Source organism: Sphaerodactylus townsendi, linkage group LG01 (assembly GCF_021028975.2).
Source record: "Sphaerodactylus townsendi isolate TG3544 linkage group LG01, MPM_Stown_v2.3, whole genome shotgun sequence".
Taxonomy (NCBI): Eukaryota; Metazoa; Chordata; class Lepidosauria; order Squamata; family Sphaerodactylidae; genus Sphaerodactylus; species Sphaerodactylus townsendi.
The window spans coordinates 125,765,811-125,837,899 of NC_059425.1; positions in this window are offsets into that span (position 1 = coordinate 125,765,811).

Genomic DNA, 72,089 nt, shown 5'->3' on the forward strand with positions numbered 1-72,089 from the left:
TTGTGGTTCCTGGATGAAGATTCACTTCGTACTAGAAAAGCAAGACACATACACACACATATACTATAACATCATTTCCACTCGCAATCGCACATTAGAAAAATGGAAGTGAACAAAATGCTCTAATGGTTAGTGAACTGACCTTATTATTGAACAAACTTTTCCTGCCTAGGCCTCTGGGCACAATCTAATATAACTTATTATAAAACAAATCCAGATTGCTTTAGTTTTCCACTTCAGTAAGTAATCCTTTACTGTGACTAACAAAGGCAGAGAGCTTGGAAGGAAAAGTATATACTAATAGGTTTTTGTGAAAATTAAAACACATCACATTTCTCACAGGGAGCATAAAGAAGGGATAATAAAGCTTGTAGTTTCTCATATTTCCAGAAATAAATAACACATAAACGAATGATATATAGAGAAATCAGAAACATGTCAGCCAGAACTAAGCAAATATTGAAGTGATAGGATAATCTGTGATTAATTCCTGCTACCTATTACTCTGCTGTGGAGTTATAGTTTTATGTCAAGATATATCATTCCGTTATCATGCAGATGGATTGTCATGTGTCTGTATCAAGTTTTTGTTAGTGGAAATTTTTGGGGAAAAATATTCTCAAAAGAGAAAATATGCTTTTAAAAAATATAAAGAACAAAGTAAACATTCAAAATATAGCAACTGAACAGAAAAAATAGATATGGATAAAATAGAGACAAAATATAACAACAGATGGTCACATATCATTACTTATCTTGGAATATTGATTCCTAAATATATTATAAATATATGATTCTGCTAAATTTTAACAAGCTAATTGCTGTTATATCTTTGAGTTTGGACATATGAGCAACTTTTAACTTTTCTTTAGGAGACAAAGTAAATACACTCAAAATGAATATTACACATAGGACTATTTATATTTTATGTGCAATTCCTTCCTATGTACCTTGTAGATATATTCATAAAATTAATACTTTGTTTCAAAAATTTATGTGGGGTTCCTTACAGCCTGTTTATTGGACATCCATTAAGAGAGTAACAAGATTTAGAATGACAAGGATAATGGCAAATACGGAGCACTGAAGAAGGCATCGAAAAGCTTTAGTTACGCGACTAGCTTCTGCTTGCTGAACTTTTTGCTTGCTGAATTTTTCTCCGCATTGCAACAAGGCTCCTTTAAATGGACTCCAGCTTAGGGGGGGGAGATCCGCGTAAGATTTCAGCCATTATCCAGAATAACAACATACTCTTGAAGAATAAGAACTTTGTAAATGTCAGGATAATATCCTATGACTATGGTTTTGGATACAAATATATGAAGAGCAGGACTAATACGTTGGACTGTTTTGAGTGTGCACTAAACTGAGAGTGAACTGTTTCAGCACGCGTGAGAAAATCCCTGCGCTCCTTCCAAGGAAGTCTACTTGGAATAGAATTACAAATAAGCATTGTTGCACTTGTATTTTATGTATGATTAGAAATATAAGAGGGTAATACATTGAATGCCACTTTAGCAGCATACGTGTGTCTTGTATAATTTTTCCGGTCCGTTTTTTGACACGCTCTTTGAGACGCACGTTTCCATTCATAAAGTTCCTTACAGCCTCACAATTGTTTAAGGATGATGCAAATTGTATTCAGTGAAGGAGGATTTGTTTTCCCTGATCTTCGTTTATGTCATCTGGCATATTTTTTGACTTGTACTAATTATATATTTTGTTCCTTGCATTTGGAGTATCCATTTTGAACTCTTTTGGAGGCAATGGCATAGCTATAATGGGGACATCTGGTGACAAACGCCCTGGGTGTCCCCTGGTGAGTCACATGGGTTGCAGAAAATTATCCCACACACTGATCTACCCACCACACTTCTGGCTGGGCAGGCCTTGCTCTCTCTCTCTCTCAGTGAGGAGGAAGGGTAGCTTGGTGTCTTCTATTCCCCTGGGAGACACAGCTGCTATCAACCATTAGAAGTGTGTACTTGGACTTAAAACCTCTCCCAAACATTGCCAAAATGAGTGTTCAGTTTTAAGTTCCCAGCAAATAGAAAGCTCGGTCTCTGCATGCCCACAACGCAGTTTCACATATATTCAGAGGGTTCGGTGCCTCCTAACGTCCTCTGTTCCTACTGTCCTGGAAGAGAGAAAGAGACTTTCGTTTGGAAGGAAAAGGAAGGGAGGGGAGAAGACCCTCTTCTTGCCCATTCCTAGTGAGTCATCCTTTTCAGGCAAATAGAGTTTACAGGTGCAACCAAGCTGGGCATTGCTACTCAGAAGAGGAAGCAGGAGGCTTGGGTCAGGAGGCAGCCTGTGGAGCTGGAGACCTGCTTCCCTCAACCCTGGCTTTCTTCTGTTGGCAACTGAATGATTAGCCCATCCCCTCCTCCTCCCTTGAAGGTGAAAAGTTGTTCTTGGTAGTGCCTTTATGCAGGCACTACTTACTCTTGGCGGCCTGTGTCCTGGGGAACGTGGGCCAGGTTTTGCAAAATGTCATTTTCCAGGTGCACTTCCTGGACTTTTAGGGGATTGTTTCTCCACCCCCAACATTCCCTCTCTTGGAGGATGTCAGCAGGGCTCAGCCTGCAAAGAGTCTGAGGGGCTTGGTGGTGGGCTGCCCAGCCCGCAAGCCCCACCCCCAAGCACAGTGGGAGGGTGGCCCCAGGGGCCACTTTTCTCCCCCCTCCCACTGTTTGGAGGTTACTTTTCTGATGCCCCGCTCTAAGTGAAAAACATTGGGATCTTCTTATCCTAAAAATGGATCCCATTCCTTCTGCAAGTTCTACAGCTAGAGAACAACAGTTCATAATGTTATAGTGATACCAATTTGATTCATATTCACATCCTAAATTAACATTATGGGCTAATCTTGTTCTAAACATTGTATTATTGTATTATTGGAACTTTTTATATTGGATCAATGTTTAGGTTATGATTATTATTTTTTTCATTTTCTGAGTAGAGGTCACTTTATATAGAATGGCAATATGCACAGTGGTAACATTTGTTGATATCTTAATGACTCTCTATTTTACAGCTTAAACAATTCCAGTTCACCAAGGAGTCTTTATGTAGGCCAGAGTGAGTATTTTTCTCTGCAATGACAACTGGCAGATATAGACCATTTCCACATATAGAATATATCCATGCCAATTAAGGGTATCTGAAACCATTGAACACATATTATTATATTGTGCAAGATATATTGGTAGGTGTATCCAACAAATTTTCACACTTACAAAGAATGTATTAGTCAGATGAAAGGAAAATCCAGTCCATCCTATCAAATAAGAACCCTGAAATTACAAGGAAAGTGATTTGTTTTTAGCATATGTGGCTGTATGAAGGAGATTAATGTACACTGCAATCCTTTTGTTTGTTACCATTCTTAAATGTTCCTCTTTTATGCCATTAAAATCATTTGTTTTTGTTGTTGTTGGTATCTAAAAATGGCCCTATGACATTGTTTCTCAGAGTCCCCTTTGCTCCTGGAAGCTGCAATTGAATCAAGATAGACAACAAAATGTACAATATTTGTCTACAAATAATTGATGTTGATTAATAAGTATGATATGAAGTCTCAGGAATGAGAGGAATAAGGAGCTAGATCACCCTATTTTGCCAAAAAAAATGTGAAATGGCCATAAAGTTTAAACCTGCTTTTCTCCATGGACTTATTCAGCAAAAAATATTGCTTGAGATATATAATTCTTGAGCAAAGGATTGAGTAAAGTGTCTAAGTGTTGGCATTGTAACTCACAGGGCACATCCCTTGAGCATAGATTTTGGGTGTGTCCAATCTTTTTTGTTTGTTTTGGAGTGGAGAAGTTATTACTCATGTCAGTTCTGTATTAGAATGTTCATTGATTTTTGAGAATGCTTATGTACTTTTAAACTATCTACCCATCTATTAGAGTTGAAGCAATGGTCAACACTGGAAAGTTAATGTTGGTCAAGCATTGGGAAGATAAATGTCCACCTCTGGTAAATCCATAGATTGGGGACCTTAAAACTATCAGTATTTGAATTCATGGCATGTAGATGACAGTTGTATATGGACATATTTTCAGATATTTGAAAACATTTCATAGAAACTTATACATAGACCTGCTGTTCACATATTTAAATAGAAATATTTCTGTATAATTATATATGGTTCTCAGCCCTTTGGAAAGTTGAGAAGAGAAATATTGTAAATCTAATACTTAAATAATTTGAAAAAAACAAAAACACCACAGTACAATTCATCAGGAATATGAGAAATAGGCAGGAGTGAAGACCTGATTTTGTCTTTGCTAGGGTTTCTCCTGCTATTGTTATGTGCTCTCAAATTCTCACGCAGTGTGCCATTCATGGCATGTACACCTTAGGTTAGTCACCCTAAGACTGTAATCTCAAAAATACAGGCTGGCAAAGTCTATGAACAGTATCTACTGGTGACTGATCTGACCCTGAAATCTATACAATTTATTCCCATCATTGGTACATAGTGCTAACAAGGTAAGTGGATATTATCTAACACTTGGTATGATGGACAGCTTCCTTCCAAGGAGTTTCTTAGTCATAGAACCCCTTGATTATGAGGCTGTTCAGATAGAATTCTGAGAATGACAGTAAGAGAGTTGAGCACTAACAGTTGACAGAGCAGTTAATAGACAGAGCTTGGAGATAGCAATGTGAGATTCAGAATGTCTGATGGAGGAGTCTCCTCTGCAGTGAAAAGGAACACATTTGACTTTTGGATTAGAAAAGATCCCTAACTAGTTATCTAGGGAAGTAGCTCTAGAGTGGTGACCCTAGGAGTTTGACTAGCTTTGGTGAAAAAAGTGTTCCCTGGTCATTTTAAAGTACTTCAAAAAGCCTCAGATCATAAACAACGTCTTAATTTGTGCCTAATAAAGGTTATTGTATTGTATTGTATTTCTGATATTTTATAGAAAATAAGGGATCCATCATAACTAGTGGCAATGGTGTGTCTGGAGCCTCCCCAGCCACCTGCCTGGCCCAAGCCGCCTCCTGCTAGGGCGACTGTGGGGGGAGAGACAGGGGAACTGGTGGAGGGGACGGGGAGCAGCCGCTACCCCCAGCTGCAGAGTACACAGCACCAATTGAGGGGACAGCGAGCAGCCAACCCCTCCAGCCACAGAGCACATGGCCCACACTGCACAGGTGGCTGCCAGCTGCGATGTGCCTCAGAGTCTGACCCAGTGGCAGGAGCTCACTGGACCACCCACCGGGGAGAGAGCCAGCCTGGATGGGCCCTGGATGGCACTTGAGGAAGAGCCCCCATTGATGGTTGAGCAGCCAGAGGGCCACTGCAGGCCTGGCCCGGCACTCCCCAGGGGCAGAGTGCCAGAGCAAACAGCTGGTGCCTGGTGGGGATGGGCCCAGAGCAAGGCCAGGGAGGCAGAACAGGGATGGGGGAAGGACATATCAGGGAGGGGGAGGGAGATAAAGGGGGAAGGGAGGCAGAAGGTGGGGTGGTGTTTGTGAGAGAGGAGAGAGGAAAGAGGAGGGAGAAAGAGATAGGAAGGAGAAAGTGCAAAAGACAGATGAGGGGCGGGGTGGTGCAGAGGTGTGGGGCTAGGAAGGGCCAGCGCAGTGGGAAGCAGACTGTCAGAAGAGTCGAGGAGGGCCAGGCATAGGGACAGCCATTTTGGAGGCAGGGGCCTCGCCCTCCTTAGCTCGCGCCAGATACCCTGGACCCAGCCACTCCTCTCTGCTTGAGAGCCGAGGGGCGGTGTAGACCAATGCCTGTGCAGGGACTAGACGATTGGCTTTAGCTCCAGGGGGCGAGGATGGGGCTGTGGGACCTGACAGGTGTCATAACAAGTTATAAGTTTTTACAGAGATAGTGAGGGTTGGTGTGCGAGAGAAGCAAAACAAAAACAAAAACAAGATGAGTTCCATCATATTTGGTTATGGCCAGTGGTGGGATTCAGCAGGTTCGCACCACTTCAGTAGAACCAGTTGTTAAAATGGTGCTTGTAAACAACCAGTTGTTAAATTATTTGAATCCCACCACCGGAACCTGTTGTTAAATTATTTGAATCCCACCCCTGGTTATGGCCATTAGGTGTGAAATAGACTGGACTACATAATTAATGTCTGTGGCCCCTTCTGCACACGCAGAATAATGCGTTTTCAAACCACTTTCACAACTGTTTGCAAGTGGATTTTGCTATTTCGCACAGCTTCAAAGAGCATTGAAAGCAGTCTGAAAATGCATTATTCTGCATGTGCGAAAGGAGCCTGTCTATAGTCTAGAAGTGAACAAAACACAAACTAAGTTATTTCTTGAAGAACTGAATTTTCTTCTGAACTGGATTAGTCAATGATTTTGGTTAAAACAATGGATAACTATTTTTTTATAAATTTCGCCTTGGGACATATCTTTGATCTTTCTCTATGGAAAGTCAACAATCACAAGTCGGATAATCTACCTTGACTCTTCATGCTTTTCATGTTGTCTTACCACAGAGAGCAATATCTTGTGAGCCACAACATACATGGTTTTAAATTATGGAATGCAATTTTCATTTATTTTCCTTGGTAGTTCTTACACATGATTTATCTTGCACAATGAACAGCTTTTGTCTGTTCATGGCAGGGAAAGTTAGAAATATCTGTGTGTGAACCACTTTGCTATACCCTTTTGAGAGCTTTCTTGAAGCTTTAGGAAAGTCTTTGTACTTAGTTCAAGCTTTGATAAGAAACATGCCCTGTACCCCTTGTACTACTGTCTGGGAAAGTAAAATACCCTAATGACCTACAGATCATTTCAAATATCTGAGTGTGCTTAACAACAGAGAATATTTTGAAAGCTGTGCATGGTGAAATGTTCTTAGGTCTCTTCCTTCAGACCTGAAGCCTTTACTTCCTGTGGGAGTCCATCTCATTTAAAGCAACTAAAATTTTATGACATCGATATAGGGTGTCTTTAGATACACAATGCCCTTTGTTCAATTTTTATCATGGTTGCAATAGGATCCTCTGTTACAGAGCTGGATCTGCATATTTTTTAGAGGGAGGGGGCAAAAGTACAAAATGAAACTCTTCATATATTATGTACACTTTCCTTTACATATACATTTATAATTAACATATACAATCAGCAATCTTTTAAATGATAGACTAAATTATGTTGGCCTGTGCGAACTGCTAATGAATAATTACATTTTACATTATTTTATCTACCTATAATGTTTGAATATTCCCTCAACCATCTGCTTACATAAAAACCCATTCCAAGGAGAATGTTTTTCAGCCTAGCCTTTTCTCATATTTTTTAAAAATGCAACATACATAATTTTGACATGGGAAACGCCAAACACATCTCAAGCTCCTTCACAGCAGTAAAGGACAGCTGAAGAAAAGCTTTGCACTGTGTAAACAACAGCATACTGGTGATGCCTGGCTCCAAAAGGAGTCTGCCTAGAGCAGTTGTAACCCATGCCATTTTAGTCTTTTTGTTTTGTTTGGATCTTAGGGCCCAGGGGATAAAAGCTCACTGAGCATGTGCAGTTGGTAAGCTTGCTTACTTATTACCAACTGCAAGAGCCCCACCCTCCTCAATTGATCTGGCCTGCAAGAGTGGGAAGAAGAAAAAGGGGCCCTACGAAAATCCTTAATTGAGGGGCCATGAAGCTTATCTCATGTTTACAGGCCCAAATTGAGGGAAGACCTGCAGCAGCTACATCAGATGCAGAAGGCCAGATGGGAGAAATAACCCCTGCTTGATTAATAGTTTGGACTTTATTGCTATTCTTTCATTACTGGACACTTTTAGTGGTGGTAACTGTTCTGAGTGCTTTTTTTCTTAAAACAGTCCCTCAGGGGTGGGGCCTTGCCCCCCGCAACCCTGATGCTGTGCTTATAAAAACAAAGGAGACAAGGATGGAGTCTCAGTTGCTTCTGCTCTTCCCAGAAGGGAGGGCAGAAGGGACTGCTGGTTGCCTGCTGGGAGCTGGGAGCAAGGAGCTGGGGGGGACAATGCTCAGGAACGCAGTGTCCTTGGGTTTTCTTGGCCCTGCCAATGTTGATTATGACATGGGCAGGACCAAGGGTGCCTGAAGATGACAAGGCAGCAGGACTTCCTGCTGCCTTGCCATCTCCTTGGTCACATGGGGGCTCAGGGGGCTCAGGAGCTGGCCTGCAGGGAGGCAGGGGGAGGGTGGGACTCAGATATGGGCACAGCCACAGCACCCGCCTGGGTCACCTACCGCCACTGACTCCCGCCCCTGGGTTCTGTGCAGGGCTCCCCAGGCCCTCACCATGGCCTACCAGCCTGCACGGAGCCAGGGGGGCTCAGTGGCAGGCAGTCCTGCCCTCCAAACCCCATCCCTGAGCACAGGGGTGGTGGGGCATGGGAATCTCCTGGAGAAGGGGTTGTCTCTGGGTGCCATTTCCCCCCGCTACACATCTGGAGACCACACTGACCCAAAGAGCTCACATTTTGGGAAAAAATGGGAGAGCAAAGTCTACACATTCTGTGGCTGATCTCAGCTGCACAGTCAAGACCTGATAGGGTGAGCTGCGCTAGTACAGGTAAGATGGCCAATGCACAGTACAGGTAAGATGGCCAATCCAAAACTATCCTCCAATCCACTCAGTCCCTCCACCAGGGTTGGGAGCCAGAGCCGTATGGTGGGAAAATGATTCCCCCGAGACAGCTGTTCTTCGGGTGCCTCCCCTATGCTCAGGGGGTGGGGCTTGGGGGGTTGGCCCCCGAGCCCCACCCAAGTCCTGCCCCCTCCTGGTTCCCAGCTGGCAGTCCCTTCAGCTTTCCCCTCTGGGGAGAACAGAAGCAACTGAGGCTGCATCCTCATCTCCTAAGCATGGGGGCAGGGCTCCCCCCTTCAGGCATGGAGCTCTATCCCTGGGAACCCCTCTCTGAAACTCCCAGAGACACTCATAAAAATCTATATATGGGTGCTGCCACCTTCAGATGTGCCATGATGCTGTAGAAGGATGCAAAGGGGGGGGGCAGAAGGTGGGGACACAGTGCTGTCTGTCTCCCACGCAGCAGGATGTGGGGGAACCATAGTATCTGAGGGTAGTCTCACAATACATTCATCATCTTGGACCATACTAGGCATGGCCATTACAGCATGGTCTGAGCTTCGAACCTCTGGATGGAAGGTAAGGCCTGCATGAGTAGGGGGAGGGGAAGTCACTCACTATGGTTGTGAGTGTTCCAACCTCAAAATATATTGTTGGTCCTTCCCCTCTTCAAGTGAGACCTAATTCACAGGTCAAAGATGGAAAGCTGCTGATGGCATAGCTGCCACTTGATTAGACCTGTCTGTGGGCACGCACTATCCCATTACTGGGAGGCGGTGTTGACAGCCTGTGGTGGCATATCCCACCCTCCTGGCTGGTCTAAGCTGTCGAGTTAAAACAGATATTCTCCCATCCCCCTGAATACCTCTGCAGTCCACTCCTTTGGGTCCATTCCTCTACCTTGGGGTTTCCCTCTCCCCACCACTCTGCTGACCTTTTGGGGAGCAACCCCTCCTTACCACCTCCTTTACCATATCCTGCCCCCTCCCCATCCCTGTGTTGACTTTGGCACTTCTCTCTTCTCCCGTTCCTCCATCCCCCTACCAACTGTAGGTCAGCCTCTCACTCATGGCTCCTACCATGCCCACTCCCCGCTGGTGCTCATGCACCACCATGCTTTTTTCCTCAGCCAGTCTCTTTTCAGTGTTGTCTCAGGGTTGGCCATGGTTTACCAAACCACTTAGCAGCTGGATCAGTTGTGGTGATGCTGAACTGTACGTGGCCATGGCACAACTCCCTCCCTCCCCAGATAGCTCTGTCAGAGATTTAAGGCTAGATGATTCTTCTTTCTGCTAGAAAGCACAAACTTAATCTTTAAAAGGGTTTGGGCTGATTAAACTGAGAACAGAAATTGGCTCATAGAACTTCATTAAGTCAAATATACTGAGTCCAAGGTTAGTTAAACATTCAGCAGAACATTTTCACCCATTAGCTACTTCTCTGATTTGAGGACCTTTGTAGAAGCTTTGCATACCTAATGCTAGTAATTCAGGCAGTTCAAAGAAGCCAATTGTAACTGTATGTGTCATCATTCCACTTTATTCAAAGAGCAATGACCTTGATATTTTTCAATATCAAAAAGTATAGAATCAGGTGTGTTTTTCAATAGTTCTGTGCTGAATTGTCATAGAATTGATTTTTCATTGTGGACACTTTCATTTCTAAGGGTCTAGGAAGGTATATAAAATCAAATTTTGCACTCCTTCAAAATATTTTTGTGTCTGTTCTCTGCCAGTGATTAATGCTGCTTTGACTTAATTGTTTTGTTTAGTTTTATCTGAAGTAGCTGCAAATCGAGAGAGATTGTCTCATCATCTCTAAGCTGGCACCAAGGAGCCAGGTGAATGGTTCTCCTGTAGAAACCCTAGTTGGTCAATTATTCCTATGTAGGCCAACCTGGGAGGGACAGAGCTCCAGGTGGACCAGGATTTCAGAGACTTCACACTGGGTTTATCCATTCTCAATTTGGCTGGGTTGCTGCAAGGGGCTCACCCTCAGTTGAACCTCTGCCCACAGAGATGGAATGGCTGGTCAATGGCTGTTCACTCCACCTCACTTTCTTCAGCAGCTGCCATGTGCTTTTGAGCAGCAGCTTCTTCAGCTGTGGTGGCTGGGTTTCATTGCTCGCTGGCTTTGTATTTCAGCAGAGATCCTTGCATCCCAGCAGCATTCTTCATGTCGCAGCAATGACTTGGTGTGGTGGTGTTCCTGTAGCAGCATGAGACACGACAACAGCAGCAGATTTCTGGTGACTTCTTTTCAGTGGTGGAGAAGATGCAGAGGCTTCAAACCCAGCAGCTTCTTCTTGTGTCAGCTTGTGCAGGGGCCCCCACTGGTGGCACAAAGCAATGAGGGTCTTCAGTGGCTGCAGATTCCTCATGTCTGGCTACAGTGGCCTGTGGCCTGCTAAGCATATAACATAAGGATGCTTGCAAGGTGGGCAACCCAGGAACCACTTAAAAAAGAAGACAAAAACATGGTAAGGGCTGAATCTTTTTTGCCCTTCAATCAGACTTTGGCTCATCAGCATTCTTGGAGCATGTGGTGTGCTGCAGCAGCTGAAGGCAACCCCTCCCCCATCTTTGTGATCAGGCTATCCTTATCACTGTTTCCTCAAGCATTCACTAACTTGAGCAGTATAGCAGATGGAGGATTAGACATCTCTACTGGCAAGTCTCTGCCACAACACAATAGCCCCATAGCCAGAGTTCAGTTCTGAGAATTGGACTCCAATCTATTGCCATGCCCTTATTCATTTACTGGCCAATTATCCCAATAGAGATGCCACCAGATACCTTAAGGATTACTTCAGCAAAGATTTTCATATCCCTTTCACAGTCCTCTGTGTTTCCACAGACTGTGGTAATCTCAAGTCTTTCTGGAAGAGGCATACTGTTGTTGCCCAGAGATTGCCAAAGAGTACACAGGAGAAAGATTATCTGGCCCTTTCAGTTTTCCTCTCATTTCTGACTTAGGGTTTTGCCTGGGGATGGTGCCCAAAAAGTTCCCTGGAAAGTTCAGGACAATACATTACCTTTCATGCCCCAAGGGGTGTTAAATTAACTAGGTGATTGCTAGAATTTTGCAATACACTTCCTTTTGACCATATAGCGTACATAGCTAGTTCCTGCATCTTCACGGCTCCTACACCTTAGAGCCTAGTACAACAAACAGTCAGCCTTCCATCTATTAGTCAATCACCCTGGGAATTTTTGCCTGCTTGGCTTCAAATTTGATGGCTGCTGGAATGTCAACAAGCCATGCCCGTGGACTGTTTTGTGGCACTTAGTTTATAAAAGAACTAAGCCAGTGGAGGGCAAGTCAACTCAATGCTTTTCAACTCAATGCTTTTGACCCATCTTCCAAGCAGTTAAAATTTTCTTATATGTGTCTGCTCTTTAAAAAATCCTTTAAAAAATAGGAAAAACTATATATTGCTAGAAAATTATATAGCAGTTGAATACAGCTATGCACTTTTTGGGCTGAAAAGGCGCTGAGGATTGGAGCCAGCAGAGCAAAAGTCCTGGGGCTACCTTCAACAAATGGTAACAGGGGGAATCCTTTCAGCTGCACACAAAATGTCAGGCACAAGCTGGGGGTGAAACTGATCAGAGAGCAAAATAGTCAGACCAGGAAACCATCTCTTTTTCAGACGTCCCCTGGATGTCTTATTTTGAGCATGTGGAGTGAAAAGAGGCAGTTGCACAGACATTTTTTTTGTGCTGAGCGGAATGGTCTCTTGTGAGGCTGGGGGGGCTGAGAGAGTTCTGAGAGAACCATGTCTAGCCCAACGTCAGCCAGCAGGATTTATGTGCAGGTGTGGGGAAACAAACCCAGTACACCAGATAAGAATCCACCACTCATATGTGTGTGTGGGGAATCAAACCTGGTTCTTCAGATGAGAGGTTGAAATCACCTTGATCCGGATACCTGAACTTCCAGAAGGATCAAATTCAGCTCATAGGTGGACTTTTGATTGGAGTATTGCTGCATATCACTCTGTACCAGAGGGCTCCTAGATTCTTCTGGTACTGGGCAATATATTGAAAACTCATTAGGCTGTGTGGGAAGTTGCCATTGGTTTTATTTAATATTTCTGACATGGTCCTTGTACTATTTTAGCACCTATTCAGTGATTGCTTCTAAACTATTTACATGCAATGAATCTCAGTCTTATATCCTATTTTTCCTCTACCTTAAGGAGTTTCAAAGCAGCTTATAATCATCTGCACTTCCTTTTCCCACAACAAAAAGAGTTCTGAGAGAACAAACATGCTTCATGTGCAGGAGTGGTTCTCGGGATTAGAGTCCACCACTCTTAATCACTATACCGCACTGGCTTTCAGCAAAAAAAAAAAAAGTGTGCTAAAATTGAAGTAAATTGGACATGTTCTGAACTGATATTGTGTTCCTTCTTGGATGCTTGTCAATAAACATGATGGGCAATATAATGCTGAGATATTATGCGATTCATCCCATGAACCTTTATTGGCTAGGTTTTCTTATGATTTAAGACAACAAAACATGATAAAAATGACAATGAAGCAACAGCAAACATGAGAAAACACAGAAGCCTGGTTGAATATTCTCCCAGTTAAAAGGATTTTATGGAAATATTTTACCCACCAAAACCTGAAAAGCAAATGGGAGAACATTTGACACAGTTCTCATCACAGCACAATTTGTCTTTCAAATATGCATAGTACAGAAACAGCTATCATGATGGACAGTTTTTATGGGTGATGTCTCAATATGAAGCAACACTGTCTCTGCTTTAGAGAGTTCAAGTGAATATGCTGTTGCTTTCTATTCTGATCTCGTTTCACTGGTTTCATCACAAATCACACTGTGATCAGGATTCAAGTGTCACTCTTTGTAAGCTTTCAGTTCAGAATAGGTGCAGACAGGCAGAATGCGCAGACTGTTTTATGTACCTACTCAGATCAGCTAGCAAAGAAATGGATGAACTGTCTGCCAGAAGCAACAGTAGGTTTCAGAATATTACAGAATTTGTCATTGCTGTACATAGATAGTATGACATTCTCTGAACAGAAAGTCACAGTGTGGTACACAGAAAGAGCAGACTGGTGTTGGGTTTGTACCCAAAGTGTATCTTGTATGCAAAGTTGACTTCTTTTTTTTGTAAAATGTTATAGTTTAATTTCTTTTTTGACTTATTTTACCTCATTTCAAACAACGAAATACCATAAATTTGACTCACTAACTTTCAGACATCTTTTTGAAGTTATTTTTCATCATTGTGTCTTTGCACTTAAATTAACATGATCACAGTTTAAAAGGTATTACAGTGGTTTTCCACACAGACCATATATTCTGGGATAAGGAGGTGAAACATCCTGGTTTGGCCAAGACTTCTGCATAGCTTCCAGGTCTAATACAGAGATTCCCCTTATCCTGCAGCATTCAAAAAATGAATTGGTGACTCTTTTTAAAAAACCGTGCCCCTCCTGCTCCCTTGCAAACACTTCAGGAGACAGACTGGTTTATTTTTCTCACCTTGCCGCCTGCAGCCAGTCAGAGCGACAGAAAGACGGACAGTTCACACATGCGCGGCAACGTTGGCGAGGAAAATGAAATTAAATCATGCATAATCACCTGGAGTTCTTCCTCCCGGCCGGAACGTGCTGACTGGCTGCCGTGCAGAGGGAGAAACCGAGATACAAACATACTGGTATGTATGATCTTGGTTTCCCCCCGGAATATTATGTCTGTCCGGAAAACACCACAGTGAAAACGGACTGGACTATAACATAGTTTTGCTTTAGGCTTGCATGAAGACAATATTTCACTGTGTCATTCTAAGACTGGGAGGCAGCAAGAAGCTTACAGCAAGTACTGTGCACCTCTATTGATTTGTTGTCCCCATCACTAACTTACTGCAGCCTTCTAGACTTAGGGGACAACATTTTAAAAAAATGTTTGGAGGGGTAGATCTGAAGCTCACTTCCAGTTGAAAGTGAGATTCTAATCCATCAGGAAATAAACTGCTACAATCAAAGTTGGATATCAGAAAAAAAGTGTTTCTAGTGTTCAACTGCACTGTGTTCACCCTTGATAGGTGCAGCAATTTTTTAAGGGAAGTAGACTGGAGTAAATCAGATGCTACTCAGCTGAGAATGAGTATCTGATCCCCTCGCCCCAAGTTAAAAAAAGTTGCATTCCTAAAAAGAATAAGAAGAGTTTGAATTTATAACCCCCACTCCCACCGCGTTCTCTCCTGTAAGGAGACTCAAAGGGGCTTACAATCTCCTTTCCCTTTCACCCTCACAACAAATACCCTGGCCAAATCCCTAATGGGAAATTCAATCTAGATCAAACCAAGTTTGAAAATAAACTGCACCTTTTCATCAAGGTTTCAACTTCCCCACCATAGCATGTTTCCAGTGAAGACATCTCGGCCTATCTTGGATTCAAGAAATGTAACAATCCCCACTACCAAGCAATCGGCTTGTTGGGTCTCTCCTGATTGGCTGTCATGCCATGTTGGGGGCGGGACCTTTTTTTCTCCCACAAAAACGTGCTCACATTATGATGTCAGCATGTCAGCATGTCTCCCCCGCCTAAGTTTCTGGTTGGTTATCGTTCTCTTGTGCTCTCGAGAGAATAGCACCGTGCACATTGATTGGTTGTATGGCATTTGTGTCACACTTCCAGGATTGGAACCAGGATCAGACCCCCGATCCTCCCCTCCAAATTGGATTGAATATGTGTGTTTTTCTTTAAAAAAGTAGTACTTTTAAGCAGGTTTGGCAAAGACGCAGGATAAGGGGGAGAATGAGCGCCAAAACTGGCATGAATCCTTGTTCGTCAATCAGGCAATCCCGTTCGTCAATCCCGTTCTTCATGAATCCTTGATATTTCGTGTATCATGCAATTAATTGACCATGGGGAATCAGCCCCTGTGAGGTGGGTGGGACTGAAAGAGCTCTGAAGAGCTGTGACTAGCCCAAGGTCACCCAGCTGGCATGTGTTGGAGTGCATAGGCTAATCTAGTTCCCCAGATAAGCCTCCACAGAGCATGGAATCAAACCTGATTAGAGTGCACCTGCTCTTAACCACTATGCAATTGCTGCTGAGATTCAGCAGAGATGAAGATCACAAGCATGACTTTTAAGCCCCCGTTTCTTTGTATTGCAGTTTTTCCAGGGAGGTGAAGTGGGATCAGAAGATCATTCTCAGCAGAAGTTCACTCTGGAAAAAATCATCATTGATAAATCCACATTTCAGTGGCAAAATTTAAATACCAATTTCAATTGAAAATCCTCTTTGAGGACTTTTAGGAGTATTCCCAGTCTTGATACTATTTCAGAATTAGTTTCCAGTAAAATACCAATTTCTTTTGAAAATCCTCTTTGAGGCCTTTTAGGAGTATTCCCAGAATTAGTTTCGAGTTCCATCCTAGGAAACACATTCACCTCAAAAAGTAATAATTAAGAAAAACCCTTATATTGATATTTGGAAATACCTTCAAAGCAATACCTGAAAAAAATTGCTACAGTGTGATCACTCATTGTCAATATGCAGTTTCTTTTAACTATCAAATCATAACAAAATAAAAATAAAACTACAGCGCTCCCAAAATAGTTTGAGGTAGAAAACTTCATAGTAACTAACATATTGATAAGGATGATTAAATGGGACAACATCCCATTCGATATTTTAAAAAAATGAGAACAGCACAGTTTGATAGCTGTGATATGATAGTTTCGATAGTTTTGAGCTTGATAGTAGTGAGAACCAGTGTGGTGTAGTGGTTAAGAGCAATGGACTCTAATCTGGAGAACTGAGAGGGATTCCCCACTTCTCCACCTGAGTAGCAGACTCATATATGGTGAACTGGATTTGTTACCTCACTCCTACACATGAAGCCTGCTGGATGACCATGGCTAGTCCCAATTCTCTAAGGACTCTCATAGCCCCACCTACCTTGCAAGGTGTCTGTTGTGGGGAGAAAAAAGGAAGGAGTTTACAAGCTACTTTGAGACTCTTCATAGCAGAGAAAAGGGGGGGGGAGTATAAATCCAAACTCCTCCTCCTCCTTCTATATAGTAATGTAATCCTAAGGATACTTTCCTGGAAGTAAGCCCCAGTGAAAGACTAGAGTAGAGTTCTGAACAGATCTGTTTAGGAAGCACTGCTTGTGGCTAAATCTAAAACTTTGCTGATAGCCAATGTGGCGTGCTGCTGTGAGAACTGGAGTAAGACCTATTGACCTATTGGCTCAATTCCCACTCAGCCATGAAGCTCACTGAGTGACTTTCAACCAGTCTGGTTCTCTTAGCCCCACCTACCACACAGAGTTGTTATGAGATAAAAAATGGTGAAAGGAAAACATTTGTGCCATCCTGAAAGATAGATATCAATTTTCATTCCTCACTTTTTCCAAGGAGCCCAGGGCGACATAAAAGTTACAGGAAATACATAATAGTGTATTTTTAGATCATATTTGATTTTCCCTTTAACATCTTATTCATAACCTTTGAGATATTTTCTGCTTACTTTTGCTAAATTGCTCTATTCAACTGCTTTTGATAGTTAATAACTCATTCATATTCTTGCCGTTTGGCTGCTGCAGCCTTTTTGTTTAGACCAATTTGTGCCTTGATTTGAAATCTAGGACAACATATATTAAACCTCCCAGAGTCTTCTTGTGCATTGCTTGAAATAGAATATATATATATGTATTGTACCACTTCCAAAAGAACACTTTTGGTAAATATAATGAAAGTTCTAATCCCCACTTCCTGATGTTTTAAGGGCACATTGCTGATTTAATTTTATAACCGTATTCCAGTAATTACTGAAGTTGAAACTATTGTGATAAAACAGGCCTTACTGGCTATAAACTAAGTGAAAAGGACTTCAACCTCAGGCTGTTTAAATTCTGCATTATTACTAATTTTATATCTTATTAAATTACCATAGCAACTCAACTAGATATGCTGCTTCACTGCCTGTGTCTTTCTTCCTCAAACCCTTTCGCAAGAGACACAAAGAATGGCACATAGCAGATAGCTGCAGACAGACACAAGAAACTCTAGATTATTAGAACATGTTGAGATAGGTCAATTGACTCAGAGAGAAGGGTTATTACTGGTATTTCTGCACTGCAGTGTCATTTAGAACAGTCATCAAGATGGAGTCCATCAGTGACAGCAGCCAGACTTTGAAATGAGTCATAAAGAAAAGAATGTTTACAATAGAATTACATAAATTTCATCTCTAATGTGACCTGATATGAACTGATAACAAAGCCACATAGTTTCGGAGTAATGCTGAGTAGAGGCTGAACTTGCATAACACATCAGTCTATGAAGCTGTGTAGCATTTCACTTCTAGTTGGATTTATAAGTAATCACATTTTTTACAGCCTGAAACAAGCTGATAATTGACAAATTCAGTGCTTCAGCCTCCTGCCGATGATGAGCTATTATCAACAACAATAGCTTTAAGCCCATAGGAATGTTTTGGCAAAGTGACAAAATATTTTCAGTTCAAGATATTTTAGAGTTCAGTCTCTTGTCACATAGAATCACTGTTTTCCATCATCACTGACAAACTTGTGAAAATAATAATTAGGCATCTGAATGAGACTATATTCCTCCTATCTGTCCCTGAATTATTCTGGTCTGTTCCCTTTTAGTTTGGAGAATTAATGCGGAACAGACCTTGCAATACAAGAGGCTAGGCCAGGAGCCCCTTAAAAATCCACAGATCCCCTTAAAAATCCACACAAAAACTAGAATTTAGGAGAATGTTTACAATTTTATTAAGGATTAAAAAGAATACAAATGTACATGGAAGCTGCAAACCCACAGAAAGAGCTTTGGCATGCCTAATATATAGAGAGAGTTGAAAGAAGAGGATAGAAGAGAGCATGGAGAGGAGGATGACATTTACCATTCTGGAAGTGAAGAGATCCAAGGAGAACAAGAGACAGCAGCCAGCACTGCTGATAGGCACAAAGAGGGCATCCAAGTACAAAAAGCCAAGGATTTTTTGGGTGGGAGTGGAAGTGCTAAGAAAAGTTAGTGCTCCGGCAAAGATAAGAGAGGCTTCAGGATGAACTAGCTAGAAAAGGATTCGGGATGAATTAGCTAGAATCAGGGTGTGAGGTATTTGCATGATCTTTGTGAAGTTAAGGGCAGGTGTGCCTACTCAAGTCTGTGCTGTTGTTATCCAGATTGGAGACAGAACCTTCAGGGAAGGCCTTTGCTGCTATGCATACTTGATTGCAGAGGCAGAGCTGGGCCATACTGCGCCTGGTGCACACTCTGTGTTTTCCGCCCCCCTGCGTGGCACCCTCCTTCTGTGGTGCCCCCCACCCCGCCCCCACTTACCTTAGTGAACCAGTGCAGGCTGGAGAATTGGCCTGTTCCCTTAAGGCTGAAAATGGCCTGGTGGGAACTATACTTTCGATGAGACCTTGGGGCTTGCAAGGTCTCCTGGGAGATGTAGTGCCCACCAGGCCATTTTCTGCCTGAATGGAACAGGCCACTTCTCCAGCCTGCACTGTTTCACTAAGGTAAGTGTGTGTGTGTGTGGGGGGGTGCTACAGAGGGGAGGGGGTGATTTTCTACCCCCCAAAGCGTGCACCTGGTGCAACGTGCATTCCCTGCCCCATGGTAGCTGTGCCTCTGCTTGACTGAGAGGGAGAAAGCATAAGTCAGACAAAACCCCTCTTAGTATCAAAGTCCATGAATTAAGATAGGTCTCCCTCCAAATCTGGACTGTCTATGATACTAAAACATGACTGATAGGGCAATTTAGAAAATGGCCTCCCTGTCTTGGTTTGGGTCTGCATGCCAACCAATCCAGGCTAAAATCCCCATCTTGCTGTGGCTGCTTACTTGGTTCATGTTAGAACAGGGGTAGGGAACCTGCGTCTCTTCAGATGTTCAGGAACTACAATTCCCATCAGCCCCAGTCAGCATGGCCAATTGGCAGGGGCTGGCAGGGGCTGATGGGAATTGTAGTTCCTGAACATCTGGAGAGCCGCAGGTTCCCTACCCCTGTGTTAGAACAATCTGCACTAAATGTCTCTCATATGTTATTTAACATGTATATGAACAGTCGTGCCAAAATTGTCAGGAGATTTGGAGGGGAGTCAAATGACCCTGGGCGCACATGGGGAGGCGAGTCAAATGACTCTGGGTGCAACCACAGGGGGCCCCTGCAAAATCGTCCCCACCCCCTCCTCCCCCATGCCGAGACACCTTGGAAGAGCTGGGTCAGCATCGGGGAGGTGCCTAAATACAGAGCCAACCTGCTGCCAGGAGCTGGCCTGCTACTTTGGCACCTGTCCAAGTCACCTCCTTCCCTCCCCAGGGCCATGAGGTCAGCTCAGATGGGCACCATGGCAGCATGCCAGCTCCTGGGCCACCCTTCACAGTGCCATGCTCCCCACCCCAGAGACCTGGCCCCAACCACAGAGGGGGCACTTGGAGCAAGTGTTGTCCCTGGGCACTATTTTCCCCGATAAGCCTCTGGGGCCATCAATATTCTAAATGTACTCAGTTCTTCCTGCTGGAGAAGCAGCCTGTGGTTGGGCTCTTGGCACTATCCCAGAGCCCAGATGAGGCAGACCAATGGTGAAAGAGGAACTGGCTGAAGTTGAATCTACCCAAGATGGAGCTCATTTGGTTGAGAAAGACTGAGAAGTTATCTGGAGAGTCCCTTCTAAGACTTGATGGTATCTGTAAACAGCTTTTGGAGCTATCAGTGAATAAATTCTGCAAAGGGAGGGGGGTTTGCCTCAGCTGGCATGCAAGCCTGATAAGCCCCCTCAAGGGGCAGGATCTGGCCCCTAGGCCACATGTTTGACACCCCTACTCTAAACCTCCTAACAGACAAGAGGGTTCATATATATGTTAAATGACATAGGAGAAACATTTAGTACAGGCTGTTCTAAATGAAGCCAGTGAGCTTCCACAGCAAGATGGGGACTCCAACGTGGATCAGTTGACATGCATATCTGCCTTCTCCCTGCACTTGTGAAACTGAATCTTCTCATGCTATACCCTGTGTTTTTAATCTTACGTATTCTTGCCAATTTATTTTCATTTAGTTGGTGCTATTATGGATACAGCCAAAGTGAACTATTCCTAGCTGTTACTAATTTCACTGGGAATGTTAAGCAATTGCCTGCATTTCTTTATATTAGAAACAGAGTTTAAAGAGTGTTTAACTATGACGAAGGCAGCATGGTATATAGCCTGATATTGTCAGATCTCAGAAGTTAAAGAGGGTTGGGACTTGCAAGAGGGACCACTAAGGAAGACTCTCCAGAGTCTCTAATACTATAGAAATGAGAAAAAAGATATTGTATTAATACTGATAGAAATAGAAAGTGGTATGCTGTTATTACTATTAAAATATTACCACATACCTAGCTTCCCACTGTGTACTTCTAACCTACTGAATTTCCTTATTTCTTTCAAGGATGGCTGTATTCTCTTCAATTTATTATCACAACAACAACAAAATCCATGCTATAGATAAGGTATTCTTACCATGAAGCAATATTGCTGGCTGCACTTATTAGTGTTATAAAGCCTAATGTCTAGAGCCTTTCTGCAGCAAATTGCAGAGAGACTGAGAAGCATCACATTTATGGGTTTAACATCAGATGGGTATTTAAAGACAGAACAACTCCAATATGAATTTTGCAGAAGTTTAATAATGCTGAAGAAAGGTTGTTCATTCCCTTCACAGCAATAATGCAACTGGGGAGCCCTGTGTCTCCATTTCATAATTAATAAAGATCTACTGTAGTCAAGAATCTATTATTCCTTTTGAACTAATAATACGTTCACATTGAGACCACTAGAGTTAATAATTTCAGCTACTTCTCAGAATATACTTGCAACAACCTCTACTATGAATGAAAATTTCAGCAAGGTAAACAAAGGCAAATGCTTTGATGAGAAACAACTTAACTTCTGCAGACATGCTTAGAGCAGAAATAATAATCATCACACATTGATGATAGTGAGGATTGCTGACCTCCAGGTGGGTCCTAGAGCATCCCTGCAGTTTCCCTGCTTGTTATCACTGATTCTTGTTACCAGTTTTCTGGAGTTCTTGCCCTTGTGGCATACATAACTTTCACAGCAATCCAGCAAATTTTGAGCTTATGCTGAAAATATATCTCAGCTTTTTGGACATGAGATGATGAATAATGAATATCACTGACAACAAAAACAACACATGGACTAGAAATGCTTTTAAATTGTGGCTATATCAATAATAAATTGTGGCTATATCAATAATTAGATTAATGAAGATCATGTTGTGGGGAACATACATTATGAACAGTGGAAGTTTAAATTTTGGTACTTATAAAGTAGATTGACTCATCAGACATTTATATGAAAAATACTACATGAATGTTAGCCAGCAAAGGAAGCAAGAGTTTTAAGCACAACAATGTTATGATATATTCCAGTGAGTATAAATGCACAGAGAGGTTGTTAAAAATTGTCCTTCAATCTTCTGTGTTAGAGGTGGGAATAACATGTTCATTATGGGGATATCTTGAACTATGCAGAAAGTACCTACCGACCGACCGACCGACCGACCGACCGACCTACCTACCTATCATATTTGAGAGAGAGAATGCTAAACAGTCCACACTAATCAGGATCAATCAAGTATTCAGTGAGAGTACTTAGATGAAAGACCACAAAAAATGACCAGGTTTGCTACGCAGAGGAAGACAATGGCACACCACTCCTTCCCTTTCCTTGAAAGCCCTATGAGGGGTGGAGATAAGTCATTTATGACTGATGACATTTTCATTCTAGAGGATTTAATTGAGTGATGTACTCAGAAAACATGTTTTGGAGCCTGTAAAAATGTGCCAAATTATAGTATTGTGGACTACAACTTATGAAAAAGTAAATAGGCAGCCTACTATAATGGAGAAACTGTGTTACGTCTCAAATGACAGTGACACAGATGCTTAGCCTGATGGTAACTCCAGAGTGGTATAATGGAGAAACTGATAGTAGCTTTCTGTCATAGAAGGCATATATTATGGGGTTAAATACATTTTGAATGAAATAGTATATGGCTAAGTCCTGATATAACAGAATGTTCATACGAAAATGCCCATACTGTGCACATGCGGACATGTTATTCCCACCTCTTTTTTGGGGGGAATAGCCTCCTGTGAAATCAATTGGAATCATTCCATATAAATGTTTTCAGGCCCCATGGCCTTTTACATCTGTGCCTTCTGCCATCTGGGATTTGCTGATCTTCCCTCCCTGAAAGAGGGTTTGGAAATGGAATTGTTGGACGCCATTGCAAGGTAATTTTAGTCTTTATACTTAGTCTTTTCTATTGCTGCTTTTAATGGTTTTAGTTATTTTACTTGTATATGATAGGTATTGTGCTGTACACCGCCCAGAGCCCTCCGGGGATGGGGCTGTATAATAAATTGAAACATAAATAAATAAATAAATAAAAATTATTAGGTAGCTTGGGCTGTTCTTTATCTTTTCAGCTATCCTATGAAAGATGCTCAAGTGGGGAGAGATTAGCACAGAACACCCCAGCTTAACTAGTTTTGGGAGCTAGATGGAACATGCAGATTACTTCTAAAGCCACTCCACTGGCTTTCTTCAGTTAATGGGCTCAATTTAAAGTATCAGCTATCACATGTGAACAGTGGCGTAGCTAGGGGAAATGGAGCCTGGGGCCGGCTCCCAGTTTTCTGCCCCCATGGGCCTTTACACTGCCACGCCACCCCCTCCATGCCCCCAAACCCACGTCCCACTTATCTTGCCCCGCAAAACCTGCACCCCACTTACCTTGGTTGGTAGCAGGGGGAAAAAAGTGAAGGCCTGCTTTGGCTCACCTCGGCCCACCACTCAGGCAGTAGTTGATCTGGCCAAGGCCTACCTGGGCGGTGCCTGGCTCTTCTCCACACTGTACCTGGCTGGCAGAAGTGTGGGGCATGATTTTCTGGGGGCCCCGTGACTAAACGGAGGCCGCCCAGGGCAGTTGTCCCCAGATCTCCCATTATAGCTACGCCTATGCATACAAAGCCCTTCATGGGTTTGGACCCTCATATCTGCTACTATGGCTCTTTTCTCATGCTCTGCCGTGAAAGCTTTGCTTATCCAAGCAGTTCCTTCCGCAGATGCAAACCTGCAATTGGGCAAAATCAACAAGTGTCCACGCATATGCCTTCTCCATTGTGATTTCCACCTTGTGAAGCAAAGTGCCTGAGGAGGAGAAGGAGGGCCCCACTCTCCTGGCATTAAGCAAACTCTGAAAAACTGAGTTATTCAGGAGAGATTTCGTATGCAGGCATTAGGATAGCACTATACAAAAGGCTTCACAAAATTACTTGGATACATTATTGCAGACATGGTCTGTACTACTGTGTACAGTTTGATGTGAGTTAGATCATACTGTGCCATGTTAACACTTATGTTTTGCTTCAGTTCTGGTTTTTTTAGACTTCTGGTTGGTTCTACAACCCAAACCCTTTTTTATTGTTTACTGAATGTCCCGTTTTGCTGATTGTATTGACTTAAGCCCATTCCACATGATCCAATAAACATGGGTTTAGGATGATAAAAAAAATTGGAGGGGGGGGGGACTTTGCACAGATCCTATCCCTAAAATGAGACTGCCCTGTGTTATCTTTCCCAAACCGGGTTTTTTGAGAATTGCGCTACTGCTGAGTCTTTTCAAAAATCCCAGGTTGCAGTCACGACTGAGCAGGAGACGGTTGATTCGGCTCTGTTTTTCTTTTCTTTTTATAAAAATTGCAGCTTACATCTGTGTAGCTACACAGGTGCAGATAGTCGTATCATGAGACATCAGCAGAGCTGTGGGGGTTCATTTGTGCATGCCTAAGTAGCTATGTATTGGTGGGAAGTAAATTTTAAAAATAGATGCTTCTCCATGTGAAGGATCATGGATTGTTTCTGTGAGTTCCAATCACTGCCTACACAGATGCATGTGAACGCAAAAACAGGAAAACGGGTTTCTTTTATCTTGACTGCAACCTGTTATACATTTGCTGTGCATAAGGGGTCTGTGTAACCTGCCTTAAGTCTGAGTGAGACAGGCAAACTACAAATAATGTAAATAAAATATCTCCTTCACAATAGTATGCATGTCAGGAAGAATAATAAGGGTTTGGATTTATACCTGCTTTTCTCAACTGTAAGGAGTCTCAGAGTTGCTTACGAACTTCCTTTTCTCTCCCACAACAGATACTGTATATGATAGATGGAGCCAATAGAGTTCTAATAGGACTGTGACTAGCCCAGCAAGTCACCCAGCAGGCTTCACGCTTAGGAGTGTGGAAATAAACCTGGTTCACCAGATATTTATATCACTAATATAAAAAGAAGTTCAGCATACTGCTTTAATATTTGTCTTCCCCAGTATCTAGCTGGCACTTTGAATGAAATTTTTAAACTACATCATGGTAGAATTCATGTACAGATATTTTATATTGATTATATACAATGTATATTAAATTGGACACAAGAAGAAATATTGTATATTTTATTTAATATTTTTATTAGTTTATAAATCACAATTTTGTAAAAAAAACCCTCAAGATGTTAATATGTGGGATAGAAACATTTCTATTTTACGTCAATGCAAGAGAAAGCTCTGCTTTTTTTGAAGAAGTTTAAATGATCCTATAGATATTCCAAAGTAAAACTGTTCAAATCACATATCAAGGAACAAAGAGTCTTCAACCTACACCACAGTACCTTGTTCATAGTGCATATTATGCAATTTGTGATTTTAGTGTAATTCAGAACAAAGGTTATCTAATAAGAGAACATTACTATGACCAAAAAAGTCAAATCCTTAAACACATGCGCTGTGATCCAGCTAAGCAGAGCCATCTACACAGTCTTTATTAGCTATAAAAGGCAATTATGTCATTATCTTTTTGTTTTTAGTATTGTGCCATTTCACAACTAGCAGTGAATTAGGTCAAGGGTTTGGGGAAATGACTTTCTCACCATTGGAAGAACCTAGATGTCATTGAACAGTGTGGGTGAAATAATGTTGATGGATGGAAACTCTATGTACATTTTTGTTTGACCCTTTGTCTGGACCCCATTGCTTACTCAGCCAGGATTTTGGTCTCTCATTGTGTAGACAGTGGCTTCATTTTTTTCCAAAATTTTTATTGAGATTCTAGTAACATAATACACACAAATAACCCTCAGATATCATTTAAAATAAACAATTGTACATTTACATATTACATACCCCTCAGCGGGGATTGTCTTATTATACTGACATATATATTCAAGACTACTTAGACTTCAAACAATCATCATTATTATACTCCATCTTTAATTCAGAAATATCAATTGCTAGCTTCTTAACTCATATATTTTTAACTTATCTTAGTTTACTATACTCAATCAGCATACCGTATGAAAAGTCCAAAACAGGTGGACAGTGGCTTCAGACTCAGCCAACCAGACTTCCCAAGCTCTCAATAGCCACACAGGCCAGCAGGAGCAACCCTAGACCAAGGGAATAAGCATCAGGCTAGCCCTGATGCAAGTGTCACCTGCTTTCCCAGTGGGAGCCATGAGTTTGTGGTAGCTGAGTAACCTTCAGCCGATCTGCCATTTTGCCTGCCCTTCACCTTGTTTCCATGCAACCTCAACTTGGGGAGGTTGTTGACACTTTTTTCCAGACATCTTTGACCAAGTGAAGTAATGCTGCTAGATTATGTTAATTTCACACTGGTCCATCATTCCAGTGAAAGACCTTCAGATTTTTCTGAAATGGTGGGAAAGAACTATTTCACTTTCTCTGCTAAGGGAAAATAAAGTTCACACTTTCAAAGGTTTCAAAAACTGTGGGGATTCTATGATCTGAGGGCAAGGTAACTGCCGAAATGTGGAAAACATGTGCATAAACAAGAATCAAACCAGAAAGAGAATCACACATGTAAAAGACCAGTAATCAAAAGAGGACTTTTAGTAGTCTTTTAGGAAGTCAACATGAAATAGGTGGGAATAAGTTAACTAGTTTCATTACAGCTTTTAAAAATTAAACAATTCTTGATTTAAACCATGCATAACTTTAAGTATTTTTCTTTCAAGGTGTGGAAGAATAGATTTTGAGAGTAGACTCATGCAGATTGGCAGAGGGAGCAATGTCATATTTACATATTTTGGTATTTAAAATAATACAGGAAAAATGGAGCTCAAGTGTCCACATGTGAGTTGTGTAAATGCAACTTCCTGCATAATTGGAACCTTTTGATTTAATACAGCTATCACAAGTGTAAAGAACTGTTTATAATTCACACAGGCAGAAGCTGGAGTCAAGGGCATTTCACATATTCTGTGTGATGAAGATAAGTGCCTAAGCCATAAAGAGAGAGATAAGCTTGTTTGATTTCTGCAGGGCTTTCTTCTGAGCATAAAGAATGTATTGTAAGATTTTGATGGAAATCAGTACACTGGGGGACATCAAATTCTTAAATAAAATAAAAGGAAGTTCTCTGAAAGAATCATTTCAAATCTAATATAAATGATAGCTTAATTTTGGGGAAGAGGGAGACAATTTCCAGAGGTAATATTTTCTTCTGTTTCTTTTTTAATTGCAGAAGATTGATACTACATTAGTTTTAGTGACTTCATGAAAGTTCACCTCATGACAAAAGATGAGCCGAGTTGGTCTGCCATTGCCTTCCTTAGTGTAACAACTCTCAGTCATAATTGGAGGTCTCCCATCCAAATATTGACCCTGCTTTCAGCTTCCAGGCTCTAATAAGATCAGTGTAAGTAACCTCGAAGGACTCGAAACAAGTAACTTAGAATAGTTCTTTATTTCATAAACTTCAATGATCACACTACACGGAATGCAGATTCTGACCTTCCCGGGAATAGGCGGCTTCTTTTACGGGTAATGGAGCTCCTCCCAGGCCTCCCCAACCCAATTCCCACGATGCAAGAAAAGCAAGCTTCACACACACATATGATTAGCGCAAGTGCTAAGCAAGGTTAACTTCGCGAGCTCACTCCTGGGCACACAGCCCAGATCCTGGAATATGCCAAGGCCAGAATGCCTGAACAGAAACACACATCAACCCCCTACCTTACATTCCGCTTCTCCTAAGAAAGCTCCCTCCCCACCCGGCTTGTGTGGGAAAGACTTATGAAAAGCGGAGATCAACGGGCGAGTCAATATTCTCTGCAAAAACCAACTGATTATGGCATGAGGGAAACCCCACCCAAGAAAACTACAGGGTATTGCAAAGCCGTTCTGGCGGAAATAGCGAGAAGTCCAAGAATAGCATCGATTTCATAATGCTTGTAGGCCATCAATAATCATGGGTGGGGAACCTCCGTTGGAGTCGTGCCAGGCATCGGAATCTGGAGCCAGCCTTGGCAGTTTTTTTTTTAAGCTAGAATGGAAACATTGCAGGATGAATATTACTTTTGTAACGAATTTGGCAATTCTAAACGAAAGCACTCACATCATTGATCACCTGGAACTGATCCGAAACGGACTCTATGAATTTCTTTTGCCCTAGCTTTGAGAGGTTCTTGTGTACACGTCTCTAAGGTTTCTGGTGGACAAATAAACCCATGTCCCAATTTGTAGTGGGAAGGAAAGTCAGTTCTAATGTTTGTCCGCCTTCTGGCAGTTTTTTGCGCTTCCTGCGCTTTGTGCCAGCGAGGAAGACACGGTCTTCCAGCCTTCAGCCAAAGACTGGATCCAGTTTTAAGCGCCAAAGTCTAGGGGGCTGCAACGCCTGGTCCGGGGAGTTGAGGCAGGGGTGGAAAAAGAAACGACCAGACAACCACCCTCAAAAGGGGTTTTGTTGGTGCTACTATGAACACGCCGTGATTATTATTATAGGCGTACTCAGCGCAAAGCGGTAGAAGCTCTCAACCCAGTTGTGCTTGATGCAGTAGTTGGTGTAGTTAAAGCGTAAGTACTGTTCCAGTGTTCTGTTGGTCCGTTCGGTCTGGCTGTCACTTTGCACGTGAGTACGGGGCAGCGACAGCGTGACAGATCCTTGGTTCCCAGAAGGTCTCCAGAGGAACGCTTTCCAAAACTTAGATTATGAATTGGGGGCAGCTGGTCGGAGATCACTCTCCTCTCGGCTGACAGAAAGTGCAAGCAGTGTAGAACATGTTGAATAAAACAATTTGGCTAACTTTGGGCACCCGAGGGGATAGTGGGACCACCGGAAACAAAGTGTGCCTGTTTCCGAAAGAGATCCACCACCACCCACAAGACCCATTATTCCCATGGCTCTCGGGGAGATCCGTGGCATGAAATCCATGGATATCACTTGCCCACGGTTTGGCAGCTGGAGGGAATGGGATGTAACAATCCGTAATGGGGCTTGCTGGGGATGGTAGATTTAGCCCCTCAGCAACATGTAATGGACAAACTCTTAATGCACGCTTCAATGTCGCTTTGCGCATGAATTAGCGCCCACCATTGAATTTTAAGCCTTAATAAGTGGAAGCGCTTTTTAAAAAATCCGAAATGTCCCGCTTGTCTAGTGCGTCGTGGCCCGGGCCAGAAGAATCTCTGCTTACGTAGGGTCGGTGCCGGGATCGTATCAACAGATCACCCCTCCTCCACACACCCCCTTTCAATTGCAAGAGGGTGGTCAGATTCCCTTCGCTTCGGGATGTCCTGCTGCCCCGCCTCCATCCAGAAGTGGCGTGAGAAACAGTGGGAGACAACGTCCGGGGATGTTCAAGTGGTGGGGAGGCGCTCGGGGAGTCGCTTGGCCATTTGGGATCGGGTTACCCGCTTAATCCCACCATTGGTGAGGGTGTAGAGGATGGTACGAGGTATACGCCGCGTGGGAGGTGTTGGTCCCTTAGGTGCGGGCAAGGCGGACAAGGCATCAGCCAACTTGTTGCTATTGCCTGGAAAAGGAAATGGACTGTGAATGTGAATCTGGAGAAGAAATCAGCCCATCTCAACTGTTTAGCCGACATTTTGAGTGGTGTAGACAGAGCCGCCAGATTTTTGTGGTCAGACCAGACCTGGAAGGGACGAGCAGCTCCTTCCAGCCAGTGCCGCCAAGTACTAAGAGCCTCCTTGATGGCAGCCATCTCTTTGTCTCCAACAGTCCAGTTAAGTTCAGGACCAGATAGTTTTTTCGATAAATAAGCACACGGAACAAGTTTATTGTTTTTATTTTTCTGCAAGAGGGCTGCTCCTAAGGCCTTGTCCAAAGCATCTACATGTACGACGAAGGGCAAGGAGGGATCCGGGTGTTTCAAAATCAGTTCTGTAGTAAAAGCGGTTTTAAGAGCTTGGAAAGAATCCTGACAGTCTGGGGACCAGGAAAGGGAAGCCCTGGGTTTAGACGCATGAGGACCTTTCCCCTTGGTACGAAGCAAATCTGTGAGGGGCAGGGCAATTTTGGCAAACTGGGGAATATAGTCCCAGTAGAAATTGGCAAAACCTAAAAAGGACTGAAGTTCCTTGCAAGTTGTGGGGACAGGCCAATTTACAACAGCAGCCACTTTTGCCGGATCCATTTCTAAGCCCTCCGGAGAGATCCGATAACCTAAATAATCCATGGAGGTCTGATGGAAGGCACATTTAGACAGTTTTACAAATAGGGAATTATCGAGTAGACGTTGCAATACAGCTCTGACCAGACGCACATGCTCTTCCTCCGATTGGGAGTATATAAGGACATCGTCTAAATATACCACCACCCCCTTAAACAGAAAATCCTGCAGGACATCATTGATAAGCGACATGAAAACCCCTGGGGCTCCGGATAATCCGAAGGGCATTACACGGTATTCATATTGACCAAATTTCGTATTAAAGGCTGTTAAATGTTCAAACCCTTCAGCGATCCGCACTCGGTAGTAGGCTTCTCGCAAATCCAGCTTTGTAAAAATACGCCCCTTCCCCAATGCATTGAGGAGGTCCTTGATTAGGGGCAAGGGGTATTTATTTGAGATAGAGACAGCGTTTAAACCTCGATAATTGGTGCAGAGTCGTAGAGTCCCATCTTTCTTTTTTACAAACAGAACAGGGGCTGCATGGGTGCTCTTGGTGGCCCGACGAATGAAACCGCGAGCCAGGTTTTTATCTAGGAAAGCCCGAAGCTCTTTCTCCTCGGTTGGGCTCATCCGGTATATTCTACCCTTAGGAAGTTGTGTCCCTGGGACCAAGAGGATTTTACAGTCTGTGTCCCGATGGGGGGGTAGTTGGTCGCACTCTTGTTCTTCAAGGACCTTGGCCAAATCTCAGTAGATTTTGGGGATTTCGATCAACCCTGGACTTGGGGTGACATCGAGAGCCATTGGTTGGGGTTCATCGGAAAGTTCAGTAGATTCTTCCGGTGGCTCCCCCTCATGCATGTGATCCCCACAAGGAGGATCCGTGAACCGAACGATGCGTTGCCCCCAGAAAATGGTGGGTTCATGGGAGAGTAGCCAGGGCATCCCTAATATGATGGGATGTTTGGCGACTGGAGCCAGGATAAAGCTACGTTTCTCTCAGTGCTCTGCGCAACGTAGGAGCACTGGTTGGGTTCGAAAACGGGCCTGGCCATCAGTGCCTAATGGACTGCCATCCATTTGAGTGAAGGGAATGGTTTTGGCCAATGCTATACGTTCAAGCCCTAATTGCTCCGCCACTTGAGGTCTCATAAGGCAGTGGGAGCAACCTGAATCCACTAGTGCGCGTGCTAATATGCACGTATGCTTGGATGTGTTGGCCAAAGAGGTCATAATAGTTATGGGGGCACCCCCATCACTCACCGCATCTGGAGCTGGGTTCTCTTCCGCAGGGGCTGACCAGAGGCTCACCCCATCAGGCTCAGTGTCATTGATCTCTCCTGGTTCGTCATCAAATACGGCTTGCGTAGCCCCTTGGGGTCCTTTAAGCCCTGGCTTGCGTGGGGTCCGTGCTGTCGACTTGCGAGGAGCGGGAATGGGGGCTTTCTGCTTCTTTGGGCAGTTGGCTACCATGTGGCCCGGTCCTCCGCAATATAGACATAATCCGAGGCGTCGGCGTCGATCCGAGGTGGACTCAGTGACTGATGGCCCCCCACCTGTTTTCTTCAGCGGCGCAGCGGCGGCAGGTTTGGCGGTAGGTTTGGTAGCTGCAGGTTTTCCCATTTTGGAACGGGTAAGGCGGGCTGCGATGATGTTGCCCACTTCAATCCACTCTGCGATGGTGCGTGGCTCACGCACCATAACTGCCCAGGTGCAAATGTCAGGGTCTACCGCATCGTGGAAATATTCGCATTTCATGCGTTCAGGCCAGTCCGGTAGTTTGCTAGCTGCCAGCTGAAACTCTCGAGCGAATTCAGCAAAGGATTTGGTACCCTGCTTGATGGTTTTAATAGTCTTAATAGCCTTGTTCACCTCTTCCGGATCTTGAAACCGCAGTCTAAGTCCCTGGAGTAAGGCAGCCACGGTTTGAAGTTCAGCCCCCCCCCCCATTTCGTGTAATTCCACAAACCATTCTGCAGCATCCCCATCTAGCACAGATCCGATGTCTCGAACTTTTTCCGCTTCCGAGCGATAAAGATCATCAAACTCAAGCATGTGTGCATCCAGCTGTAGAATGAAATATGGTAATTTGGAAGCGGTTCCATCAAAGCGCGCCGGGATGTGGGGTCGAGGGTAGCCCCGACCGGCCACCGGTGCTACTGGTGGCACCGGGGCAGGGGCCGGGACCCGTCCAGGTGGTGGTTGTGCAACTGGGATTGGTGGTGGCAGGGGCTGCACTGGGGGAACTGCCCTACGCTGCGGCAGGGGGGCCTCTATCCGAGAAGCCGTGTGAACTGGGGCGGCGGGCGAGCGCGATCGAGCCGCGCCGTCTCTCTGGATCAACACGTCTCTTGCAGCCAGTTCCCTCTCATGTCGTGTGAGAGTTTCTCGGTCCTGCTGCAGCCTGTCGCACTCCCTCTTTTGCATTGCGGACTCGACCTCTCCTTGGGTTTCAAGTGCTTTCAAACACTCACGCTGACGCTGGAGTTCAAGCCTGGATTGTTCCAGGACTCGATCATGGACTGTGACGTCTTGGAGATATTGGTGTCTAAGGACATCTTTCTCCCTTACCAGTTCCAATTCTAGGTCCTGGCATTGCTGTTCACATTCCAGTTCCAGGGCCAGCCGTTCCCTTTCGAGGGCTTCACGCTCCTGTTCACGTTCCAGTTCAAGGGCTTCAAGCTCCCTTTCGAGGGCTTCACGTTCTTGCTCCCAATCACGTTTGGCCATCTCGAGGGCTTCGAGCTGCCCAGTCCAATGAACCGGCTCCAGAACAGGGTGGCGATTCAAGTCCACAGCCGGCATGGCAGTCGCTCCCTCGAGTTCCCGTAGGTCTGGAGGATCCCGGGCGCGGGCATCCTCTGCAAAAGTAAGTCTGACCCGGGACCCTTTTTGTAAATCCAGAACACCCTCCATGGAGTCTCGGGGTGCTGATGGGCACGAGCCCTTCGGGCGCACTCCTGTGCTCTGCCAGTAGTGTTCGGGAGAAGGCTCCTCGAGGTATTGATACAGAGATTCCTGGGTGTCCCCATGGATGGTCGATACTCCGATTTCCTCCATCACCGTTCGCATCACCGGTTTGTAATCCATATGTTGACGGGTGGTGACATGCCGCTCTTGGGGGCACGATCCATCGACATCCCGCCACCAGAATCGTAGAGTTCCTGACGCACTTCAAGACGTTCAGCCGAGACAGTGCGCCGAGCCATCAGGGGGACTTCTTCCACTTGCTCGTGCAGTTGGAGGAAGGCTAAGCTCCGGCTGAGCTGAGGCTTGGAGAGGGTCACCAGGGAGATTGATTCCGCTGGCTCCTCCACAGGGACCGTTGTGTGGAGGGAAGAGAGGGAGCCCTCTTTGGGGCTACCACAGTCTCTTCATATTCTGAGTTCAACGGACCCTTAAAAGTCAATCTCCGCATGTTGGAAGACATCGGAGATCCACAGAACGGATGAGGATGGTGCTTGGCCACGATCAATCCGAAAATAAAGTTGTGAGAATCTGCATAATGTAAGGAACCTCGAAGGACTCGAAACAAATAACTTAGAATAGTTCTTTATTTCATAAACTTCAATGATCACACTACACGGAATGCAGATTCTGACCTTCCCGGGAATAGGCGGCTTCTTTTACGGGTAATGGAGCTCCTCCCAGGCCTCCCCAACCCAATTCCCACGAAGCAAGAAAAGCAAGCTTCACACACAAAAGCAAGGTTAACTTCGCAGCCACTCTGGGCACACAGCCCAGATCCTGGAATATGCCAAGGCCAGAATGCCTGAACAGAAACACACATCAACCCCCTACCTTACAATCAGACTATTAGCTGATAGATCAATCAAATCTAGTCTAGGCTATTAGTTGATAGATCAATCAAATTATTCATTCTCAATTTAGTGTAGTACAGTGGTCTGTCTATAACTATAGTAGGAAAAGGTAAAGGTAGTCCCAATTACCCCAAATAGTCTGGTCTGTCCCTTTTAGTTTGGGGAAATTAGTGGGAATAGACTTTACAGTGGAAGAGACCGGGACGGGATCATTTCCATCAGTGTCTATAGACGCTTTACCCTCCCCCCCTTAGAAATCCACTAGAAATCAGAATTTAAGCCAGCTGCATAAAGGATGCAAAGCCAAAGGTTGCAGCCATAGAGAAAGGGGAGAAACATTTGTATTGCTGCTCAGTATGCTAGAAGGCTCTCTGAGTTAAGAGACATCCGCATTGGAGGAAGACTAAATCTCCGCAGGATCCTGGCCCCATTAGTAGGAGTGCCTTACTTAAGCCCTGCCTCGGTCTTGGCTGTGCCTGTGCCTGGGTATAACAAGTGTGCTTTACTGGGAAGCTTTATGCATTTGGTCTCCCAGAACTCTGCCTCTCAGTCTGCCAGACTGGACTTGCTGCTGGTATTGACTCTGGACTGCCTGACTATGTCTTTGCTTATCACCTGCCTTGACTATGGACTGGCTGACTACACCTTTGCTTGCTACCTGCTACTTAGCTGATACTTGCTGACAGCACATGAGGCAGCAAAACTGCTGGGTGTTCAATCATACCTAATGAACATGGGGAGATGGTTGTAGCATAACAAATTTTTGAATGCACCCTATAAAATCTGATATGAATGAAATAAATCACCATGTTTAGCACATTCAGAAGCCTTCACTGTGACCATGAAATAATCATGTTATAACTATTTTACCACCTTGAAAAAATTACACAAGAATTTAGTTGTAATCAACGATCAACCACTAGTTGTATAATTCATAGCAATTTAGCAGATTAATAGTGCAAGTGCATCCCTTACAGATGATATGAAAGATCCTTTTCCATGATTCATACCCACATTATCCTGGTTGCATCAATAGAGAGATATCACATAGTTTGAGCCAATAAATTAGTAATTCTATGCCCGAAAATAGGCAATGGGAATTCAATAGACTGTATGACTCCTCTCTGTAGAGATTGTCAGAGTGATATGAATCCATACCATGGAAAAACTGTTCTCTTGCCAATGTAACAATGAACAAATCAAGTCTCAGAAGGGTCTGACTAAACTAAAAGAGTTTTAACTGAAAGAGTTTTGTCACTTCTTCTTGTGTACAATGTTCCACTATACTAAGTTTTTAAGCAAATATGTCACTGCAAATGATGATGCATTGCTTGGAGCTTCCTTCATACTGTCAAAATTATATTTTGATTGACAATTTGTAACTTCCTAATAGTGGGGCAATTTAAAATCAAAACATGAAACCTCCAGGCATCTTCTCTTTATTGCTTCCCCAGTGGTTAATGTTATTTTCCTTCCAATTACTAAAACTCCATATAGAGTTAAGCAACCTCCTACCGTCCACATCTGCTTCCATTTCTCAAGCAGTTGGTGGAAGTCATGCACCACTAGTGCGTTGTTTGTACTACTTGCTATGTTGTCTCATCTTGGAAGCCATTATATGAACTAATAGCAGCAGAAAAGAGGTGTGCACCCTTCAGCTTTCCAGCAGGAATTCTACTTTTTGTCACATCTGCAAATTGCACCATTAAAATGCATATGTTGGGTTGGTAGACAACTCTAGTTGAATAAGTATAGGAAAGTAACTATAAACTTCTCAGAGTAAGAACTTTCAATCACTATTGCAGGCAGTGGAGCTGACCAATTTAGAAATACTTCCCATGCTTTTACCCATTTATGATCTTCTAGTGTTGTGTTTAGAAGTTACGGACATTTTCCAAATATAAGCACCAGATTGTTGCAGTGGGTTTTCAGGGCTTAGTTTGAGTGGAATGCTTCCTTTCATTAACACTGCAGAAAGTATTTAAATAATAAATAGCATTTCTGGACAACGAAGAATGGAATATTTTTAACTATATTCACACATATAGATTTGTTGATAGCCCTGTTCCTATAGAATTTTTGAAAGTGCAGAAAGGCTGTGACTGTCTAAAAATAATTTTTAAAAGCCAACAGAACTCTTAATGATGGACAGCCCAATCCTCAGCCTGAGGCAGCCGGTGATGGTGCCACTGTGGTGCTGCCCCACCAACTCCAGACTCCAGACAGAAAACACCAAAAAAATCCTGCTGCCAGAAAGCACTTGGTAGGGCTTATTTGACTTACAACTTCCCAAAGAGTGGTAGAAGTCCAAGTCCTGGGCTGCAGTACAACTGCCCGCAAACTCATGGCACAACTGCCTGCAAACCCACGGTGCAACTGCCTGCAAAACCTGTGGTATAACTGCCCACAAAACACGATAACAATATAAAAAACTATCAATTAAAAATAAGCCATTGGATATCAGTAGCATTAAAACAATCCATCAAACAGAAACAATTTAAAAAGCTATTAAAAGAAAATCTGGGTAAAAAGATTTGTTTTGCCTGATGTCTAAAATAGCTGTTTGGAAAGCCTCAAAGGGCAGGGCATTCCAGAGATAAGGTGTCACCACAGAAAATGCCCTATTTCTAGTCCCCTAGCTTAGCCATCCTCAATTAATGCCCTATCTCTAGTCCCCACAAACTGCCCCTTCAAAGGCAGTGACACAGAGAGCTGGGCTTGAGAGATTTTACTTTGGTGGGCTGGATAGTATAGAAGGAAATGGTCTTTCAGATACCCAAGCCATTTACTTTTAAATAATCATTTATTAGCTGCCTGTCTACCTTGCAGAATTCAAGGCAGCTTACAATGCTAATAAAACAGCTATTATAAAAAAATACACACAAAGTAATATAATTTCAATTGGGATTGCCAATAAATAAAAACTGACCTATTTGAATGCAGTCCTTAATAAAACTGAATTCAACTGCTTCCTCAAAACTGAACATCAGAGGGTCAGGTAACCTCCCTGGAAAGACTGTTCCATAATTGTGGGTTTGTCATCAAAAAGGCCTTCTGGTACAGGCCTAAACCAGACAAGCTTCTTTGATTGGTGGAATACACAATAGGCTCCTCACTATGATCTAGGGTGAAATTGCCAGAAAAAGCTAGCCATTGATAGACTGCCTAGCTCAGCCATCCTCAATTAAAGTATTAGTATAATTAACTGATGATATAAGATGATTTCTGGCCACCACAATTCAAGAAGGACATCGACAAGCTGGAACTGGTCCAGAGGAGGGCAACCAAAATGGTAAAAGGTCTGGAATCCATGCCCTACGAGGATAGACTTAGGGAGCTGCGTATGTTTAGTTTGGTGAAGAGGAGGTTAAGAGGTGACATTATAGCCAAGTTTAGATATTTGAAGGGATGTTATGTTGGTGAGGGAACAAGCTTGTTTTCTGCTGCTCCAGAGACTAGGACCAGGAGTAATGGGTTCAAGGTGAAGGAAAAGAGAGTCTACCTAAACATGAGGAAAAAATCCTGACAGTAAGGGCTGTTTGACAGTGGAATGCACTATCTCGGAGTGTGGAGGAGTCTTCTTCTTTGGAGGTTTTTAAACAGAGGATAGTCATCTGTCAGGAGTGCTTTGATAGTGTGTTCCAACACTGTCAGGGGTTGGAGTTTCAACTCTATGTCTGCAGACAAATCTGAAATAAAATAGAAAATAAATAAGCAAACAAAAATTGGGGGTAAAACCAAATAATAGAAGTAGCATCTGTACTTTTAATATTTATTATATAGCATAGGCTAGCCTGGTCTTCTCAGATCTCAGAAGCTGAGCAGGGTTGACCATGGTTAGTAATTGGATGGGAGACCAGACAATGGCAAACCACCTCTGAATATCTCTTGCCTTGAAAATACTATGAGGTTGACATGCCAACTACAATTTGATGGCACTTTCCACCACCATCATGCATTGTATATGTAATGGACCAGTCTGCTCCCCTTTCTGATATTTGTGGGTGTTTTTAGTCTTGTGGGGTGGACTACATGCTTGTTAGTTCTGCATATTAGACTGCATGAGCTCCTTTTCTCAGAAACCAGTTGCTCCAATCTCTGTAATAAATGGACATTGTTTTGAACTCACTTCATTCTACTCTGGGAACCTAACAGCAGAATACCCTGTTAGCTATTTGCAAGGAAAAGAAAATATAACATTTAAGAAGCAGATGCCTTTGAGAGCTGAGTGGCTGTTGTCAGAGTTGTTAAGCAACCAAAACAATATTTACATCCTTCAAAGTTTTTCAGTTAAAACCAGGAGAGAGTGCCCTGACCTGGAATATTTTGGCCTCCTAATTTACCACTGCTCCCTTCCCTCTTGCCCTGAAAGGAGGCTCCTCAGGCTCAGCAGCAATCCCCAAACAACATGTGCCACTCACCTAGGTGTAATAGTTGGTACAGGACAATTTGTTATCAGATACCTGGCCTGGGCCCAGTGGCAGCCCCCACACAATGTATATAATTTATCTGGGTCTGGCAGTGGCTATTATGTAACTCGCTATTACACAACTTTATGCAATTTGGCCACACTTCTTCCCAGGTGAGGCTGCTGGGGAGGGGAAAAAAAGAAAAACTTCAAGTCAGTGTAGTGTAGTGGTTTGAGTGTCAAATTAGGATCTAGATTAGAAGACCCAGGTTCGTATCCCCATTTATGTGGAAGCTTGCTGGGTGACTATCTCAATCTAATCTACTTCAAAGTGTTGTTTTGAGGATATACTGGTAATGGAGAAGAGAATAATGTAAACTATTTTTGAGATCTCACTGGGAAGAAAAGTTAGGCATAAATGATGTAAATAAATAAAGATGATGAATGGGGAGGTCCATTAAAAGAAAGCATAGTAGTGAGTGGAAAGGAGAGAAGGAAGCTGGCAAAAGAGTGGTGGGACATGGGAGCTCTTTCTTCCCCCTCATAGTGGCCCATTGCATATGGAATGGTTGCCTTGGGGCTTTTCACTGGGCAGTGGGCTTGTAGTGTGGTCTTCTCACCTTTCTGTTTAAATGCGAAGAGCTACTCACTCCTGCCATGCAGTTTTTCTGCAGAGAACTCTCCTGGGCCTCTGCTTCTCCTGGTTCTCTTAACTCTGCCCATTAACTCTGCACAGATCTCATCACACCTGATAGCTACAAGATAAAGGGATTTGTTAAAGCCTTTTAAATTGTAGTTATATCAATATAGTGATTGCAGTTATATAGCTATTGTAGCCCCTTTCCAAAAAATAACCCCGCCAAATGAAAAAGGCAAAGCAATTCCATGGACTACAAGCTGCTGAAGAAGACTCCTCCTCCCCTCCCCCCACTTTCTGCCACAGCTGCTGCTGCAAGAGAGGTTTCTTTTAAAACAAATGTGTGTTTGAAATAAACTTAAAAAACCCCACTCTCAGACATAATTAAGGGAAGAAGTAAAGTAGAGAAGGTGGGATGGAGCCAAAAAGAAACTCTGCTTGTACTGTTCCTTGGAAAAGCCCTTTCTGTTATTATTATATTGAAATATCAGTATCTCAATATGAGCATTTAGAGAAGCAGGAAAGAGCCCTCAACATGGAAGTGTGGTGAGGGGGGAGGCTTGGATGGCAGTGCAAGGCAGTGGGAAAGGTGGAGCTAGGTTGGCTGGCTGGGGGTAGAGGGAACGTGACTAGGTCTAAGCTGCACTCACTGGCAAATCTGCCTGCTCTGAAAGTAAAGCAAATTAAAAGTCACACTAGAAGCAGTCTCTCGTGCCATGGAGAAAATGGAAACTGAAAGTGGCACTCAAGGAAATACATCTGTACAAGAAATCTTGCCACGACAGACATTTGTCTCCATTGCACACAGACACCTTGTGCATAATTGGCCAGTGCTCCCTCACAGTACTGAGCAAACATTTTTTTTATGTTGAGTTTTTCTGATATCTGTCTATCAGCAATTCTAGTTGCACACCCATGACCTAGCATGTGCTGTACATACCAAGTAGTTTCATCCTAATTCTGCATATGACACTAGAAAGCAAGCTCAAATATTCTGGAAAATGAAGCCATGTACAGAAAAGATTTTTTTCTGTAGACCTGGGGAAGCCCCAACATTTTGAGGAAAATACAAAAATTAAAACAATAACAAAAAGAGGATTAGAATTTTCCCAAATGAGGGATGCTGACTGAGATCTCTTGAGACCATAGTTTGAACTTTGGCATTAAGAACATAAGAAGAGCCCTGCTGGACTAGCACAGTGGCCCACCATCTTGTTTCACATAGTGATCAATTTTGATTGTTAAGAGCAACAGAGGTATTAGATCCAGGGCCTAGGAAGCTCCAACCTAAGTGTAGTTTGGAGAAACAGAGGAAGAAGAATTGACGTGGAGGATTGAAAAATCAGAGTAAGAAAATGTGATAAATGGAGGGGAGTGAAAACTAGGTTGGTGAGGGGAAAAAAGTCTTAAAAGAATGAGAATGAAAATTGGATTTTTTTAAAAAAACTAAACAAATGGAATGGAATGAAAAAGCCAGATGGGGAAATAGAACAGTTAAGCAAGAGAAGGGGAAGAAAAGGGGGGATGAGAAATGGAGCAAGAAGGATAAAAGAGTGGAAAGAGACAGAAGAGGCAGTGTGGAGAATGGAATGTATGGGTTCTCCGCTTGTCTTTTCCTAGATATTCCTGCCATGAGCCAGGTAGAAGCGGGTGAAGGTTTTTATCAGTCGTGAGGTCATGATTATGGAATATACACCTTTAGTTAGATGTAAAAGCATAAGAGAAAAGTACTATTTGTTCAAGCTTTTAATAAAGATACTGGCTTCTCTGGCTGTCTTTTTTCCCTGACCTTTTCACACCATTTTACTATGCACTGTTTTATTATTTTTACATCTTTGTAAATGTTTTTTAGCACTTGGCTTGCATTTATCAGACAATTATTGTTGACAGAAGAGATTTCTGCCAGGGAGCACAACTTTCATACCTCCCCCTTCCTGGTTTAGCATAAACTGGAACTCCTATCTCACAAATGATATTTCTTAGAGATAGGGGCATCAGGAAGGGAGAATCAGTGCAAATTGCTATCCCATCTGTGGAGACCCTCTGGTGGATCTAAACTTTTGTCTTTATTATGTTTACCTTTATTATGAGGTTATTGCACTTTTCACTTTTCCTAGTAGCTGCACCATGGGAAAACACACACACACACACATACGCACACACACATTTTAAAGGGAAAATTTACCTGATTAAAATAAATAAAATGAAATAATGAAAGGTCAGTGTAGTTGCTAAACATTCATTTTTACTTGGCATAAAACATTTTGAACAGTCTGAACTTGTCTTGCAGAGTACTTTAGGACTTTAGGTCCAAGGTCTCAGAAGGTAGAAAACACACATGGCCTCAAGAATCTATGGCCGGTTTTTCATGGCGAAATTGCTCCTCTGTTAGCATGGGAAATGACCCTGTGCAATGAAGAGTTTTTCACTCCCCCATTGCTGCAGCGTGTCTGCCATGCTGTCGTCCCGGCACCACCCTGGAGCATTGGTTTTGCTCCGTGGCTTTCCAGAACCGCCAAAATGGAGGTTATTTTTGAATGCCCCTGTGTTGCTCAGGGGTCTTCCCTGTCATGAAGAACTCCTTGGCAGCAGCACCAGGGCCATTTTCCCGCCTTGCTGCTCTGGCCCGCCCCACCAACACAAGAGAATCTGTACCCTCCCCCACACATGCAAGGAGTTTGCAGGGGGGAAAGGCGATTCTCTTGCATGCATGAGAAGGTTAAAGGGGGGAACCAGTGTTTCTTTCGCACCTGCAAGGAGTTTGAGGGGGAAGCCAGTGATTCTCTAAACCTTGAGGCACCAGCAAGGATTTTAGATGGGTGCCAATTCTCAGCGCCTGCCTGTGTTCTGTTTCAATTTTTTTAAAAAAAAGACTGAAAGTGAGTGGGGGGAATGGGGCAAGATTCAGCCAATTTGAATGCAGGAAACGGAGGTTGCCCATGCATGCCTGGAAGAGACTGCAGAAGAGCTCACTGTGCTTATGGAAAAACCCCAGGAAAGCCCCAGGCTTGTGGGGAACCAGCTGGGGCTTCCTGCACCGGCCCTGACTCGAGTGAAGAAAAGAGCCGGGCAGCCATGGGAAACTACAAGCAGGGTGGGAAGCCATGCAGCAGGTATGCTCCCAGATATTCCACAGGGCATTTCAAAAGTGAAAAATCAGTTTATTTGGCTCTTATCTGGAGAAAGGAACATGACTGTAGGTTTCTCATGTACGTGCCTTGCAAATAACTTCAGATACCATAAGTGTTGTTAGACCTGCAGTGAAGCTAATGGACTTTAACTGCCCTAACTCTTTGGAAGATCGTTGAAAAGCTGGCTTGGAAAACAGAAACACAAACATTTACAAAATGCTTCCTGAATAACCTGTGAAACTGGATTTTTTTTTGCAACTCTACTTTTTATGAGGTCATTTGCCGACATAATCATGTTCAAATGTGATTTCTCTTACAACCAAAGCAAATGAAGCATACCTTCAATTAGAAACTTCTGAAAATACACTGTGGTAGCCTACTGAGCTTGGAATTACTTTTTTTACAGCTGCACACATGCCCATCTTACAAGTCCTTGATTTCACAAAAGTGCACCAAGTATCTCTATCCGTTAGGCAACTTTACTTTTTAAAATATATACTTTTAAAAATATATACTTAAAAAAACATATTTGACCTTAAAATTCTCAAAGTATTCTCACTGCCTGCAGATATATGTACAGAAAATATTTTTTCAACTCAATTAATCTTATAGTAGATGTAAAGCAAAATGGAAATAATCAGTAAATTAGGGAAATTAGCCACAAGATGTTGAGAACCTCTAGTGAATGTGTGGATGGTATGAGCAAAAGGGTATCAATGCTCACATCCTTGTTCAGCTAAAGTGTACAGAGTTCTTAACTATATACTATTTCCAAAGTGTCTGTGGATATCTAAATCTGTGTTTCAGGACATGGGAGGAGACAGAAAGAAAAGGGATTTGCTGGAGGGATGGAGTAAGAGCGGGATTGACATGGGGAAGAAATAATGATTAAAAAGCATTGGCTTGGGGGAGAAAGAGAAAGAAGTAGAGATTGACTTGTGGTAGTAAAAAAGAGAAAGTAGGGGGGGATAGGTTTGGGGGAGAGAAAGAGGAAAGATTGGTTTTGGGGAAAGAAAACAGAAAGAAGAGTGGAAAACAAGAAGGGGGAGATTGGGGAGAGAAACATATGGGAGAGAAAGAGAAAGACAGACTGAGGAGAGAAATTGGGATATTGAAAAAGGCTGGAATAAGAGGGGCTGATTGACATACAAGGGGTAAAGGTAGAAAGGGAGTAAGAGAGGATTGCTAGAGAAGGGTGCTACAGAAGTCCTTTTTACTAGAGAAGTCATTTTGGGAATGACATTGGGGTGTTGAGTACTGCCAGTAAAATTTAGCCATGTATAGTAAAATGGAGAAGATTCCTGAGAGGACTATAGTTATGAAAAGAATTGTATTTTTAAATATATGGCAGTGAAAAAAAACCTAAAAGAAGAAAGAGTCAGGGGATTTTATCCTATACAATGCTTCTGTCACCCAAAGTAGGCTGTCTCCACTGTAACTCAGGGGAATTAACTTTGGGGACAGAGTTTAGCAAGAGGAATAACTGAGGTCTGTAACCTGTGACTATGAGGATCGTCCAAGTGGAATCTCTTAAATGAACAGACCATTGTAAAATTAACAATTATAATTTATTGATAGAATAATGAAGAACAAGGAATATATTTTCAAGCATTGAATATATACACACAAGGCATACCAAACTAACTATAAGAAAAGGGAGGAAATGGGATAGAGATTCAGGGATTGATGAATAAGGAGTCCAACAAAAGCAGCAGTTGAAAGGGAAAAGTAACCCACATGAAAGGGAGGGTGTGCACAGTGATCCAAAACACACATACATGCTATGGCCACAGGAGTAATGTTTATAGTCAGAAATGAGTCCTAAGGCAGTATGAGGTAAGCTGACAAAAATGTCAGAGACAAAGAATGTATTCCTTTTCTGAGGTTTGGACAAAAGATAGGTGAAACTTGATGAGTCATCAGGATGCAAGAGAATGCCTGGACTAGTCTCCTGAATACTAATTAAAGGCTGTGATGGGTTCAGGTTTTTCACCTGAATACTAACTGCTGTGACAAAATCAGCTTGGAGCACTGGACATGCTAGAATTCTTTCCGCATGATCAAAAATGATGAATTTTATTTATGATGCTACAGATGATTTTCAGTGGCTCTTCGTGATTTTTAGATGGGATTATTCTGGAATTATCATAAAATCACAAATCAGAGTCAAGTCCACAGAATGTACCCTCAATAGACAGGGCTTTGCAGTTTAAAAGATGGCACAGAAAGTATAAAACAAGGTATAAAACAAGTATAAAACAACCCTTTGGAGCTTACAATTTAAATTTCGACAATGGGAGGAAGGGCATGACACCCAGCTATATCTGCTGATGGATGGCCATCTGAGTATCACCCCAGGGTTTCTGGCTCACTGTCTGGAGGCCATGTGTGATGGTTGAAAAAGAGCTGATTGAAGTTGAATCCATCTAAGACAGCTGTCCTGTGGTTAGATTGGGGAGATTGCTGTTGACTCTTGATGGGGTGCAGCCTGTGGTGGGATTCAGCAGGTTTGTACCACTTCTGCAGAACCAGTTGTTAAAATGGTGCTTGTAAACAACCAGTTGCTAAATTATTTTAATCCCACCACCAGAACTGGTTGTTAAATTATTTTAATCCCACCACTGGGTGCAGCTAACCCCAGTACTGACCATCAAGATTCTCAGCAGTGGTGAACCTACAGGAAATGGTGCCTGGAGTCAAGCACTGAAATTGCATGTCCCACATTGCACTCTCCCCAAAAATTGTGGGAGGCTGGTGGGCAAGCAACCAGATAGTGCAACCAGTGAAACACAGAAATAATAAAAATTCTTTATTTTCTTTGTTTTATTTTAATACTGTGTTATAGATTTATTGGTTGCCTTCTTAATGCCCCTAGATAGATAGATAGATTAGATCCATATTATTTGTGTTTTTATCCTCCCTGCCCCAACTACTGAATAAAATTTCATCTTCAGGATCTGCTAGCTTCTTTCCATCAATATGAATCAATTCCAGTTTTGGTCATATAGAATAAAGGGGAATCATTATTTGATTATGGGTGGAACATTGGAACATTTGATTATGGCTGGAACATTGTTGTCAGACAGTTTTTGCTTCATGCTTTAAGGATGGTCCCAGGAAGCTCCCAGGAAGTGACCAACATCCTCTGACAACATTCCCAAAGAGTAAACCCATCATGCTGACAATAACTTTGGACTTGCCAATGAAGCATCACAAAGAACCAGAAAGAGGGTGCAAGATTCTTTATTGGGACATTACAAAGAGAATATCTTCGGAACTGGAAACCCAACCCTGTTCCTTTTGTTTGGCATGGACCTTTACAACATCCAGCTTCCTAGCGGGAGCCTTGGGCAGAGAACTATTCCCTGCTCCCTTCCTCTTCCATCATCTCAGACACCCAAGGAAAGAGTTTGCAAGACCCATTCACAAAAGCTCTGAAGACCTTGTAGTATGTTTTAAGTGTTTTTATTCGAGGTTAAGTTTCTGTATTGTATTTTGTATTCCCACTCCCTTAGCCCCTTTTGTCTGTAATGTATAAAAACCTCTGCATGAGCTCCGCTCAGGGTGACTTGCTGGAAGGAGCCTTGCATCAGAGATTCTTTGGTCTGCCAGTAAAAGTATCTCCATTCAGAAATCCCACCTCTGCCTCCGTTCTTTGCTGAAATCACTGAAATCACTATTAAGGTTGCCCTAACAGCGGGTAACAATAGCAGGGCGGGTTAGTGAGCGAGGCGAGGCGAGTGGGGTAGGCAAACAAGGTAAGCACGGTGGGTGGGCAAATAGTGAGTGAGTGGGCTAGTGGGCTAGTGGAGTGGGCAGGGGTGAGGCTGGTGGGTGGGGGACACAGGAAAAGGTGGGGCACAACAGCAAGCTGGATTTCTGCAGCCTGCCACAAACTTCAGTGGTGAGGTCAGTGGCATACCTCTGAAATCTCCCACCTGCTGCCTACTCCCCCTTTGGGCTTTTGCAGCCCAATACAGTTACTTTCTCCTGGGGAGGGAGCTGAATGCACTCTCACATGACACTTTAAAGTGGTGCCTAGGGCATCTATCTATCGCTCCCCCCCCCTCCAGTTATGCTACTGAGTCTTTGTATGATTCTCTCCATGGAGACTCAGGTCATACATATCACTCACTTGGCTTTTTACCATTCTCCCTTCCTCCCCCCAATTGAAAATCTCTCTGACTTGCTGGAGCATTTAAAATACAGGAAGGCACAGGAAACTGTAGTCTACAGTTTATGTACCCCTGAAGTCACTGAATTTGGAACCCTCTCCTCACTTGCCTCCCAGTGATTAATGTGAACGAGGGGTGATGATTAAATTTTTCTCCCTCTCTTTTCTCTTTCCTTTGTGCTGGTTATGCACCCAGGAAAATTTCCTGAGCATCCCAACTAAGTAAACTTGCCAGAACCCTGTGTGACTGATGGAAAAAACTTAAAAGTAGCCATGAAGTACAAAGACTACATTTTTCTGCCCTTCCTGTAGTTAAATATCTAATACTGTTCCTAATACTGGACTCAGTTTGTGGTTTCTCTTTCTGTTAGTTGTGCCTGGAGATCAAACAAATAATGCAGTCAGGAGAAAGGGGAGAACTACTGCATAGCCTCTCATTAGTTTGTGAAGTATTTGTGATGTTTGCCAGCCTAGTGAAGAATTCCTGGGATTGGCTCACTATAGTGATTCCCATTGAATGTGATAAGTTTGCTCGAACTAATTTGTGCTGAAAATCACAACATCCCTACTTCACTATAGCCATGATACTAGCTATGGCTCTTAGCAAATTGGGTTCTTTCTCATAAATGCAGCTGAATCCTTTATTGGGAAACTTCCCATAGAAAGTTTTGCTACAGCATATCTGCAATTTTTTTTCTTCAGAAGAAAGTACAGGGAATTGGTTAGCAAAGCTATTAAGATTCCCTAATAGGCTTACTACAAATTGCAAGTGTAAACAGAAGTCAGTATTACAGGAACTAGACAGCTCCCAGAGTCTTCATGTAGGGTTAAAATCAGTAAGCAATCCTTTTCTTTTCACCTTCTATTATCACTTTCAAAAAAATGCCCAGTCTTGTGCAATGCTGCTGAATATTATCCAGCATTCATAGAGAAGCATGAACAATTTTGCAGGGAAGACAGCTACACACCAAGGACTCTCACTAGTATTTAAAGCCTCAGGCTATATTTCTGAAAGCAGTTTGGAAACTAATAAGAAACACTTCCTACCATCCATTGCTCAGTATCAATAGTTCCTTTTGCCTTGGGCAAAACAGGGCATGAAACTCCAGTTAATAACTAAAGAAAACTAAACATGATCAAATAATAAAAAAGCAAAGTCAGTAGGCAGAATCCAGTTATTGCTTCTGTTAGCTAACACTGCACAGTGGACTTTTTTTTTTGGCATACATGTGATGTTTCTTAATGAAGCCCAGTACTGCTTCTCTTCCCTTGTACCCAGCATCAGCACTGGGGCTTTTCGAAGATGAAGATGGTGCCTCAGAGCAGCTGCTTTTTAACTTTATTTCACACATCTTTGGGAAAATTGCTTTCATAAAGATTTATTTTATCATTATATTTGACATGTGATGGAAAGACATATAATGTATATATTTGACATGTGATGGAAAGTCTATTAATGTATATAATTGTACAGAGGCATTTTTATGTCTCAGATGAGGAGCAAGTGGTAATACATTGTCGTTTAAATATACTAGATTTTTTTAAATAAAACTTTCATAGAAGTCAGATAATCTGATTGAAATGGACTGAATTTGAGATATCTGATTTAGGAAACCCAAAAATATTCAGATTTCCTGAAAATACCTTCCCCCCCCCCCAATCAGGTCCATTAAAAAAATTGGGATTTTTGGTGAGGATTTTTGGTTTTCCACCTGTTGAGGGTGCATTTATAAAGAAGTGCCACCAAACATTCAGAGTGCCTTTGGAAGATTCTTCTGATGGGATGGGGGTGTCCCATCTGTTTTTTCCAGTGGGTCTCTTATGGGAGATGGGGATTACCCTTTTCATGACCCATAGCACTAGCCTCCCGAACCAAAATTCACTAACATGGATGCTGTTATCATGAGGGTCACCCGAAGCCACCCTGAAAATGCGAAGATTGACTCTCTTTTTTTGTTTAAATCTTTTTTAAATTAGTTTATCATTTAGGAATGCATATTAATTGGGAGACAATCTGACTTAAAGTGGTTCCAGTAATAGCAGAATATGAACTACCACATAAATTATAAACAATATACTTAACATTTGCAAGTGATATAACATTTGCAATTAATATGCATTCCTAAATGATAAACTAATTTAAAAAAGATTTAAACAAAAAAAGAGAGTCAATCTTCGCATTTTCAGGGTGGCTTCGGGTGACCCTCATGATAACAGCATCCATGTTTAGTGAATTTTGGTTCGGGGGGCTAGTGCTATGGGTCACATCTCAAAAAGGATATTGAAGAGATAGAAAAAGTGCAGAGAAGGGCAACAAGGATGATTGAGGGACTGGACCACCTTCCCTATGAGGAGAGGCTGCAGCGTTTGGGACTCTTTTGTTTGGAGAGGAGGCGTCTGAGGGGGGATAGGATTGAAGTCTATAAAATTATGCCTGGGGTAGAAAATGTTGACAGAGAGAAATTTTTCTCTCTTTCTCACAATACTAAAACCAGGGGGCATACATTGAAAATGCTGGGGGGAAGAAAAGGAAACACTTCTTCACACAACATGTGATTGGTGTTTGGAATATGCTGCCACAGGAGGCGGTGATGGCCACTAACCTGGATAGCTTTAAAAAGGGCTTGGACAGATTTATGGAGGAGAAGTCGATCTATGGCTACCAATCTTGATCCTCCTTGATCTCAGATTGCAAATGCCTTAACAGTCCAGGTGCTCGGGAGCAACAGCCGCAGAAGGCCATTGCTTTCACATCCTGCACGTGAGCTCCCAAAGGCACCTGGTGGGCCACTGCGAGTAGCAGAGAGCTGGACTAGATGGACTCTGGTCTGATCCAGCAGGCTAGTTCTTGTGTTCTTGTGTTCTTGTGATAGTTACATAAGAAAAAGTGGTTTAAGATTCTAGTACATAAATATAGTGCAAAATACACACACACACACACATAGATAGATAGATACAAAATAATAATAAATAGGTTAATAATAGTCTTAAGCTATGCAGATAACAATAGGATTCTATTTTGAGGGTCAACACAGCCAGAGGGTCAAAATGTCTTATATCTAGCACTTCCAAACCAGTTGGTGGAATGTCAGACTGAGACCAAAGCAAAGGTCATTTCTGCACAGCCAGAGCAGCAGTGCTGCATTGGCATGGTTGATGCCAATGCAAGCCCTGGGGTTGTCCACATGAATGGCTCCGCTGGCTGCACAGCTGGCAGAGCAGGTTCTGCATGGCTGTGCAGCACCCCAAACACCTCCTTACCTCCTCCTGGCCTCCGTCACTCTGTGGAGGCCAGGGGACATGCCCCCATGGCCAGAGCAACGACTGCAGAGACAGAGGCCAAGAGCATGTCCCCTGGCCTCCACAGAGCGACAGAAGCCAGGAGGAGGTAAGGAGGCATTTGGCTGGCTCAGGGAAAATGCTGCCATTCACCCGCTGCCATTTGCATGGCAGCGGGTTGAAGACGTGACTTTTGAAAAACCTTGCTCCCCAAGCAAGGTTCAAAAGCGGTGTTTTTGCACTGCTTGAGTGGGCTGAGCACGGCACTGCTGTGATGCAGCAGCACCAGTTGTGCAAACAGTGCTCCAGGGACAGTGTTTTTACCATCCCAAGGGCGCTGTTTTCCACCTGTGTGGAAACAGCTAAAGAATGGGATAAGAAGGGCAGGAATGATTCCTGTGAAAGAGTTTTTTGCTGGTTTAGGTGCCTGTTGCCTGTTGTATAGTGTCATCTAGTAGCCAATTGAAATGCAATGGTCACACCAAGAAAAGGTTCAATTGTGGACCTAGCAAACAATATGAAAGCAATGTCTGTATGAACTTTATAAAAAATATTGAAAAATATCCCAGCAATGATTTCTGAATTACTGAAGATTCAAGAAAATTAAGTCTGATCTTTCTAAAAAAAATGTTCAACTAGAAGAGGACATGAAAACAGTAAAGGAAGATATAAAAGACTTGAAGAAAAGAATTAGTACAAATGGAATTCCAAGCACATGATCAAGCTATTCTCTGACTTGAATACCAGATCAGAGAGAAGGCCTTAAGACTGAGGCAAGTAGCAGAGGACCAAGATCCTTCCAAAGAGAATCTTAAAAAAGAAAATGTTCTCATCTTTGGTCAAATATATGAACATGAAAGAGGAAGAGATGGCTTCAAAGGTTGAAAAAGTGTACAATGTAAACTCAAAAAATCCAAAATCTCAGGAACTATGTAGAGATCTTGTTATTTTCTTCTATGGAAAAGACTATGTTGATTAAATTATAGAGGCGCATAGAAAATCAATGTTTTAAATCGAGGATACAGACATTATCATGATTAGAGTTTTGCAGAAATAAAAAACCCTATTCTTTTCTAGTGGATGCTAAGGAATAATCATATAAGATTTACATGACTTAAATTGAAAAGACTCCTTTTTACTTTAAGAGGACAGCAACAGAATATCACCTCTGCAGCAAATGCTAAAGAATTCTATAAGGCATATCATGGAATTCTCAGTCTACTAGATATCTGGAGGTCAGGGTCAAAAAAGTCTTATAGAATGTGATAGAATCCAACCATAAAATAAACTACTTGGAAATGGAAGCATCTTTTAAGCTTTGAGCAAACTTCATTTACCAGAGTTTGTTAGAATAGCTAAAGCTGACTAGCATAGCTAGTATTAAAATAGTATAATTTTACTTGTGACCATACCTATGATGGTGTACTCAGTAATGACTGGATCTTTGTAAAAGAAGAAGAAGAAGAAGAAGAAGAGTTTGGATTTATATCCCCCCTTTCTCTCCTGTAGGAGACTCAAAGGGGCTTACAATCTCCTTGCCCTTCCCCCCTCACAACAAACATCCTGTGAGGTAGGTGGGGCTGAGAGAGCTCCAAGAAGCTGTGACTAGCCCAAGGTCACCCAGCTGGAATGCGTGGGAGTGTACAGGCTAATCTGAATTCCCTAGATAAGCCTCCACAGCTCAGGCGGCAGAGCTGGGAATCAAACCCTGTTCCTCCAGATTAGATACACAAGCTCTTAACCTTCTATGCTACTGCTGCTCCTAAACAGGTTCTCCAACAACTGGTTCTACCAAAGTGGTGCGAACCTGCTGAATCCCACCACTGGTTCAAGGTCACCCAGAGAGTTTCCATGGCAGAGTGAAGATTTGAATCTGGATCTCTCAGATTCAAATCTGAAACTCTAATAACTACAGAACACTGGCTTTTACTGGCTATTGGAGAGTTTCAACTGGAAGGCACATTCTCTTATGAACAGATTTAAGATACAATGGATGGGAGAGTACTTAAATTGGGGTAGATCCTCTGAAGTTGTCAGCCAAAGATGCAGGCAAAAGATCAGGAGAAAATGTTACTAGAGCATGGCCATACAGCCCAGAAACTTCACAACACCCCAGGGATTCTGGTCATGAAACCTTTCAACAATACAATACTTAAATTGTTTCAGTTTCCACAGATCAGACATTTACATATTATATTACTATTTAAAAGTATTTATATCTCTGTTATACAAGCCTCTCTGTTATTTGTAAGATTCCTATATTTTGATTATGAAATAGTTTGAGGAAAAAATCCACACAGAACAGTAAAAATTTGATGATAGTAGCCATCAAACATGTTACAAAATTTAACTAAAGAAAGGTCTTTCAAAGTAAAAAAAATCAGTGAGGACCAAAATGGCCTCTAAAGAAAAGCTTATCCATAATATTAGATGGAGAATATTTTAAAGAGAAGGCCCCAGTGAAAAGTTCTCATAACATACTGATCTCAAAGTATGTCAGAGTACCAGATCTATTGCAGATCAGCTGTTTAAGACCTGAATGATTTGTCCAGGCCCAGAAACACAATGTGAAGGCACTTTCAGCCACAAGCAAAGTCAGCTCCTTGAAAATATTACACTTTCTTATTACCATTATGTAAGGGCCATGGGGGACATTATGTCCAGTGGGACATATAGGGTCAAATGTCCCTGGGCTGTGGCCATTTAGTCATGTGGGGCATGGAAAATCACCCCCACACTTCTCCTGTGATTATGATTTTGAGATGACCTGGTGCAAAAAAACCTTTGTTTGATCATGGTGGGGGAGGGTGGCCGCCCACACAGGGGATGGGGGGCAGAAAACTCAGATTTTGCACCAGGCTACATTTTCCCTAGATATGCCTCTGCATTATGTACAATCTTGTTTGGATTCACCTTCTGCTTACTCTGCTTTGACATCCTGATTATGCCCTAAAAACACTGGTTCAGTACCAGGATGGATGCACCTGGAAGCTTTGATAATAAAATATAGAGCTTGTTGTTGTCTACATATTGATTGTATAAACTGTACAGTTTAGGAGGATCTCATTCAGCTGCCTCATATAAATATTGAAGAGTATGGGTGACAAAATAGAACCCCAAGACAATCCACAAGATAGGATCCATCTAGCCAATTCTGTTCCTCTGATGGAAACTCTATCTGATCAGACATAAAAGATTGAAATGACTGAAAGTCTACTCCTCTAACACCAAATCCATATTCCATCGTATTCCAAAGATGTTGTATCAAAGGCTGCTGAAAGCACTGATGATAGCAGCAGGGATGGCTGCTTGTAGTGTAGCTTTGAAAGGAAATTTCCTACTGATGTAATCAGTACTATTTTATTTTCAAACCAGACCTGAGCTACACTTCTCACATACAAATACTAAATAATGAAGAATAAGAATGACAAGGGGGGAGGGGGAGGCTGTGCAGGGGGAAACTCTCCTCACCATTGCTGAGTCTGGTGAGGTTGGCCTCCCAGTCCTGATTTTGGCTCGTGAGCCCAATGTGGGCTCGCCAGCCCAGGCAGCAACCCTGACTTCATGGCAGTCACCAATGAGATGTGTTTTCTTTAGTTTTGGAGGAATTTAATCCCCCTAGGTTTTATTTAAGTTTCATATTTTCTGTAGACCCAGGGGGTTCCCTGAGTCTGCAGAAAATTCTGTTTGAGGTCAGTCTCCCCCTACCTGAGATTTGAAATATCTGCAGGCACAGGGCAGACTTGGGATTTAGATATATAGATAGTGAGGAAGGGAATACTCTGAGAACCAGGAGTAAGACCATAAATTATTGATTATAGTTTTCTAATGTATAACTAATTCCAGAGCTGTTTCCTCTTTTTTAGAGGACATCTACCATTGTACAATATATTTACTGAACAGTCAAGTTTTGTATATTAAATTGTTTAACTGTTCAGAGTACTATATAAATGTTTCATTCTAAAAAGGTTATTTTTCCAAATGAAAAAAAATGTACCAATTTACATTTTCTGAAAGAAGATTTTAGAATATAGATGGAGCAGCAAGTGGAATATATTAGAATGCACTAATAGCACCCAATCAATTTATTCAGAAGAGCAAATTTGAAGAAATGGACGAGAGGTCTGCAATCAATCTGCACAAATTTGTGACTAGCATAAGAATATTAAATAAGCTGTTGATTTGCACATGCCTAATACCATTTTAAGTATTATCATTTAAGTTATCAAACTTATTTAATTTACCTGAATTTTCATGCTCTATTAGGCTTTTAAAACTTTTTTTAAAAATCGAAACATCTTCAGTTTAGATAGAGAAAAGATAAAGGATTTGATTGACCTGAGATTTTCGCAGACTGCAGAGTAGAATAATTCCTGCCTCTTTTCTCCTGATATAACTTCAAATACCCTTTCTCCAAATGCAGTTACTGCAAAACAGGGAACCTATCCCAGGAATGACATAAAAACAACAATTAAAACATAAGGTAATAAGCAGAGATTTTTGAGGGAAAGCAAAACAAAACAAAATAAAATGGTGGGGGAAGATGACAACACAAGGGGACAGGCAAGTCTCTCTGGTTCAATACTGTACTGTCAGGGAAACTTTGCAGCTTTTTACATGACCACAAAGTTGTAGATTTTTTTAAAAAATTATTTTTTGCATCATGTTATAGAATACTGTGGATTCAGATATGATGGATTTTATCTAGTGTAGTCTTTACTGGACACGCAGCACTAGTTCCCCTGAAATTTTGGTGTCATAGGGTTAAAACATAGTCTCTCCAGTCTCACTGAAAAGTGCCTAGGCAATAATAGCAGAACTGCTGTTCTAGCTCACTACTTCTTCCTCACTCTGTAAAAGGAAACAAACAGAGCACAACAAAGGAGGAGAAATGCAGAGTTGTCAACAGAAAGCTAACATTTATTGTCAGTCTGCCATAGTAAGAATAAGAAAAGGAAATAAATGCTGTCAGGCTTGTCTGTTTAATGCTGGTGACTAGCAACATCCCCCCCCACCACCACCCCATCAGAATCAGTGGAAAGAAGTGTACCAAGAAGCACCTATATCCCGTGTCTACCCTTGAAACTTGTAGAGTCTTGAGGTTAGAGGGGTGACTATATTGTGGACAAATTTGGTGACATTATATTTTAAAAAAGTTGCCCCAGGCCTCCATATTTTCACTGTTAAAAATAATGGTCCTTAAACTCCAGGACCTGAAAAACCACCCAAATTTGAATCCTGAAAAAGAATGTTCTACCCCAAAACAGCAATCACAGTAAAAAGTCTTGGAGAACATTCATAGTAGGTAGCACTAGTTTAGTACATTTTGCTTGTACTTGCTTTTGAGTTGCCAGTAGTTCAAAGCTAGTAAGTCTTTTATCATTTTGCCCCATTTTAAAGACACCAATTAAATTACAGATTTCTAGATATTGGAACTATGTCAGAGAAATGTTATTTGATCTGTCCAGGATTTTTTGCTGTATCAGGATTCTTTTTATTTTCCATTTTATCACAGAGCCTACTGATATTATTTTCTTCTCCCACCTCAAAGTTTTCTTTTTGAGATCCTGCCACATCAAAAGTAAGAAAATAATTATTTATTGAGTATTTCTTTTTCTACACCATTTCCTTCCAGGTGTAATACCCAGTGTGATCTTCTTCTGTGTCTGGCCTTTTGTTTTCCTTATGCTTCTGTTACAGATGAACAGCTCTGAGTTGCACGGCATCATAAATACAGAAACTAGCATGTATAAGTTTTATGTAATCTTGAAAATCCACTTTGGGCAGAAAACAACGATTTATTAATGACTGATTAGAGACAGAGAAAATTATCTTCTTGAGAATAAATGCTGAGTGCCATGCTCTTAGTGAAGGAGACAGAGAATATTAGCTTCAGCTAAAAATTGCCATAAAAAAAGAACTTTAACAGAAATAAAAATGAGTGGAATCTTTGTATTTAGAAGTCAGTGGAATATTTGTGTCTTGAAAGGAGGAAAGTAGTCAGAGGATAAAGGGGTAAGGGCCATGTATAGCAGGAAAAAGTGTGTTTATTTTCTTATTTAGATATTTGATTTTTACCATGCTTTTTCCTGATTGAAGAGACTCAGGGCAGATAGCAACAGATAAAATAATATATGACTAAGACAAACACACTATAGAAGCAAATAGATTGAAATATTTGAAATTCTTGTGACTGATTCCAGGACTTTGCTGAGTGTAACCAGAGAAAAGGCTACTACAAACAAGGAGTTAACTTCAGCAGCTACTGATTGGGTTGCAGCCAAGAGAGTCAGGTTTCAATCAGAGTTGTGAGGGCAGGGAAAGCTGAGAGGCAGTTGTGGAGTGAAGTGCTCTGATCTCAGACTGAAAGAGCTTTCTCTCTGTGAGGGGACAAAGAAAAGTTAACACACAGTAATCTCCACTTTTGCATGCGCAAGGAGAAGGAAAAGTTGTATTTTAACAGGTTTCAGAAACTGCAGGGATTCTCTGATCTGAGAGCATGGTGAGTTCTGAAGAGGGAAAAATGTGAGTGTAACTGAGAATCAAACCTGAAGTGAATGTATGCGCAATGTGAAAGAGACTACAAGTGATCATAGTATACACATATAGCAGCTGCACATATAGTTTGCTGAACATTTCTCAGGGCTAGTAAGCCATCCAAGAGATAAGGTTGTGCTTGTGCAGACCCAGTCATAGCATAAAAGATGTCTAATTGGAAAGCAGGACGTAGGCTGTTGGATATCCAGTCCCCGTTCCTGAATGTAGCTTGTTTGAAGGTGCATTGAAAAATATGCACATGCACTGAACACATTCTGAGTTGTGATTACAGTGAAACTTAAAAATGGTTGTTGAACAATGGTAATGAAAGTACCTTGTACTCAGCATTGCTCTATATAGCTGAAGATTGTCAACTTTGACTGGCTGAGACTCTTTAGTTTAGGATCTCAGGTATAGCAATATATTTTCCTGCTACTTGTGATCTTTTAACCTTAACATTTCAGACAAGAATAATGCAAACCTGAGGTTATCCTTCAAGGTTGTTTACTTGTGAATAATTGGTAAGCTTATGTTTTTTTTCCCCTTCTGCTCAGGTAATAGCATGTATCTGCTTTTTTCCAGTAATAAATTGTTTTTAAACTTTAAAAGCTTTTGGGCATCCATCTATAGAAAACATAAATCCATTATGTCACAGCCTAGGCCTTTCATTAAAGGGAGCTTTATATTAACATGACAGTAGAGAAGTGCTGTAAACCAAACTCTAGTCATTCTTGTCAGTATAAATGAGTAGAAAGGTCATTCCTTTTTGAAAAAAATGTTCCATTTTTTTTCCATTATTGTGACTGTTCAGGGAACTTCTTAGCAATTGTGAAAATGCTATCATTAATTTTTAACCAACTTGCTTTCATAAAAAAAGAGATACCTTTTAGGGTTTCCCATTGCAAACTAACACACTGGCAGTATTTAAAAGGACAGATGATTCATGATTTTTACCTCAAACATCCCCTCAGAAATGCTAGCATTTTATCATCATTAATTATTAGTGTCAGTTTCTTTAAGAGGACAAGCTACAAGCCTGCCATTGAAATTTCCAATGTCTAACTTATTAATAGCATGTAGACAATATTCAGTGGGTAATCTGAAATTTAAACCTCTTGAGATGGGCAAATTTTGTCATCATCATTTCCTTCTGCATTCCCAATTACACAGTCACAGCAAAAAAAAACCAGCTTGTCTATTACAAATGTTATTTCAGTCATTTCTATTAAAGCACTTAAAATGACATGGACTTTGGAGTCGTGTTCGTTGGAGCAAAGCAAGAAGATCATAAGTTTAACCTACAGAGAGTTAGCTGAGGTTGTTGTGATTAAACTTTAATGTCTGCTCAGTTGAGTATATAGGAAAACAGGAAATTAACTGAGTAAGTTCTCATCTTTCAGAGGTCCAATCATTTCTGATAACTGCCATGAGGATCCCCCACATGTTTCCTGGAGTATGAATTACAAGTATACAATGAAAGCCAGTTAGATAGAACACTGCTGTTCTGACTTGGGCTGCTGGCCAGGGGTTTCAGGTTACAGCATGGAGCTGTGTCTGAAGAGAAGCAGGGAACCAAGAGCCAATAACAAAAGTCCACAACCTGAGAAAGCCAAGTCAAGAGTTCTAGGGTCAACAATGGGATTATCAGTACACCAAGCCAAGAGTCCATCATGCAAGTTCAGATTCCAAAGGGGTTCTGTCCAGGGATCAGAGTCCACAGAGTTCAGCATAGTGAGAAAATGTGATTCGGCCATTAAGTTGCTTTGTTGCATCCAGGCTGGAAGGTTCCACAAACCTCCCTATTATAGGTCCTTCCAGGAGCCTAGCATTTATCCTGTGAGAAATCTGATCCTTCCTGCTGAAGGAGGTGCCTTATCTGAGCCAGCAATCATGTGGTTTGTCTTTTAGCTTGTAGCAGTTCTCAATAGTTCTGTCTCCTTTGGTGAACAGGCTCAAGTGAGCTACTTACCTGAGGCACCTCAGCTGGGGCAGGGCTGGGCAGAGGCAGGGGGTGCACAGCGCACCAGGTGCACACCCCTGCAGAAGTGTGGCGAGGGCATGGTGGGGAAGAACAGGGCAGAACGGGGGCATTCTGGGGTGGGACGGGGTGGAGGTTAGTGTGGCAGAGACAGAGGATGCACCAGTGCACCAGGCACTTCCCCCCCTTGCTCCGTCCATGGGACTGGGTGAACAGTCTGCTTCTGCAGGCATTTTGGGCTCTGAACCCTAGCTAGCCTGCTGTTCATCCTTCAAGGGCTTGGGCTCTTCTGGGCTCATCCCCTGTTGGTTTTCTATCTGGACTGAACTGGTCTTCTGAAAACTCCTCAGTCCCCAGGGGCTGGTCCACAACAAGTTTCTTAACAAGAAAACAACTGACCATTATAAAAGATAAAAAGCAATATGATTTGTATTGATTCTATTATCCAGTCTCAATATTTCAAAAGGCACTTAAAATATGGCATTGTGGATATATACTTACCAGTTAACCTTACATGTGTACACACATATATGTGCCTGACAGTGATTGCCTTTTATGGGAAGGTCCACCCTGGCTCTAATTTTGGCTAATGCTTCCACTGGATTTCTTTATGTCTATGCTGTGTGCCAAGATATACCGAACCTCATCCCACTCCTTTAATATACCATAAGGCCCTTACCAGGTTTGGAACAATGCTGTTCAGCACCAAGAGTGCATCTTCCCAGCACACTTTCTTATGAAGGATGTGATGACCTATTCTGGACACACCCTCCTTCATACCCATTGCCTTAGGGTGTTCACTAGTTATCCCTACCTCTTTTGAGATATTCACCCTATTCCTTAAAATAAGTTGTGGCCTCACCAGTCTGAGACTAGGCCTATTCACTGAAACATCCCTCCCTCTGAGACCTTGCAAAGCAGGCAAAAAGAGATTTCCCTATAGCCAATCTGTCCTTTACTGGGAAAAGTGGAAAGGCCAATTATTGGCAGTAGCCTCCCCTGAACTCATTACTGGGATCACTAAAGGCTGAAAATCCAAAAACTGGTTCTTAAAAAACCAAGCAATGTAGTTAGACCACCACCTATTCAGACAGAAACGGGCCTCTGTCTTGTATGCTTGATAACAGAGACCAGGTAGGAGGCCTGTTGGAATTGGCTGCCCAGCGAAAGAGCTCCATATCCAAATGGACTCCAAGCTTTCTCCCTGTGTAAAGGGCTTCCAAAATTGTCAAGTTCCAAAATTCCAGTCCACAGACTATATGCATAATTTGGGAGATTTTTGTGGTCTGTCCCTTTCGTGGCTCACTATCTGGTTGATGTGAATATAATTTTGGGTAACAATGTGAGTATGCTATACAAAGGCATATATAACTGTAACTTGACTGTGAAAAGCCAGAGTTTTGTATTTGCTTTTCATTTGATGGTGACACTAAGAAAATTTCAGGAAATGTCTAAACATAAAATATTATTAACCTTTAAAATACTTTACCAGGCTTTCCAGAATTTGAATTGTTTTATATTGAGAAAATAAAAGTTGTTGAACGAAGACAGGTTGACAAATATTGTAATAAAATTAAGTCAACATTTAGTATAAGAGGGAATGGGCACTCTGTAAAGTTGGAGTGTATGAAAAAACAAACCCCAATAAGCTATGTTCCAGATTTCTTGTCCACTAAAATCCAACTGATATTTTAATAGAAAAAGATTAATGTAGCATACCACAATAATACATATTATAGTACACAAATGCCAGAAGTAGTATTATACATTAAAATGCAAGAACGAACATGATGATAGTGATGATGATGATAAACAAAAGAGGATAATAGTATCTGGGAATTTGGAAGCTTCCCACCATTGCTAGCCATGCTAGGGGAAAAAAGAGCAAAGCATCTGGCATGCCAGATGGTTTATATCAGAGAAATCAACCAAATAAGCAAAAATCACAAAGACCAAATTGAAAGACTTTTTAAAAACACTGCTGATCACTTACATTTATTCATCATTTAGTTTGTTCATTATATTACAGTTAAAATTAATGAAAGTGAAAGTTACAAGCATTCTTATTTAGTTTCCCTTGTAAGCACCCCACCCTTTGGTGGGGGAAAATGTCCCCACTAACTGTGGATTGAAATGTCTGCAGCCACAGGACCAACTTCAGAACTAGATATATAGAGTCCAGCACTGTAAAATTAGCTCCCCAAATCATTCTTAATGAGATACTTCCCCCCCCTTGCACTGTTTGTCTCATGCTGTCCTACATTAGTGCCCCATTACACTTGGACATCTCACTCATGCTAAGACCTTCCATTTTTTCCCCTCACTGTCCTCACACCTCTCTCTTTTCTTGGTCTCTGGCATTCCTCACCCAAAACACATTTCCAGTCTCTTTGTCCCCGGTCATGTTCACTTCTCCTGTTATGACCCATCTACACCAAGACTCTGACTCACTTTATTTACTTTTGGAAACACGTTTCATAAGACTATACATGTGTGATTGGATATGTTAGTCGGTGAGTGGGACATCATAGAATGCAAGTACTGATCACACAATATACCCTTTTTAATTTTTTAATTTTTTAAAAAAACATTCCTTAATTTTAAATTTTTAAATAATCTCTTTTCTTGCTTTCTCAATCAACTTTTTATTCCACTGTGCAGTCCGAAAGCTGAGTAGCATGTGCTTGATACAGGTGGCAAAATGGCTAAATACATGGCTTAACTTGTAAAAGGTCACAGCAGGTAAATAAGGCCTGCTTAGATGATGAACGTGTATGAGAAGTCCTGAACATTCCTAAAGATTGAAACAACTCTAGGAAGCAGGAGCAGGAAGTCAGGGAGGGTGGAAGGCAACAAACAAGATTAAAATTTAGAGGAAAGACAATACGCATATGGGTGCCATCATGCCAAAAACAAGTGTGGAAAGGAATAGGGGGGAGAGAGAGAAAATTAGCAGAGAAGGAAATAACATCTGGAGCAGAAGATAGGTCACTAGTAAAATTGATCTTCAACAGATGCCACTGCTGGCTGCCTGTATGCTAATGATCTCAGCTGGCTTCATCACTTCTATCACAACCTAGGGACTGGTGGGAAAGTGGTCAGACACATGAAACTGTAGAAGCAGGGGGTAGGAGGAGGTTTGCAACTGAAAGAAAGAAAAACAAAGAGAGGAATATCAGCAAAAGAAGCTTTTAGGAATTGGAAGGTGCAATTGGAGGAAATGGAGAGGAAAGAAGATAGATTCTGGGGGTCCTCTTGGAGGAAATACAGAATTTCATTTGAAAATGGTGTGTTTGTGCAAATTAATGCATAACTTTATAATAATTATAACCAATTATTCCAAGGCAAACTAGACAACATAAGATTAATACTGCCATGCTCTCACCAAATCAGTTTAACTGGAAGGAAAGCACTTAGAATGGATTAACCTTTCATTTGAAAATGCAAATATACTTTTTGACTAAGGAAAGCTACTGAAGAATTGGCTAATATTGATATTGATGCTGGAAATTTCCTCCCCAGAGGGACTTGTCTGTCCACCTCTATAATTGTCTTCTGCCAGCAGGTAAGGAATTTCGGTGTTTTGTTTGGTATTCTCTCACGAATTCTTATTAGCCCTATTCTTTGTCTCTGTGTTTATCTTTGGCTCATTCCACACATGCAGAATAATGCAATTTCAAACTGCTTTCAGTGCTCTTTAAAGCTGTGCAGAATAGCAAAATCCACTTGCAAACAGTTGTGAAAGTGGTTTGAAAACACATTATTTTGCGTGTGTGGAAGGGGCCTTTGTATGTTTTATTCCACTGTTCTAATTGAGTGAGTGAGAGACAGAGAGAGAGAGAGAGAGAGAGAGAGATGCTGTTTTAATGTTTGAGATGTTTTCATGTTAGCCATTTTGGGTACCCTGAAATGAATGGAAAATTGGCATAGACATGTTTTAAATAAAATAATGAACAAATGATTATAAGAATTGAGATCGTAAGTAACAAAGATGGAAATGCAATGTCATTAGAGCCTTGAATAACCTAACCCAATTTGATTGGAAGCCAGCTCTATTCATTTCAAGAGCATTTGGTGTCTAGGAAGTACGTTGACTGTTAATCTCTTGGCACTTAGTTAAGCAGAAAGCGGGGAAAAGAAATAAAAATCCATCATAATGGGATGTTATAAATAGAATTATTTTTAAAATATATATATAACTTTATTTGTTAATTTTGAAACATATCAAATAACAGTAAATATCAGACTTAAATAACAATTAATAAATAACAATGTAATACTCAATTACATTTTTAAAACTTTCTCAATTTAACAATTCTTTCATAAATATAATTATTACAGATAAACAAAATCCAATAAACCAGAATATAAACTTCAAAACATCCTATAAACATTTTCACTACTGTATGGCTCATTTGTTTAAATAATTTACAAATAGATTCCATGTTTTATAAAACTTCTCAGGGTGTCCTCTCAATTTCCATGTAAGTTTGTCTATGGCCATTATATTAGGCCTACTTCTTTCCCAGTTTTCTAACTGTGGTGTTTCATACATTTCATAAATAGAATTCTGAAGGCAGCTCACTGTGAGGTGTGTACTGATAGTCACATCTACCATTCGGCAACACATCCCAGTAGAAAGTTGCCTTATATATGTCCCAATTAAATATATAGAGCAATTCAAAAGCACAACTATATTCGTGGGCAGTTTTATGTATGTTAATGAGGTTTGTGCAGAAGAACATACTGCTTGATTGTCCCAAATCTCATAAGGGTAGCCTTTTTTCTCATTTTTGAATAAACTCCATTGTCCTATGGAGCACTGGAAAGGGCCTCTATTGGTTGCATGGGAAGGAGGAATCAGTTGCCCTGCTCATTCCCATTCTTTCCTTCCCACCTCAAATTATCAGTTTTACCTGCACTCAATATAGCACTTGGGTGAGGAGAAAAGAAAAATCATTCTTTCCTCTCCACTTAAAACAGACAACCTAAGTTCAGCCAAAAGGAATGATCTGCTTCTGCAAGCCAAGATGGCAGTTTGAGATAGTGGGGAAAAGAAGCCACCCCCTCATGTTCTACCTACCACAAGTACTTCCCTGTGTTCCAGCTTTAATGGGAAAGGAAGAAAATCTTTTGTGGTGGGATGGAAAACAGACAGTGATGTTCAGCTGATATCAGCTGAGAAATAGCTTTTGATGTTCACCTCCAAATTTCTTGCTAGTTCCTGCAGAATGGAGACTCATCAAGAACTTTGGGAAGTAACAGCTTCTGTTTGGTACCTGTTCTTCAGCCACTGACTAAATTGGGTGATGGAGTCACTTGTGTTGGGGACAGGTCGATTCCCCACTGAGGATTAGATGCGTGCCCGTCACACAAAATATCCAGGTTTCCAGCAGAACTCCCCACTGCACCAGTGCCGAACACGCTTTCATCCTGTTTCTGGCGCCCCTCCCCCAAGCACGTGTTATTTTAGAACCTGCAAGAAAGTAGGTCTTTTCAAAAATGTGTGGGCAATCTGGATTGGTGGGGAAGTTGGGGGGGGGGTGAATCCAGATTCATTTTTTCCACTGCTAGTAGTGATGTGGAGGCTTCCATCCAATGAAAATGCAGTGGGTTGTGCATGAAATGTTTCCATTTCAATGTCATGGTTTTATGGTTGTTTCCTTTATTAAAATTAACAGAATAGAAGCTTCTCACAGGACTGTAAAGGTATAGTTTTTTGTATTGATTTAGCCAGTATATTATCAGTGGATTATTCTTTATCATGGGTATTTTACTCCTGATATTCCTTTCACAAGAGATGGATTGTCTTTTTTTTTTATCTGTGTTCTATCCCTGCAAGGAAATAAATAATGGAAAATAATCTGTCTCTTGAGAAAAGACTAACAAGAGTTTAAGTATCCTTGATAAAGCTCAAAACACTGTATCAGCCAAGGAAAAGAATTTACTTTTTTCATGGTATCTATGGATGTTTTCCTCGATTGCATTTTGTGAAGGTTCTCTCTATCAAAGGAATGACCATGTCTAAATCTCTAAGATATAAGCTGTAAGATAATTTTTCTTATTAAAAATATTTTAAAGCCCAAAATCTATAATATAGATGACAGCTGATAAGATTAAAATGGCATTTTTTTCTGTTCTCTCTACTTAAAAAAAGAAAATAAATATAATACTAAGAGGAGAAACAGCAGATGGCAGTTAGTTTTTGTTGGGCAAATTAGACCCACTTCTAATAATATTAGAAGGACTCTAATGCATGCTGTAGGAGAAGCATGAAAGCAAGTTAAAATGTGCTTTCAGTCAGTTACCATCTTGGCTCCCATCTCAAATTTAACGTTTTAAGCCCTTGGTAGGACCCAATAAAGGTAAATCCAAATTAGTTGCATCCATTTGATTCAAATGAAAATTTGTTCCAAATCACTGCTCTATTTCAAATGGCACTTTAAAAACAGCATGAATAACACAATCTTTAACGTGAACATGGAGAAGAACTAGAAAATTAATTGTATGTTCAATTATTATAATTTACCTTGATTATATACAGCTAGGTAACAGAAAGAAGCTAATATGGTTGTGGTTTACAGTTGATATAGTACAGTTGATATAGTAATATAGTAGAAAATATCTGTGGGTAAAAGTCGTGCACACATACCTGGGAGTTAGTACCACTGAACATAGTGAAATTTACTTCTGAGTAGAGTTGCTCAACTTTTTTCTCTCTGTATATTCACAAGATACAATATTGTGACTACTAATGATAGTTAAACAAATTTCAAGCTAGGAAATCCATCACTGTAGTTATTAAAACTGAAATTAGATTCCATTTGAATAAATGCAGATTTTCATTCAATAATTCATTCATTCATTCATTCATTCATTCATTCATTCATTCATTCAATTTCTATACCACCCCATCCCCGGAGGGGATTCAACTAGTTATTCTTACTGTATTACCTCTGAAGTTGTGTTGTTTTCCATTACATTATCCCTTATATGTTTTATATATCTAATAACTAGTTCACTACAAATGGCTTCATTGCGGGTGGATTGGTGGCCCTCCCGCTCGGTCATGCTTCCCCCAAAGAAACTACTGACACAATTTTAAAGTGGATAAGTAATTGGCCATAGCCAAAGAACTTTATTAACAGAAAGCATAGGAAATATAGATGGTGCAGCATGGGGGGTGATCCAAGCCTTAGGGCAGCACGAGTGCTGACCCCAGGGCAAACCGATTCCTCAGCCCAGGTGCTGGAGGAATAAAGCAGGCGAAAGATTGGAGTGAGACAATGTCCAGTCCAGCGAAATGCCCATGACTGGAGGCCCCATCCAACTCACGCTAAGGGCGCAAGCTTCTCAGCCCTGCACGGGGCATCCCTTTCTTGAGCTTGCTCCACCCCCACCTCTTAAGGAGGTGTGCCAAAACAGGGGAGCTCCCCCAGCTCCCCTTTCCATCAGATCATCCCCCATGCGCAACCCGCCAATGGCTATGACAAAACAACAAGTAAACTATAACCCAACAAAGCAGGGACCGGGTGGGAGGGAAAACCGTCTTCTTGCCAGGTTCCGAATGGGGCCTGGCCCTGCCCTGCCCCCTTGACTGACGCGCTCTCGCCTGATGCGAGAGCCGCCAGTTGCAGCGACGCCCACTCGGCTGGCCCTCCCAACGGGCCAGCCGACGTCGCTGCCGCCGACCACACATGCGCCCGACCCAGCGCGCATGCGCAGAAGCCTTTCCATCGACCGGCCGCATTGGCAGCCGGGCTACAGCCTCCCTTCCCGGGCCCCACCCCCGCAACGGCGGCCACGGTAAGGCGTGGCCGTGCTTTCTTTTTACCTATCTTTGCACAATTCCCCCAAGATTTCATCTAAAATGGTGCCTATCTATGCAAGGATTAGGGTCCCTTTTCTCAGGATTTGGGAAGTGCATGTCTAAGGCCATTCAGTTCCTAGGTACATGCATCAAACTCATAACAGATGAGTTGAATCCATTGTTGAGAAAGTATGTCACCAAAGGCTCCTGAGTAAACTGAAAAGTCATGGGATAAGAAGATGGGTTCCCTTACAGATGAAAAATTGGTCTGATCTAGTAGGACTGTTATGTATTTATGTTCTGTCTCATGAAAATGTATATTGGCATATCCATCATGTTATACATTGTACAGCTCCAGAAATCGTGATTTACAGCTCCATCCATGAGCCAGGCACTCTGCAGCTGCACCCAGCTGCCACCTCCAAAAAGGCTTCCTGGCAGCATGGGGTGGTTGAAAAGCCAAATGTCACCTCTTCCACTGCTGGTGAAGCAGGATGCTGGCGCAGCGCTCAGTGCCACATCCAGTGCAGGTGTTACCCAAAATCCTGGGGTCTGCCTATTTTAGTGTGGGGAATTAGCAAAGGGCAGACCTTGCTTAACACTAGCCAATGCAGAGATTGAGCTCTCCATTTTGGCAAGGCACTGTTAGGCATCCCAAGGGTTGGCAGGGTGGGTAGAGACACTATTGTCTTTACAGAGAGCCACCCCCCCCATGGGTGGGTCTGGTAACTCGGGGGGGTTAAGCAGCAGCTGCTGCAAGCCAATGGGATTGACACTTCGCTGGGGAGGGCAAATCGGCTGGTGCAGCTTGACACGAGTTGACAGCGTAGGCGCAACTGAGCATATACAGAGTGCGGCAATAACCACTGGAGCCAGGGAGTTCACGCAAAGAAAGAATGTATTGGCATTGATACAATATATACAGTTTAAACGGACAGAGCCTTCGGCTTAGGTCCTGTCCCCAGCAAGGAACATGCTTAACTGAGTTAGCTTACTTATATACACTATAATACATTAATTAGCCTATGGCTAGTACAGTCAAAGGTCACATGACTCTTATATATAGCTGATGCAATCATGCTTAGTCATTCCCTTTGGCTGACTGCCAACTGGTTACTGTAGTTAGTCCTTCAGCAGGCAATTAAGGCAATCAAGGGTTTCGCCATGCAGCTGTTATACCTTCAGCTCCTGACACCCCTTCCCAGATGCTTGGCAAAACCTACATCACATTACATTTACACATATATCAATTCAGTGTATGCCTTACATTCCATAACATGGCTGACTTATTTCAGAGATGCATCAGTTATACCCAACAACTCTGCGCCTCTTTCATGTTTTATAGAGGTTAATGGCTTGGTCAGGATGTCTGCCTTATTGTCCTGTGAAGGTAGGAAGCTTGCCTCTATGAGTCCTGTTTGAATCATTTGTCTGATGTTTTGATAGCGTACTCCTATATACTTTGTTCTGGTCTTAACAGATTCGCCTTTAAGAGACTGTATACAACTTTGTGAGTCATTGAATAATATGCTTGGTTTTGGTACCTTGAGACCTAAGTCTTTAGCTAATTCAGACACCCATTGCATGTCTAAAGCACAACTATTCACAGCGCTGTATTCGGCCTCACAGCTGCTTTGTGCTACTAGTTATTGCTTAAATGATGCCCATAAAATGGGTACACCTGCGTAGGTTATCACATACCCGGTACAAGACATATTGTTCTCTTCATTCGCAAAACTGCTATCTGCATATCCAGCAATGTTGGTAGTTTGGTCTGGACACAGCAGTAAACCTTTAGACATAGTTGCATTAAGGTATTTCAGTACCCTTTTTACCCCAGTCCAGTCTGTTTCAGTTGGTTGTTGGCATCGTCTACTGAGTACGTTGACAGCATGTGAAATATCTGGTCTGCTAATGGAAGCAATATACTGCAAAGACCCGATTACACTTCTGTAGAGACCGGAGTCATCACATTCTTGTGTCCTGTCTAGTTCTACTACCATGGGAGTTTGCTTGCTGAGTGAGTTAACCATTTGTGTTCTCTCCAAGAGCTCTTTTATTTTACCCTCTTGGTGCAGTAATAAACCTCAGCAGTTTGTACGAATTCCATACTTAGGTAAGATTTTATTTCACCTAGATCGCGCACTTTAATGTGTTTACTTAAAGTCTGAAACACTTTGTTCAGTTCCTTTTCGGTTTCTGTTAGGATTATGATGTCATCGACCCACACTACTAGGAACGTTTCAGGACCTGGTTTCCCTGTTTTATAGACAGGAATCAGTGGCACAACTTTGAAAACCCTCTTTCACCAACAGGTCATCTAAATGGTTTCTCCACATATGTGCTGATTGTTTTAAACCATAAAGAGCACGTTTCAGTAACCAAACCTTATTTGTTTTACACCTGTAACCAGGTGGTGGTCTCATATATATCTCCTCATCCACCTTTGCATTCAGGTAGGCGGTACACACATCTAATTGCTTGGAGACATACCCCCTTTGTTCAGCAATAGCCAAACACAACCTGATGGATTCATACCTAGCTGTAGCAGCATAGGTTTCAGTAAAGTCCTCAGGAAAATTTTGTTTGAAACCTCTAGCTACTAATCTGGCTTTAAAAGCGCTTTCACCATTCGCTAAAAGCTTTCTTTTATAGACCCATCTGGAGTCCAACAGAGTTTTTCCTTTGGCATATCAACCTCAGTGAAAACATCTAGGTCGATTAAAGATTTGAACTCTGAGTTCATAGCCTCAAACCATCGCTTTTGCTCAACTTCATCCCTGTGCAAAACCTCTTGATAATTGTTTGGTTCAGACCATTCATCAGTATTTGTTTGTAAAACATTCACCGCTCCATTCTCTGTTTTCATTTTGTGTTGTGTGTCATACCCAAACCTCTGGGGTGGTTTTCCTTTAGTCACACGTGCAGACCTTTTGGGAATTGGTTCTTTCTCCTTATCACTTTCTGAGTCTGATTCAGCTTTAACAGGAACACTAGACTTGTGTCTTTCACACTCTACCTCAGAAGAACTTTCACTTTCAGTTCTTTGTCTCCTTCTCTCAATATGTTTATCAGCATATGGCAGAATGACAGATGGACTTTCTTGCTTAGAAAGCAGGGAGTCTAAATTGCTATGCAGCCGGGACCAACCAGAATGCTTCTCAGACTCAGCACTTCTGGAAAATAGTACCTGACCATTTGGTAATAGGAACCTGAAAGCCTTCATACCCACTTGGACACCCACAAACTGAAGCCTTTGTGAGTGCACCTTTCGTTTTCTTTTCTGTGGTGGCAACAGAACATTGGCATATGAACCAAAAGTATGGAGGTGATCTAACTTAGGTGCCTTACCATACAGCTTCCTATATGGAATGTCACTGAGTGCTTCGCTGAATAATCTGTTCATGACATCACATTACAGTAAGCCCATGCCTCCGCCCAGAGACTATCCTTTGCATTTGTGTCTAGCATGGCACAGCGCACCATTTGTTTCAGTACACCAATCTTTCTCTCTGCTAAACCATTTTCAGAATGCACATAGGCATTAGACACTCGTCTATCTATTCCTCGTTTGTTTAGCCACTCAGTAAATTGGTTATTTAGAAATTCTCCGGCACCATCAATCTGGATTGTTTTCACATCACATCCAAATTGTTTACAGATCCTTGTATGCCATAATTTAAATACATGGAAGGCTTCACTCTTCTTTTTTAAGAAATAGGAGAAAGTGAAGCGTGTGGCATCAGTCCACAATTACAAACACATATTTGGCACCCCGATGGAAACACCATACGATTGTGCTATATCGCAGTGCACCAAAGCGAAAGGGTCCTTAGTTACCCTTGGGCTTTGTCTTGCCACTGGATCGCGTTTTTCACTTTCCCACTCAAACACACTTTGCACTCTAGAAAACAATCACATTTGGAAAATTGCACACCACACATTTGTGCTGTTTGTTTGAGTACTTTGAAGCTCACATGCCCACATTTCCTGTGGAAGTTGTGCACACAATTAGCTGGGTGCAGTGGGTCATTTACCCCACACACAGTAGTTGGAACATCACATGTCACAGGGGTGTTACTGTCCACAGTCAATTTATAAAGTCTGTTACTTAATACACCCTGTGCCACAATGTCCCCATCCCTGGCTATGGAGCACCCTGTCCCAGTAAAAGTACATACATACCCATCCAGTGCGAACCTGGACACGCTTAATAGATTAGCGCCATACTTGGTATGTGTAACACGTTCTGCAGGGTAATCCCCATAGCTTGTAAAAACACTTCTCCTTGGGACTGTACAACAGCTGCAGAGCTGTCAGCAAGAGTCACCTCTCCAATATCCGGTGTCCTCTTCTTCTGCAGCGAACTTGCCCTTGCTACTATATGTTCTTTAGACCCGGTGTCCAAAAGCCCGTGAATTTTGGTGCTTGGGTGCGTTGCACCAGAAAGGCGCTTCCTTTCCGGTCCTCTGCACAGCCTGTTGCTGACGTCTAGGTCGCTGTCGCCCTCGCTGGCAATTCCTCGCTAGGTGGTTGGTTGCTCCACAGGTGTAACATCTGCGAACAGCATTCGCCTCTGCCAATTTGTCACCTCGGTCCTTGCTGATGCTGTTCACTGGAGGCTGAGGGTAGGCACGTAAATCCCTTTGCCCCTTCCATTCCAAAAGCCTCCCGGACACGTAGTCCAAAGTTAAATCATCCTCTGGCACACTTTGTAAACCATCCACTAATGGGTCCCATTGTGTGCCAAGAGAAGAGAGCAAAATCAAAGCTTGCAGATTATTATCAAAAGCCAAACCTCTATCTGACAAATCAGCAAAGAGTGCTCTCATTTGTTGCAGATGGGAAATCACATTGCCTTCATGCAACTTGAGATTAAAGAGTCTACGCACCAGAATCAGCTTGGAGCCCGCTGTTTGTCCTCTGGTACAACTCTTTCAGGGCAGTCCAACACCCCAAAGCTGTTGTTTTATCTCGCAGGAACACCAATTGGCTGTTTTCCACTGCTAGAACAATGGCTGCTCTGGCTTTCTCATCAGCCTCCACCTCATCATCATCGTCCATATCTGGAGCTTTCTGAGCAGCTTTCCAGAGTCCTTCCCGGATGAGGAAGCATTTCATTTTCTCCGCCCATGAGACGTAATTGGACTCATTGAGCCTTTCAAACAGCAGCCCATGAGTAGGACCCGTCATGACTACGCCACACTCTTCGCTCCACCCACTAGGCAATGTTACTCACCAGTGGGTTGTACGACGCCTAGCGGCAACTGGGCCCATAACCTGACACGAGTTGACAGCGTAGGCGCAACTGAGCATATACAGAGTGCGGCAATAACCACTGGAGCCAGGGAGTTCACGCAAAGAAAGAATGTATTGGCATTGATACAATATATACAGTTTAAACGGACAGAGCCTTCGGCTTAGGTCCTGTCCCCAGCAAGGAACATGCTTAACTGAGTTAGCTTACTTATATACACTATAATACATTAATTAGCCTATGGCTAGTACAGTCAAAGGTCACATGACTCTTATATATAGCTGATGCAATCATGCTTAGTCATTCCCTTTGGCTGACTGCCAACTGGTTACTGTAGTTAGTCCTTCAGCAGGCAATTAAGGCAATCAAGGGTTTCGCCATGCAGCTGTTATACCTTCAGCTCCTGACACAGCTGGTGTTCTGCTCCCTGAAGAGGATTTGCCTGCCCCTTCCCTCTTTGGATTAAGCTTTAAGTCAGTTTATACAGAATTGTTCTTTAATATCACTTTTCCCTTCAAAATTGTATAATGGAAACAACATGAGTGCAATAAGCCACTATGATGGTATCTTTCTTTTTTTTCTGATGAAAAGAGCTTTGACTCTTCAAAGCTTGTACCCCAAAAATCTTGTTGGTCTCTAAAGTGCTGCTGAACTGTATTCTAGCTCTTCTGAGGCTACTTTTCCTCTCTTGCATTGCCTGAAAATTAGATGTTGTATTAGAATTACATGAATAGTAACAGAACAATGTAATCATGCTCTTCCCAGTACATTCGGGCAAGTCTGAACACATTTTTTGTGCCTCTGTAATTTTTTAATCTAGTAGAAGTACAAACAAATGCATCAATATTTGCCACACTGGGGAAAGGAAACAGATTACAAAATAACTCTAAGAGTTGAGGGACATTGCTTCCCATATCTTGCCTCTGTGCTTGATTCAGTGATCTTTTCATGTTGTCTTAAAAAGT